The sequence below is a fragment of the Malania oleifera genome, chromosome 3 (genome assembly GCF_029873635.1).
Source record: "Malania oleifera isolate guangnan ecotype guangnan chromosome 3, ASM2987363v1, whole genome shotgun sequence".
Classification (NCBI taxonomy): domain Eukaryota; kingdom Viridiplantae; phylum Streptophyta; class Magnoliopsida; order Santalales; family Ximeniaceae; genus Malania; species Malania oleifera.
Genome location: NC_080419.1, coordinates 83,895,874 through 83,967,962, shown reverse-complemented (window position 1 = coordinate 83,967,962; position 72,089 = coordinate 83,895,874). Strand labels below are relative to the sequence as shown.

Here is a 72,089-nt window from a genome sequence, read left to right as displayed (position 1 = left end):
TCATTGCTATAATAATAAGACAAAATCTCATCTGTTTTTGCATTGTGATTTTGCTTGGAGGGTATGGAACAAGTTATTTGATGTTTTAGAAGAAAATTGGGTTTGCCTAAAATTAATGGAGGAACTTTTGGCTATCTTATTTTTATGTGTTTGGGAATAAGGAAGGATAAGGTTGTTGTGGAAATGTGGTTTCTTGGCAGTGTGATGGGAGTTGTGATTGGAGCATAATGCATGGATCTTCTCGGGGAAGAACATGACTTGGTTGTTGCTTAGAGAAAAGATTCACTATATGGCATCATTGTGGTGTGTTAGGTTTGGGTATTTCAAGGGAGAACTCTCTAGAATTTAGTGAGATTGGAGTAATTTGATGGTTTCACTTTTTTTCTTTTCTTTCTTTTGTTGTTTTTAGATTTTCCTTCTAGTTTAGTCTAGATTTTATTGGGAGATACCTTATTCTCCTTTATGTAAATTCTCAATCTATTAATGAAATCTCTTCTTTTTCTATAAAAGAAAAAAAAAATTGGCTTGCTCCCCCTTGGTGCATTTAATGGATATTTTCTTTTCTTATGAATAATAATACCATTATAAATAAATAATATTAAATTATGTTGTTGTTGTTGTCGGCGTCATCATGATCATAATGATGATATGATCATAATGATGATGATCATATCATCATAATATTAATTTTTTTTTTGTTGTTATTATATTTATTATTGTTAATTTATGTTTGTTATGTTCACAAACAAAACTTATATTTATCATATCTTCTACTTTATTTCATTTCCAACTCCATAATGCAACCAAGTGCAACTGTATTGTTATGAGAAATGTAGCACTCAAGGACAAAACTTACTGGATTTGTTTTCTTTGAAGTTGTTATTTTCATTATTCTTTGTTTCTCCTAATTTATATTCATTGTTTGCATGTATTTTTTTATTTTTTGTTCAAAATGCTTTTAGGAAGGTGAGCTAAAGAGGGCAGAAAGAACAAAAACATTGTGAATTAGAAATTATCAGCATGGAAAAGGGTAAACATGGTGCTTAATTATGAGTTTTTGAGTTGAAAACAAGAGTAGATGCATTAGTGAAGGTCACGAAGGATCTTGTCATGGAATTAATAAGTGTCCCCTGTTACCAAAGCCATCGATGTGGAAAATAATGCAAACTCATCCTACAATTTTACCCTTTTGTATAAGGTTTAATGGATGGTTTCTTTGTAATTGTTGTCTAGGGCTATATCCTAACATATGTTCATCAGAGCTAGCATTCTTTTATGTCGCGACATCCCGGGAGTCAGGTGTCCCAGGAGGCGAGAGGATAAAATAGTATGTGATTTTTTTGAAAAATTGGAACTTGGAGTTACCACTAACATATTTTTCTTGGTACAGTTAGAACACCTGATTACTAATCAATTAATAATAATATCGGTTTGCGTATATTAGGATTGGATCGGAAGTTCAGTTATGTTAGGGGAAGGTATATGCACCCCCTACGCACCCGTTCTACAAACGGTACTTTATTAGTTAAGAATTATCTCTAAATTGAGTTTTAATAGCCTTTTAATGTACTCCTTTTTAAAATAAATAAATAAATTAACAAATATACACAATTATTAGAATACAATCAAAACAGAGTTTGATTTAAAAATGTCTAATAAGACCCCCAAAAGAGGGGATCTCGTTAGAAAAATCCCCCTCTTAGCTAATATAGGTGAGGCTTGAAATGTCTATTGCCATTTTTATAATCATAGAGACACCCCCACCCAAAAATACAATATAATATAAAAATACTAAAAATACCGCAATAATCTAAACTAAAATACTAAAAATACGTAGCAATAATAATAATAATAATAAATTTATACCATAATAAGCTATACCATATATATATAATCAAAACTCTAAAAAATAATATCACATAGCTACAATAAAAATAACATGCAAATAATCAAAACCCTATCATAATATCACATATGATAATAATCACAACCATAAAAATATCACATAAATACAATAAAAATAACATGCAAATAATCAAGAGCCTAACATAATATCACATATGACAATGATCACAACCCTAAAAATATTACATAACTATAATAAAAATGACATGCAAATAATCAAAACCCTAAACATAATATCACTTATGACAATAATCACAACCCTAAGAATATTACGTAACTACAATAAAAATAACATGCACATAATCAAAACCTGAACATAATATCACATAAATAATATAATAATAACAATATAAAATAATAAACACTAATATCACCTAAATATAAACATGATAAAAATAACAATATAAAATAATAAACAATAATATCACATAAATATATACATGATAATAATAATAATAATAATAATAATAATAATAAACAATATCATATACATATAAACATAAACAATAATTTCACATAAATTATATATACATGATAATAATAACAATAAAAAATGATAAACAATAATATCACACAAATATAAACATGATAACATAACAAAATCAAATATAACAATAATAATCACATGAAAAAAACACAATACCATAAAACAAGATCCCACCTTTGGAGAAGGAGAAGAAGATGAGGCTGTGTGTTGTGTGTGTGTGTGAAGGAGAGTGAAGGGCTGCGGCTGTGTGCTGTGTGTGCGTGAGGGAGAGTGAAGGGCTGCGGCTGGAAGTGTGCGGTGATCCCTCCTTTATTTTTTTTTATATTCTTCTTCTCCCCTCCTCTCCTTCCTGTGGCTGTGCTCGCTCGCCCCTCTTTCTTGGTTATGCGTAGAGCAGCTTTATGGGCTGCTTGCTGTCCTATTTTGTTGCCCTAACCTAATTCCTTCACAAGGCTGCCGCATGTTCCAATTTGGCCCACGTGCTGCGCACGGCCCACCTGTTTTGCTACCTTATGCTTACTTTATCCTCCAAAATCCAGCCCTCACTTTTGCATGGCCCATGCAATTGCTTTTTTATATTTTGTTTGGGCCATGCAATTTCCTATTATTGGCCTAAAAGAGCCCCGGTTAAAAACAAAAAAGGTGAACTTAATTCCCATAACCAAACAGACTCAATTTTAAAATAATCGAGACTCAATTTAAAATATTAAGGGCTTAATTTTAAAATAATTGGGACTTAATTTTAAAAATAAAGACTTAAGAAAAAGGATTCAATTGACACGGATTTCAACAAGATAAAAGAGACTTGATTTTAAATACAAACTTAATTTCAAAATAAAAAGGGCTCAATTTAAAATCACAATGACTTAACAAAACAAGTTTAATAATAAAACTCAATAAAAAAGGACTCAATTGAATTTTTCAAAAAAGATTCTCAAATTTTCGGAATACTAAGTCGACCCCTTCTTACGTAAATTAACATGTTATTACTAAGGATCCTCTCATTGAAAAAGAGAGAGGCCTGGTTAAAATCTTCTTCTTCTTCTTCTTCTTCTTCTTCTTCCTCCTCCTCCTCCTCTTCTTTAGGGCCAGCAGAAAGCATGCAGTATTAAAGCTTATGAATTCAGAGTTTGGAGTGCCCCAATGGAAAATCACTTTGTTTGGCTCCTTCCAAATGACTCAAAAGGGCAATAAGAACTGCTTAGAAGACCCAACTCTTTTCACCCAACCAACAAATGATAGTGGCTCCTAAGAAGCATTTTTAGGCAAACGACTTGGTTCTAGGATTGGATCACTTGCACATGCACCTTCCATAGACATGTTAATTGTCATGGCAATCGAGCTTGCAGTTAATTTATGTTTTTTAGTGGATAATGTATCTGTTGGAGCATGAGGTTTAAATATTTAAGATTTTAGGTTTAGATTTTATGTTTGAGAGTATGGATTTTGAGTTTTAAATTTAGATTTGTTTGGATTTTGACAGAATGTGGCATAAAATTATAGTGAAACTTCAAATTTGCACAAATTTAAATTTAACATGCAAATTTCATACTCTGAATTTTTTTGGATTATAAATTGATTGTGTCATCCTTGTGCAGCTCTTCAGAATGTGATGGTGATTGTTTAGGTAAGGTAGACCATAACAAAGAGTTCGCCTAGTAAGATGAATCATGTGTCATCTACTTAAGAAAGTGACTAAGTGAAGAATCGCTTAGAGAAGGCGTAAGTCAAACACCACAAAAGAGGCACAAACTACCTGTGAGATGGAATCATTTATCACTTAGGCGACACAGAATACGAAGTCAATAGGCGACAATTGTCGCCTAACTTGATAAGCAATGATGGTTGCCTAACTCATTGAACAAAGATCATCCATCATTAAGTGACAAGGTGGATAACAATAGGCAAGCAAGTCATTTATAATAATTTGGACCATTAATGTTATAAAATGATTTATGATTGGGTTTCAAATGTTTGTAATAAACTTCATTTGTTATTAAGATTTATTATTTTGAATTTATGCTTGTAATCATAGAACTAATGTAGGTTTGACCCCAAAATACTAAATTGGTCCCAATGCCTTTTATCTTTTTTATCTTTTTATTTCTTTCTTTACACTATCTTCTCCCCTTAGTATCTTCCCTCTATATGTCTTCTTGTCTCTTCTAATTTAAGTCTTTTCACATCTCTCCTTTTAACCTTTTACGATTTCTATAATTCTTTTGCTAATCCTTGCACTTTTAATGATAGTTGATATAATAAACCCATTCATAACTAATTCAATATTTACTCATTTGAATCCACATCATTCCTTTAAAATGCTTAATTTTTTTATCAAATATAAATATTAAAATATTTTTAAAAATGTCACTAATACAATTTAATATATTTTTTATCTTTATTTTAAATAAAACGTAAGATGTGAGTATACAGCAAAGTGAAGGGTATTAGCAGCTCATCACAGCTCGCTCGACACTCTCAACGCACATGATACAATCAACGAAGCCACCAATCTAGCCCAAATTAGTGGAGAGATGTTGAGGGATACTGGAGCTCTCATGTCAATAAATTCAAACCACAATGATGATTCAACAACTCCTACAAATCGAGATAATTATTATCAATAAGGCAATAAGTTTAAACTCTCACCAAAGAAGGAAGATTCAAATTAGTATAAAGATCAATCCAACGACAATAAAATCAAACTAAAGAAGGAAGATTCCAATCAGCATACAGATTTGTCAGTCCTGATACCTGACGGAAGCCATTGAAAGTTTGATGAAACCGTTGATGATTTAGACTCGGCAAAAAATCATTCCGTCGACGGTTACATTGATAGTTTCTGATAGAATGTAATTCAATAGCAAATTGTTGACCTTATAGGTCACACCTGGTTTTGATTATGACAAATACTCATTGTATCTAATGGGTGTTTGAAGTTATGTGCAGGAATTTAAATTGGAAAATCATAATGCACAAAGAAAAAGTGAAGTTGAAGACCTAATTTCTATTTGTATTGTATTTCATATTTATTCAAAGGTCTGTAATAGTAATTAGGGTCTTTGGCTTGTAATAATCACACACCCCACATGCATGTTTTAATACGTAAGCTCACAATTAATGCTCAAAATGAAAATGACCTTAGAATGACCTTATGGCTTCAATCGACCGACACCGGACTTTTTCGGTGTCTTTAATTGAACAAAAATGACACTAAGACACACACCATTACACCTATGAATGTTAGGCACTTGAATAGGGTTTGTGTGATTCAAAATAAGACCAAAATGCACACATTGTGCACTTTCGGTTGACCGGCCAAGGCAGTTCATTCTGCCCCGGTCGACCGAAACTGGTCTGGGTCAATAGTTGACCAAGGTCCTGGTCGACCAAACCAGTGTAGTTCAAATCGTTTGGTCAACCGAAACCCCCTGGGGTCAACAAATTGACCATCTGGTGGACCGAACCAAAATTGAATACCAACTATCTGGTTGACCGAGGGTCCTCAGGAGAAATCCCAACTATCTGGTTGACCGAACCATTCAGTTCAAAATGACCTGGTCGACTGAACCTCGGAGTAATGGAAAATTGCCCTTTGGATAGGCACTTTTGGTCGACCGAGTCTCCAGTTCAAAAGTGTCCTAGTCGACCGAACCATATGAACTCTAGTCTACCGAAATGGTTTTAGTCGATCGGACCTCTCAGGTTGCCTTGATTTTTACCGCCGTTAAACATTTTTAAATAGGGTTAATTAAGATTAAAATGATATTAAATAATATTAATAATACCCTACATGTCCTAACAACTATAATTCTTCCAATGTCTATATATAGCCCATCATTTGCTAAGATTAGCAAGAGATTAGCATATTTGATTAAGGAGAATTCTTTGAAAATCCAAAAACCTATAATACTCATTTTTTAGCCTCCTACACTCATACTCACCTTCTTATACTGATTAAACCCTCTGTAAGTTGATTGAGTGTTAGTCTAAATAAGTTTGCTCTCCCACTCTTGATTAATTGATTTGATTTTTTACGAGAGCTAAAATTAAGTGTTCTTAGGGGGCTTTTGCTAATAAGCCTATCTTAAGAAGACTTGTATTAAACTTCTGAGTATTGTATATCCATTGCAATATCTTGTGAAGTTTTTATTTGTTTGTGGATTGCAAAATCTCTTCAAAACATTTCCAAATATCTTGTGGGATTTATTTTGATATAACTTTGAAAAGATATTTGTTTATTTGATAGTGATCTTTGTTACAATATTCATTCACTCATATACTATTTGTTGAATACAAAGATTACACATCTTTCACAAACCAAGCATATACATTATTTAATATTTACATGCCTGAGACATCCTGCTGATTGAAATATTTAAGACTTGATATCTTTGTGTGAAGTTATTGATTGAATATCTTGAGATACAAAGATTGCCCGTTGATACTCTCACACACTCATCACACTGATAGAAAATATATTTGAGAGCTGAAACTCTAGACCACACTGAGCTTACATATTAAATCATATTGTGGTGTATGTAATTACGTGTAACTGGGTATACATCTGCTTTACATGAAAGTATAATCACTGTACCATTTGATTATAATGCACATCTGTTGTATTTTCAGGCATGGGCCTGAAGAGGGAAACTAGTGCTGCAATAGTCCCGAATTGGCTTAGACCCGGTTAGGAAAGTTAGGTGCGCCATCCTGTTAAGGCGTGTTGGTTGAGGTCAGCCCCACTAATTGACCTGGTTAAGGTTGAGGTCAGCCCTGTGGTAATTGACCTGGTTGTAATCAGTGTCGCTCCACCCTTAAGTGAGCTATTAGTGGAATCATCGGGCTTGCGAGTTAGAGGCAGGGACGTAGGCACAATTGGCCGAACCCCGATAACATATCATGTGTTTGTTCATATTTCCGCACTTTATATTTACAGCACGTGTATGTTATTATGGGAATGATGCGCTTGATTTAAATTTCTGTATATTATAATTATTGGCGTATTTGGAACTGCATAAAAAGACCCTAGGTTGTAATATTCAGCTAACATCTAGTTTAACCTAGGAGAAAAGTTTAAAATTTCAATTCACTCCTCCTCTTGGGAATACACCAATTCTAACACAAATCTTATATGGTTTTGACCGTTACTGAACATTTATTGAAGATCTGATATCAATCACAAAAAATTCAACTTTATGAGATTCATAATTTACAACTGTATTATGTATCTATATTTAAATACTACTCTATATACAGCCTAAATGTTCACATTGCCATTCATTGAAATATAAAAAATTATTTCTTTCAAATCCTCTGTTTCATTTTTACTTTATGGAATTAGAGTCATTATGAACACTAGGCAAAAACATCACAGTTCCTGCATTATTGTTTAACTTCCTTGCTTACCTTCAGCTCCTTTTTTCTTGATTTTACCATGGCTACACTATCCCTTAGTGTTGGCAACTTCATCACCCTTAAACTCACCCCAAACAACTACCCTTGTGGAGTGAGCAAGCATTGGCTCTTGCTAAGAGCCAAGAATTAGTGTGGAAGGCTCTTAAGAATGCATATGCCCAAGATTCACAAAAATGTGAATTTACTTTACGTCAATAGGTTACCTATCTTTGAAAAGAAGATCACACAACAATAACAGACCATATTTGCACCTTCAAAGGTCTCTGTGACAATTTAGCATAAATTGGGAAGCCCGTTCCAGACCAAGAAAAGGTATTTTGTCTCATTACCAGTCTTGGTCCACAATATAAAGTCTTTACAACAACTATGTTGAAGCCCTTGAGACCATCCTATTCTGAGTTGGTCTCTTAACTCTAAAACTTTGATCAAAGACGCAACTGATTCTCCAGCCACACCAATGTTCAAACTTCACCCCTCACTCATCAAGTGGCATTTTATGGACAAAAACAGTGACGTCCCCAATCAAACTCTTTGGGCTATTGTGGACCAACACAAAAATTCACGTCAACTGGACGTGGATTCCAGGAACAACAAAACAGGGACTGAAGACAAGCCTACACAAATAATACCTCTCCTGCAAATACACAACACTGTCTCCACCACCAGGTGAATGCTGCATGACACCTTTCAATAGGGACAAGTATCATGACCAACAATGTCAACATTGTGGCATCATGAGCCACATTGCTAAGATATGCTGATGGGTACCAAAGAAATCAGTTCCTCAAGATGAAATTCCACAAGCACTTGTAGCATTAACGCTGGACAACACCATTGCAGACACAGAATGGACTACAAACACTAGAGCTTCCAATCACATGACTGGGAAGCCAGGTATGTTAACTAACCTTCTTAAATATTCTGGTTCCGACTCAATGCTAATTGGAGATGGATCTTCCATGCAAAATCTTGAAATTGGAGACTCTTATTTAAAACAAAAAATAAAAATAAAAATATGCTTTACCTCTAAATGATGTGTTGTTAACCTAACAAAGAACTTACTCTCTGTAAGTTAATTAACTACTCAATTTCCTATTAATTGTGAATTTCATAATATTGATTTTTGTGTTAAAGAAAGGGAAACAAGACAAGCAATGATGACAAGGAAACACAAGGGTGATCTTTATGTCCTACCCACTTCATTAGAACTATATTTTCTCTCATCGGTTCAAATCTGGCACTACAGAAGTTTGGCATCAACACCTTGGCCACCCCCAGTATTTAGCTTTGCAATTGCTAAAAAAAAAAGGGATTAATTGATGTTGCAAGGATAACAAAATCTCAACATCTTTGTGATAGTTATCAACTAGGAAAACTTAGTCAGTTTGCCTTTCTCTTGTTCAGAATACTCAAGTACTAGAATCTTTTTAGTCAGTTTGCCTTTCTCTTGTTCAGAATACTCAAGTACTAGAATCTTTGAAAAAATTCATTGTGTTTTGTGAGTACCCGCTCTTGTTCTTTCTATTGCAAAATTTAGATATTATGCTTGTTTGGTTGATGATTTCTCTAAGTATACATGGATTATTCATTTATGTCAAAAATATGATTTTTCGATGCATATCTAGCCTTTGAAAAATATGTTGTTAAACAATTCAACAAGCAAATAAAAATATTTCATTCAGATGGAGGTGGTGAGTTCATCAATTCCAAATTGTCAATTCATTTTCTTTCTGCATGCATTGTTCGTCAAGTATCAGGACCGTATACTCCCGAGCAAACTGGTAAAATTGACAAGGCACCATAGGACTATAGAGAACTAGGTATGACAATGTTATTTCAATGTAGTGCTCTTATTTTTATGGGTAGAAACCTTCACTACAATTGTTTATCCCATGAATTGACTGCCCTCATCAGCTCTTAATTTTGAAACCCCATATTTTGCATTACATGAAACCCATCCAGTTTACTCCTCACTTTGAGCCTTTGGGTTTAAGTGTTTTCCCTACACTTGGGACATGTGACACCACAAGTTCGATCCAAAAACACTCCTTTGCATTTTTGTTGGTTACAGTGACAAACACAAGGCTTGTAAATGTTTTCATCCATCAAGCAAAAATAATTTTATCTCTCGGCATGTTGTCTTTGTTGAGTTCATTTTTCCTTGTACCTCTACAAACAGCCCCTACATGACAACAAAAAAAACCACGAGTAATTAGTATTTTTGAAACCTGGTTACCGCATACTAACACTCACTCTTCTATAGGAACATCCTCAAATTCTTCCACACCTCCATGGTTAAGTCCTTTACTGCCACCCCAAGATAAAACATCATCCTCACAAAATTTTGTGTAGCTCGACCCTTCACCTTTGCTTCCCCTTAACCTAGTGTCTCATACCACCGTTGATAATACAACAAATGACTCTCACGAATTACCTCACAGCACAATTTCACTAGACACATCACCACCACACGAAGCATACACATCTAAAAATTTGGAAATCTACCAAATCATAGTCCCACAGCCTGGGATTGCACCACTAGAATCATCATACCAACACCCTGCATCTTCAGCACAAACACATTCTATGGTCATTCAATCTAAATTAGGTGTGGTCAAACCCAATCCAAAGTATGCCTTGACCACAATTGCCTCGGACACCATACCCCGTGAGCCTCACAACATAAAAACTGCTTTCGCACACCCTAGTTAAAAAGCATCCATGAATAAATAACTCGTTGCCCTACATCAAAACGAGACTTGGAAACTTGTTCCTCACACATCTAACATGCATTTCATTGGTTCCAATGGGCATTTAAATCAAAATTCAAAGCTGATGTCACTTTAGATCAACTCAAAGCACATTTGCTTGCCAAGGGGTATCATTAAATTGATGGAGTAGACTACACTAAAACCTTTTCCCATGTTATCAAACCTGGAACAATTCGCATGATTATAATTATAACACTTATTTAATAGTGGTCTATTCGTCAACTATATGTAAAAAAAAAAAAAAAAAGCCTATTTGCATGGTTTCATTTCTAAAGACCTATAGATGCAACAAACATAAGGAATGTCATATCCGCGACATCCAACATACGTTTGTAAACTACAAAGAGCACTTTATGACTTAAAAAAAGAACCTCGTGTTTGGTTTGATCGATTTAGTGCATTTCTTCTTAAATATGGTTTTTTTTTTTTTTTTTTGTAGTCTAGCCGACCCTTCATTATTTATTTTTCACTCAGATTTTGGCTCATTAATTTTACTTTTTATGCGATGATATATTCCTCACAAGCTCTACTACAACAATTGTTGCAAATTTCATTAAACTTCTAAGTAGTGAGTTTGCGATGAAAGAATTGGGGCCAATTCATCACTTCCTTGGAATAGAAATCATGCCAACAACCAATGAACTTCATTCGTCTCAATCACACTACGCCCTTACCATCCTTGAACATTCCAATATGGTTGATTGTAAACCCATGAGTACACCGCTTTAGGCTAAAACAAAAATTATCTTCTAATGAAACTCTCATGGAAGACCCTAGTTACTATCGAGGACTTGGTGGCGCTTTACAATATCTCACACTCACTTGTCCTGATATTTCATTTAGTGTTAATTATGTCTCACAATTCATGAATGCTCCTATGATGACACATTTAAAAATGGTTTGGCCTATCCTATGATACGTCAAAGGTTAATTGAAATGGGATTACATTTTTCTTCACACACTCCACTTGATCTAGTTGCTTTTTCAGATGTAGATTGGGCAGGGTGTTATATAATGAGACGCTCAACCATAGGCTACTGTACATTCCTTGGAGGGAATCTCATCTCGTGGTGTGCCAAAAAACAACATACTATTTCACGATCAAGCACGAAGGCCGAGTATCATGTCATGGCTAACATAGCGGCTAAAACTCACTTGGATCACCTTTATCCTCTAGGACCTTCGAATTACAATTACATTTCCCCCCACACTCTACGGTGACAACCTTAGTGCTCTTTATATGACCATTAATCCTGTGTTCTATGCTCACAACAAACATATTGAGTTGGATTATCATTTTTTATGCGAACGAATTGCACGTGGACCGTTCATTACTCAACATATCTCCACTAATAAACAGGTCACCGATCTTTTTACAAAGCCAATGTCTAAGTCAGCACTTCATTTTTTTCGCAACAAACTTTGCCTCCAACCCCCGCAAGGTTTGCGGGAGGGTATTAGAAACTCATCACAGCTCGCCACTCTCAACGCATGTGAGACAATCAATGAAGCCACCAATCTAACCTAATGTAGACACCCCATTTTTACCCAGACCCAATATTACTATTATTATCATTATTATTTTTTTAATATTATTATTATTTTGCTATTATTATTATTTTTTTTATTACTATTATTATTATTATTATTAGTATTTTTATTATCTTTATTTTATTGATTACTATTATTATTTATTTTTGTTATTATTATTATTATTTTGTTATCATCATTATTTTTAGTATTTTTATTATTATTATTATTATTATTAGTATTTTTATTTTCTTTATTGTTATTATTATTATTATTATTATTATTATTATTATTATTAATTTTCATTATTATTGATTACAATTATTATTATTATTATTATTATTATTTGGTTTAGGGTTTTGGGGTGGGAGAGCCTATTTATAGGCTTGCTCTCACGCATAGAAAGGTGGAGGAGAGAAAAAGCGAAGAAAAATAAAAAAAAGGGGGGAGCTTCTTCTTCTTCTTCACGCCGCCGACACCCAGCAACAACAGCAACTCTGGCGACCCAACTCCGGCCTCCATACTTGTTCCAGCTAAACACTCCTCCGGCTACCCCTATTTCTCCCTCACACCAGCACGGGCAGAGCCCTCTCCACACAGCCGAGGCCACCCTCATCCAAGCCATCTTCACGGCCAGCATACTCAGAGCGTTCCTGTGATCCTCCTTCACCAGCGCCGAGCGTCACAGCCCGATGTTGTCACGTTGCTCATCTCTGCCGCTGCAAGCACTCGAGAGCTACACAGCAACCACCTTGCGGCAAGCCTTCTCCCAGCCTCCCTCCGGCCACGCACAGTAACTCTGCAACTACGGCCAACGATCAGAGCTCCTCCTTTCCGGCGACCACAACTCCCTCCTTGGCCTGCACCAGGACCTCCAATCACCACAGCAGCACTACACCTGCATCACCACAGTAGCCCAGCACTCTGGTGACATCCTCTTCCAGCTCCGGCGATCCACCTCCGGCGTAAACTCCTTTCATGCAAGCCACACACACGCGCACATATATATGTAAAGTTTAATTTCTTTTTTTTTATCATACATTTAATTGATGTTATATATAGATATACTAACTTTAATTTATTTTTCGCAGGATTTTTTTTGTTTTTCATCTTGTCTAATAATATTCATTCAGGTTATATATATATATATTTGATGTTCATTTGTTTATTTATTAATTAAAGAGTTTATTTATTTATTTTTCTGTTTCTTTTCTTATTTTGACTTGTTTTAATATTTAAAGCTTAGGACTTCATTGTATAGGTGTTTATATTAATATGTTATTTATTGTAGTATGTAGTTAATATTCGCATTTAGGCTTTTTATTATATATATGTTAAATTTTTAAATATTATGTTCACGATCTCATTTAATCGTGGTGATGTTTGTTTAAATTTTTTGTAATAATTACTGTAAATTCTAATTGGTTTTCTCTCATTTTTGTAGGTTTCCTTTTTATTTGTGGGGGCTGGTTTCAATTTTTAAATTTTGAATTGTACATATGTTAAATAGGTAACATTATGGTTGATTGAATATTGTTGTTAAAGTTTTAATTTTCTTTTTGTCATATATTTATTTAATATATAATATATTACTATTTAGGGTTGTAATTATGTTTTATTATTATTTAAGCATGTTTAGAGTTTCGATTGGTTTCTGCATCTAAGATTTAATTTATTTCTATATGGCTTGTATACTAACTTTAGAGATTACATGTATATTGATCTTAAGTGTTTCCATAATTTCATTATCTTGGTGTCATCTTCATAATCGTGTAAGTACCTACTAATTTTAGAATTGATTTGTCTTCATATTGTATAGCTTGCACATTAATTGTAGGATTGGATTGTTTCCCAATTTCATTAGTGGTTTTGCATATTGGTTTTAGGGTTGATTTGTTTCCTTAATTGCATTAGTTGCTCCCATACTTATTATTGTATTTGGTATATTAATTTTAGGATTGATTTGTTTCCATATGTAGTATTGTATATTTACATATTAATTTTAGGGCTTTACGTGTTTCCATGTATATATATTTTAGGGTTTTGATCAGTTTACATTGTTTTAGGTATTTTTAGGATTTCCTTTATTACATGTAGTTATTATGGTATTATAGTTATGTATTGTGATATTTTTTGTTTTATCTTAAAATATTTAGTGTTAATTATTTTTGGTATCTTAATATATTTAGTATTAATTACTTTTAATATCTCGATATATTTAGTATTAATTTTTTTTATTTTTTATTTTTATAGTATCTTTAGTGTCTTAATATATATAGTATCATGGTATTTCATTACTTACTTTGATATTTGTAATTTTTTTAGCATATATGTATCCCTATTATTATTACATGTATTATGGTAATTTAATTTCTTAGTTTATTATCTTATTAATATATATTAAAACCTCCCATACTAGTATTTTCCTATAAAAATTTTATATACAATTTCAAAATTTGGGAGTGTATTTTCTTAATTATTATCCCTATGATTTTAATGTTGGGGTATGAGCCTTCGGGCTTCACGTACCTTTAGTTATGAGGGAATATGTAAATATTTAGATTTTACATATATTTTTGTATTATTTATTTACTTATTTATTTATTTATTTATTCACTTTACATGTGTATTAATAAATTTACTAGAGGAGTAATTTTAAAAACTTTTTAGAATAACTTAGGGATAGTTGTAAATTAATTAGGTACTGTTCGTAAGAACGGGCGCGTAGGGGGTGCTCGTACCTTCCCCTCGCGTAACCAAACTCCCGACCCCAGCTCTGATAACGTAGACCTATTCAACCCCTAACGGGGTAGTAATCATGTGTTCTAACTATACTAAAAGGTTAGTGGTAACTCCGATATTCTTATTTTTAATTAAAAATTAAAATACATTTTAATTTCGCCACCCGGGGCACGGGCGCTCCGGGACGTTGCGACGCCCTAATCAGTGAAGAGACGTTGAGGGATACTGGAGCTCTCACCTCAATAAATTCAAACCACAATAATGATCCAACAACTCCGACAAATCTGGATAATTCACATCAACAAGGTAATAAGTTTAAACTCTCACCATACGAAAGACGGAAGATTCAAATCAGTATGAAGATCGCTCCAATGACAATAAAATCAAACTAAAGAAGGAAGATTCTAATCAGCACGCAGATCCGTTAGTCCTGATACTCGACGAAAATCGTCAACGATTTTGACTTAGCTGAGGATCATTTCATCGACGATTTCAGACAGAATGTAATTCCAAAGCAAACCGTCGATAGTTTTTTCGATGCTTACATTGATGATTTCAAACAGAATGTAATTTAGTAGCAAATCGTCGACAGTTTGATGAAATCGTTGACGGTTTTGATTGAATCTGAACATTTATTGAAGATCAGATGTCAATAGTAAACATATCCGACTTTATGAGATTCGTAATTTACAACTATATTATTTATCTCCATTTAAATATACTCTTTAAATAGCCTAACTATTCTTGCCATTCATTGAAATAAAAATATTATTTCTTTCAAATCCTCTATTTTATTTTTATTTTAAAGACAATTTTCGGGACATAATTTAATTCCAAACTCAACGTGCCATATTGGTTTTTTTTTTTTTAATAAAATTTATTCCTCGAGTGAATTACGATATTGGTACATGCCTATTTGGTACTGGAAAACAAAGTGGGGAAGAACTTCGAGCACATGCCCTGCAACAGCCAATTCATTCGGAGTGCACTCTCATGGCTCGCTTAATCCGAGCCTTTCAGAGACCTTATTCCCTTTCTTCTTCTTCTTCTTCTGCCAAAGCCCTATTTAATGCTCTGCAACAACGACAGCCGCAGCCGCAGCAGCAGCAGAGGCCATTCCTCCGATCACAGGGAACCAATTCCCCATTCCTCCTCCTGACAAGGACAACCCACACTTCTGAAATCCCCAAATCGCCCTTTGAGTCGAACATCCTCCGTATCCTTCGCACCGAGATCCGGTACCAGTCTGAATACGCCCCTCCAAGTCAGGTGCTCCCTTTTTTCTACTCTCCGCCCCCATAATTTTTTTTTTTTTTCAGATAATTTTTCCCGAGAAAATGTCGGAAGAGAAAAGGAAAAAGAGAATAGTTAACTAGACCCAGATTGTTTGTATGTGTGTATGTTGTGTTGGCTAAGTGTGCCTGTGTGGGAAAGTCTTAAATCTCTTTTGTTATTTCTCTTATTTGTTTTAGCTCTGGTTGCTTGGTTGTGTTGCTGCATTCTGTTGCTCTACCTTTTTGTTTCTTTGTAGCCGGATTTCCTGCTTGCTTTCGTTAAATGAAAATCTCTTTTATAAAAAAAAATGTGTTTCATGTTGGGACTGGCAAATAAATCAAAAAATAGAACACACGCACACACACACACACACTCGAACCTCTCTCTCACTCACTCACGCACATTTTCAATACGATGCATGAAACCATTGGGCAAATAGATTTCCAACTTCTAACTCTTAACTCTGGAACTAGCCCAGTTGTATTAAGAAAGTATTTGCGGCAAACAATGCCGTAGGAGTCTGTTTGGTTGGAGAGAAGTTGAAAACAGAACTGAGTTTCTCTTCACTTCTCTTGTTTGGTTTTATATAAGGTGGAAGGAAGAGAAAAGAAGTGAAGTGGAGAGAGAAAAATGTGAAAGAGGAGCACCTTGTTACTCCTCCAAATAAGAGAGAAATAGAGAGAAACTATGAAAAAAAGACCAGAACACACTTTGACAACTTAAAAAGTGGCTTGCAGGGCACATACTTTTAATGACAATTGACTTCTGTCATTTTTTCCTTTTGTTCTCTCTATTCTCTCTTATTAAATCAAACAAAGTGGAGAGAAACTAGTTTCTTTTCTCCTCTCCTCTTCTTTTTCTCTTCTCTCCTATAGAAGTTACTTTTCTCTTCTCTCTACTTCTCTCCATCCAAATGGACTCGGAAGTTGAAAAGTTGTAACTCTGTCTGTATTTATCCCACAGCAACAAACTTTTAGGCCTTATAGAAGTATTTTAAGTTTCATAATGATGTGAGTGAGGTTCTACATTGATAGGAGCAAGATTTTATTTATGATTAGGGTTCGCCCCTTCCCCAGACCCCGCCTACGCATGAGCTTTCTGTACTGGGCTGCCCTTTTTATTTTATTTTATTAGGTTGAGGTTTTGTAGGGTTTTGTGTTGAAAGTGCTGAATCAAGGTTCCTTAGTGGAAGCTATCTAGCATAATATAGGACGTTCCTGCAAATGAATGCTGGAGATTATTGAGAGATCTAGTGGTGAGAAATTGTTTGAAAGGTGTGTACTGATGTTTTGGCTTATTTATTGTGTTGTTGTAGTTTGGATAAACTGTTGTATTAGGTTAGTTCAGCTGAAGTTCTTATTTTGTTGAAGCTTGAATATTGAAAAACTTAAGAATCATTATTTTATTGTCTTTTGCTTGTCCTAAAACTTCCTGCCTACCAAAGAGCTAAACAATTTATGATTCTGATCCCTTTTCCCTTTTCCTATGCTTCTTAGCAATACAATGGGTCGTTGATCAATTATGCTGACACACTATTGAATTTCTCTCTAAAAAATTTTCTATTTTCAATTCTCTTGGTGACTTTTTTTTTTCCTCTTTTTTAACAATTCTTGTAGCCTGTGACAAAATTCAATTCTTTTACTGTACAAGACTGGCCAGGGGAACGGTGGATTAGGTTGACACGCAAGTTTGGGGAGAATGAGGATGTTAAAATTGAGGTTACAATGTTTGATGGGTGTGTTTTGGTTCCAAAATCTGGAGAAGATAGTGATGGGGATGACATGCATCTTCACTTAAGCTTGCTTGTTGATATTTGCAAGAGTGATGATTCTGATGTATTAGAGTTCGTGTGTTCGGCATGGCCAGATTTTTTGGAGATTCAGAAAGTTTATGTGCTTGGGCGAGATCGATTGCTACCTGCCCCTTACTTGGGACGTGATTTTAAGTATGCATTTCTTTCTTCCTCTAATGGACTGTTGATATTTTGATTTCCAACAAAATATGGGGTTAGAAATACAAACTTTGACCTTACAACAAATCATTATCAAGGTAGCAGTCATAGCTGCTAAAATCGTGATCTGGGTTGCACAATCCTATGATCCTTCTTTACCAAAATTATCATGATTCTATATAGAATCATAAATTGGTAGGATCAAAGTAATATCTCATGGTAGGATCATAAGACTGTACAATACATTCTAATAATTATTTTTTGAAAGTTTTTAGTGGGTTACTTGTACTATGTGCTTGGTGTTTGTCGTGTACAAAGAAAATTATGGTCTCAAAATATTTAGTTTTAGCTTGATGTTTATTAAGTAGTTCAAACTTCAAACATCAATACTAAGGTTTAGGATATAAGTAAAATATTTAATACCCTAATGTTAATGAGTGAGCTTGATTGGCTTTAATTATCTGCTTGTTTTGTACAAACTCACACATGTTCATGTTGTATAGTTGTTTGTTGATTAATTTGCATTAAGAGTTGAGATTTCTTTTCCTTGTAGGTGTTTATTCCTTTTCCATTATTAGCTAGTTTGATTGGGTTTGGAATGCAACGATTTGAAAACTTGATCTCTTTGTTACATAAGGGTTCTACCATATAAGGAACTTATTATTTTCCTAGTAAGCACTCACTAGACTGGTTCTAGGTTTATAACATTTAAATATGCTAAAAATATCATCTAATTGGTTTTTTTGGGGTCTATTTTATATTGTTCGTAGAATTTTATGATCCTCAATCTGATCCTACTAAACTTGCCAGCAATTTCATGTGGGGTCCCAATTTTAACAACCCTAGATAGCACTTATGACTTTCTTTTTCACTTGAGTTATTGACATTGTTTTCAGTTTGTGAATTTGTCTTTTTTAATTGAGTTATTAGTGTTTGTTTTAATTTGCAAGTTGTTCAAGTTTGTTATTTGGCCAAAGTATGTACTGATCACTTGATCCCACAAGCAAAGTTTTGTTTCTTTTTTACATAGAAAAGGTAATATTTTTAGAAAGGAAAGATGAAGTACAATCAAGGTGAGGACAAGAAGTCCTATAGAAGGAATTTTAGTACAATTGAGGTGAGGACGAGAAGTCCTAAACTTGTAGGTATCCTTGGCTGTAAACTCGATGCCTTTCGTATCACCTATCTCAGTGTCCCTTTGGGAGCAAAGTTTAAAGACAAGGGTATTTGGGATCCCATTGTTGACAGATTCAAAAAGAAACTCGCTGGTTGGAAAAGGAACTTTTTGTCAAAAGGTGGCAGACTCACTCTCATTAAAAGTACTCTGTCCAATCTGCCTGTTTACTTCACGTCTCTTTTCTCTATCCCTAGTGTAGGGGCCGAGAGATTAGAGGGTATCTAAAGAAGATACCTTTGGGGGAACATTGGTGAGGTTTTCAGATATCATCTTGTTAAATGGGGAGTGGTTAAACAACCTTTGCAAAAGGGTTGCCTTGGCCTTAAATCCCTTTCTTTCTTTAATAAGGTCCTTATGGGGAAATGGCTTTAGAGATTCATGACTGAGAAAAATCATCTCTGGAGGGATGTCATTGCTGTCAAGCTTGGTCTCTATCATAATGATTGGACCTCAAAAGTTTCAAAGGAAGTTCATGGTATAGGTGTTTGGAGATATATCAAAAGGAGATGGGAGAATCTCTTCCCTCATCTATTTCCATGTGGGGAATGGAGCTGATGTTTTATGGGAGAATCTCTTCCCTCATCTATTTCCATGTGGGGAATGGAGTTGATGTTTTCTTTTGGGATGATATTTGGTGAGGTAATTCACAATTCTGCTCCTGTTTCCTTTCAATCTTCAAAAATTTGCAAGCCATAGATGCTCTCATTAGCCAACACTTTGAGTTCACTAATCAAGGGATTGTTTGGGATATTCCTTTGAATAGAAATGCCTTTGATTGGGAACTTGATTTTCTTGTAGATTTTTTTAGCAGTCTCTATAACTCTCATTGTTGATGAGCCGAAATGGGTTTTAAGGATAGATGGGAACTTCACTGCAAGCTCTTTCTATAAACATCATAGTTCCTTGGCTAGAGCAGCACAAACTTCCCTTGGAAGTTGGTTTGGAAAACGGCAGCCCCTTCAAAAGTTACCTTTTTCACATGGGAAGCTACTCTTGGAAATTCCTTACTATAGACAGTCTTTAGAAAAGAGGTCTCCCTTTTGTTAATACATACTTTTTATGTTGGGAGTTGGAGGAATTGGTTAATCACGCCCCCTTACATTGTTTATGGACCAAGAAATTGTGGAACTTAGCCATCTCCATTGTAAATCAGAAATGGGCCACTGCAGCTATAGTGGGAGGTCAATTGTGGGCTTAAAAAGGGATTAGATCTAATAAGGGAGAAGATCTGTCTCCCTCATTCCCCTTGCTATTTTTTGGGTCGTGTGGAGAGGAAGGAATAGAAGAGCCTTTCAAGGAATTATCTCTCCTATTTAGGCGGTCCTGGAACTCCGCCTGTGATGCACTTAAATGTCCTAATTTTTTCACACACAGCCAGTCCCAAGCCCGGGTTAAGGAGGAGGGTTGCGTTGGGTAGCTGACAGCCAGCGTAAAATTTGTCAGATCACTATGATATGAATCCTTACCGAATATTTGCTGGGGCGTCCCCTACGAGCGACGCGTTGCACTTGAACCACTTGGGTGTAGTGAAAAGTGGGCGAGGGTTGGCTAGGTCGTCGCTCCAAAGCGACGCGCCGTGTCGGTGCCCGGGTACGGTGTCAAATATGCGAGGGTTCCTGCATCATTCTGGACGTGGGCAGGTAAAGACGTTAGTTCAGGAAACTAGGATTAGATTAGCAACTTGGAATATAGGGACACTTACGGGTAAAAGCATGGAAATTGTGGATACAATGATTAGAAGAAGAATTAATATAATTTGCCTTCAAGAAACTAAGTGGGTGGGGGAGAAAGTTAGAGAAATCGATAAATCAGGTTTTAAACTTTGGTACACTGGAAAAGAAAAACATAAGAATGGAGTAGGCATTATTATAGACAAAAACTTAAAAGATAGCGTTGTGGATGTAATTAGAGTAAGGGATAGAATTATAAAAATCAAAATGGTATTAGGACAAAAGATAATAAATATCATTAGTGCTTATGCTCCTCAAGTTGGCTTAGCAGAAAATCTTAAGAGACAATTTTGGGAAGATATGGATAGTATTATACAAGGCATACCAGGGACTGAGAAAATATTTATAGGAGGAGATCTGAATGGACATGTTGGAAGAGATAATAAAAATTATGAAAGGATACATAGAGGATATGGATATGGAGACAAAAATGAGTATGGGGAGATGATCTTAGACTTTGCCATGTCATATGATTTTAGTATAATGAATACTTGCTTTAAGAAGAGAGAAGAACACTTAATAACCTTTAAAAGTGGACAAAATAGAAGTCAAATAGATTTTTTTTTAACTAGGAGGGTAGATCGTGTATCATGCAAGGATTGTAAAGTTATTCCAGGTGAAAGTCTAACCACACAATATAGAGTCTTAGTGTTAGATATATGCGTTAAAAAATGGAAGAAAAAGGATAAAATAAACCAATGTAGGAGAACTAGATGGTGGAACCTAAAAGGAGAAAATATAATAAAATTTAAAGATAAAATGATCAAAGATGGGGATTGGACCTTAGAGGATGGGATAGATTCATATACTCTTTGGAATAGATTAGCTAGCTCTATTAAAAAGATAGCAAAAGAGATTTTAGGCTAATCAAGGGGAAGATTCTCAAATAGCAAAGAAAGTTGGTGGTGGGATAAAGATGTACAAAAAATCATAAAGACAAAAAGAATTTGGTATAAAACGTGGCAAAAATGTAGAAACAGCGATAACTTTGAAAAATATAAGGAGGCAAGAAAAGATGCAAAAAGGGCCGTTAGTGAAGCTAAATATAGATCATTTAATAGTTTGTATGATAGATTAGGTACAAAAGAAGGGGAAAGTGATATATTTAAATTTGCTAAAGTTAGAGAAAGGAAGAACAAGGACTTAGGAAATGTAAAATGTATAAAAAGTGAGGATGATATTGTCTTGGTTAAGGACGAAGATATTAAAGAAAGATGGCGAAGTTACTTTAGTAAGTTGTTTAACGAAAACCAAATAGAAGGCTTAAATTTAGAATTGTCAAATGAGGAAAAGATTAAAAATATAAGATTTATTAGAAAAATTAGAGTTAACGAAGTTAAGTTTGCACTAAAAAAGATGAAAAATGGGAAAGCTATGGGACCGGATAACATCCCAATTGAAGTTTGGAAATGCTTGGGTGATAACGGAATTATATGGTTAACTAATTTATTTAATACAATTGTAAAAACTAAGAAAATGCCAGCTGAATGGAGGAAAAGTACTTTAATACCTATATACAAAAATAAAGGAGATATTCAAAATTGTAATAACTATCGTGGAATTAAACTTATGAGTCATACGATGAAACTATGAGAAAGAGTAGTTGAACAAAGATTAAGGTTAGAAACGAAGATCTCAGAAAATCAATTTGGTTTTATGCCTGGGAGATCTACCACAGAAGCTATTTATCTTTTAAGAAGATTAATGGAAAAGTTTAGGGAAAAGAAGAGGGACTTGCATATGATATTTATTGACCTTGAGAAAGCATATGATAGGATACCTAGGGAAGTTCTATGGTGGGTTTTAGAAAAAAAGGGTGTATGTTGTAGGTATACCGATGTCATTAAGGATATGTATGATGGAGTAATGACTAGTGTAAAGACTATAGATGGAGAAACTAGAGAATTTCCAATTACCATAGGTGTACATCAAGGATCTGCTTTGAGTCCTTATCTTTTTGCATTAGTGATGGACCAATTGACTAAGAGTATTCAAAAGGAGGTTCCATGGTGTATGTTGTTTGCAGATGATATTGTTTTAATTGACGAAACTAGGGATGGAGTAGAGGCTGAGTTAGAATTATGGAGAGAAGCTTTGGAATCTAGAGGCTTTAAGATAAGTAGAAATAAAACAGAATATATGAAATGTAATTTTAGTAATGATAGTGGAATATTGGAGACAAAGTTAAACTTGATGATGAAGAAATAAATAGCACTTGTAGATTTCGATACCTTGGACTTATTATGCAAGCTGAAGGAGAAATTGAAGATGATGTAATGCATAGAGTTAAAGTAGGTTGGGTAAAATGGAGAAGTTCTTCAAGTGTTCTATGTGATCGTAGAATACCCTTAAAATTGAAAGGGAAGTTTTATAGGACAGTTATAAGACCAGCTATGCTATATGGATTAGAATGTTGGGCGACGAAAAAACATAATATCCAAAAAGTAAAAGTTGCCGAGATGAGGATGCTTAGATGGATGAGTGGTATAACATTGAAAGATAAATTAAGGAATGAACATATTCATGGTAAGTTAGGTGTAGCTCCTACAGAAGATAAGATAAGGGAAGGACGACTCAGATGGTATGGACACTTGCAACGTAGGCCTTACAGTGCACCTGTGAGGAAGAGTGACTTAGTTACTGTGGGGGGCAGTAGAAGGGGTAGGGGTAGACCTAAAATAACTTCGGAAGAGATAGTGAGTAAGGATTTAATATCTTTGAATCTATCAAAAGAAATGGTCCATGATCGCATAAATTGGTGGAAAAGGATTCATATAGCCGACCCCACTTAGTGGGACTAAGGCTTGGTTTTGTTGTTGTATTTAGGCGGTCTTGGACCATTGGATTGCTATGATCTCTAGCTAGCATTCTAGGCTAGTTGAAAGGGAGCCCTTTGTAATCCTTTATTTTCTTGATACTTATCAGTAAGGGTGTTTCTTTCTCATTATTTCTTTGTGCTTGGGTGGCATCCCCTTGATGCATCGTTTTATAAAACTTCTCTTTGCTAATACAAAAAAAAAGTTCTATAAAAAATAAAAAAAATTAGAAATCGTATTAATAAATCTATTCAAATCTTGTCCTTTATAATTCATTGAATTCTTTAAATTATTTAATTCCCTTTTCCACGGGCCAATTCTTGTTCCAAGCATAATTCTTCACCCCACTCCAAATCTAACTTTCTGCCAATTGGGGGCAACCTATTTCAACCCCATCTTGCCAATAGACCGCGCTTGTTCATCAACATTCAGTTTCCCCAAGGACACCTCATCTAAAGGCATAAAGAGTTCTGCTCACCCTTATCTCCCCTAGTATCATTGGTAGTAGTAGTGACTAGAGTGAATGCCTTTTTACCTTTTTTTCTTTTTTCCTTTTCCTAAGATTCACCTCAATTCCCTCCATCCTAGAAATTTTACCCATTCTATATTAACTGTAGGAGTCTCAGAAATGTGAGAGGCACACAAAACTCTTGCAGTTCCCAATATTTTTTTCAACTAAACATTTCCTGTGGCAACTTTACCCATTGCTTGAGAGTGAGCACCACTAGAGTATAACTTTCATTATGCTAAGTAGCGTCAACCTTTAGTTGTCTATAGTAACTAAATTACAGGGCAGCTGGACTTGTGGTTTATTTTTGTTATCCTGAGAACAATCAATTGGGTTTCTAAGGTTCTGTTGCTTTGGCAATTCTCTTGTTATGAGAAGACTTACCCTTAAGAAGTGTTTGGTTTGTGGTATCTATGATGTTGTTAGAGTTTAAATTTTTGGAATCAAATTCCCATGAATGTGAGATTCTTTTGTATGTTTTCTTACTAGTTTTTGAATCAAGTTTTATGAAAGTAACATTGCTATGTTTGTTTTTTGTACTTCTTGTTTTTTCTGTTTTGTTTAGTAGGATGTCTTCTTCGCCTTTTCTGTACTTTCGTCTTTCTTTAACGAAATCATATTGTTTTGTTATTAGAAAAAAAATGCTGTGTTAGTCTTGGAGTTTTGCGGCCTTGACACATGGTTTTGGTGTATGATACTAAATTAGATGGAAGGTCGATTAACTTGGATTCGACTATGCGGATGTTATGAGGATGGTTTTGGTATGTCACTGTGAAATTGTGGTTGGTTTGGATGGTTCTAATGGTGGTATTCTCGAACTTAAGACATAATCATTAGATCCTTGGTGGTTACTCGTATGTGAACAAGAATACTTTAGAGACCTGAATTTTGGGGGAACATCTGGTGAACGACCTACCTTCCTTGGTATCCTATTGGGTAGTAAGTGAGCATCTTGAGGAGCACTTAGGGGCAGACTCTTGACATCCTCGATGGGTGTCTTGGGCTTCTGTGTGGGGTTGAAGCCTGTTGTAATATGTGACTCATATGTTGAGTGGAAGACATGCACAAAGAGAAAACATGGAAGAAAACAGGATTGCTGACTTGCAGGAGGAAACCGTCGACGGTTTGGTCCAGTTGCAGAGAAACAGTCGACTGTTTTGTCCTGTTACATCGACTGTTTGCTCTCGGTATTAAACCGTCGACGGTATGTCTGCAAACCGTTGATGGTTTGGCTCGGTTACTTAGCGTTCTTTTTCAAATTTTTAATTAGGACATTGGATAGATTGAGTTTTGGGGGGAAAGCTTCTAGGAAAGTTATATATACATGTTGTATGATGTAACTCAATGTCTTTGGACATAAGATAGTAAAAATTCATTGTCAATTGCTCTCGTGGATGTAGGCATTGCCAAACCACGTAATTTTTCGTGTCATTGTTTTATTACTTTCATTATACTCTGTGTGATTGTGGTATTGTATATTTCATTATTGATTGTTGCGTTGTAAGATCATTTGATTATGTTGTGCATTCAATTTTCACAACAAATTGGTATTAGAACATTGTTGTAATGACTTATGAAACTTCTTCTACAAAGTTCGATGTTGTTAAGTTCTATGGAACGAGAAACTTTGGATTATGGCAAAGAAGGGTTAAAGATTTGTTAGTGTAGCAAGGTATGGTGAAGACTTTATACGGAGTTCAATTGGAAAGCATGGATGAAACAAGTTGGAATGAATTGGAAGTGAAGGCTGTGGCGACTATCAGACTTAGTTTGGCCGATGACGTGCTGTATCACGTCATGGATGAGGAATCTCCTGTGTAGGGGTGAGCAAACGGTCGGTTTGGCCAAATTCGAGCAATTAACTGAATTAACCGAAAATTTCGGTTAATAAATGTTGTTAACCGAACCGATTGAATTGTCGAACCTCATCGAACCAAACCCGACCGAATTACCTTTTCGGGTAATTTGGTTAACCGAATTTAACCGAAATTATTTATTATTAATTGCTAAAAATAGTATGTAATTATAATTAATTGCGGAAAAAAAGAGGGTGAACATGTTGGGGAACAGGAATTGATTTCCTTATAGGCTTTTTGCTCCAAAATCCAGTAACTCTACGAGACTACGACCATCAGAAATCTTTCTTCCAACTCACCTTATTGCTGCTGCCTGCTGAACTAAATCCCATCCTTCGTCACAGCGTCACCAGCCAAAAGCATTTCTTGAGATCGAAACACCGGTGGCCGTCCCAGTGATTCAATGAACCCGAAATGCCTCGAACATCTTCCTCCGGCGATCCCATTTGATGGTGCATGAGAATTGGACGGTTCCCCAGAAGTCGATCCGAAGTCCCTAATTGAACTCTTCCCCCTCTTGCAGTGCTCCCCCCCAAGATCATCCTCCTCCGACGAACACCATAGTACCATACTACCATATCACCATACACCAGCGGAGTTGAAAAGTTGGTCCTGGACCCGTTCGTCTTGTGCATCTCGTACTCCATGCCTTGGGATACTCCGGACCTCCGGTCTTCGGCTGCCTCAGCGCCATGAAAATGATGCACAGCGCCAGGCAAAGACCCTAGCCCTCCACTCTGCCTTTTTTCCCCCCAAGCCGAGCCCCATCCCTTAAAGGCTTTAACATATAATAATTTATTTTTAAAATTAGTTAATTAATAATTCGGTTAATCGGTTAACCGAATTAATATGTTTTGTTAACCGAACTAAAACCCGATTCACCGAATTTTGGTGAAGCCCAACCGAACTGGTTTTTTTACCCGAACCGAACCGACCAATTTTGGTCGGTTAAATCGGTTAATTCGGTTTTCCCCGAATTATGCTTACCCCTACTCCTGTGGTTGTTTGGAAAAAACTTGAAAGCCGATATATGTCTAAGTCTTTGATAAACAAATTGTATCTTAAGCAGAAGTTGTATTGGCTTAAGATGTCGGAGGGTTCGGATTTGAACCAACATATTAATGCATTCAATCAGATTGTAAGTGATTTGATGCGGGTTGATATGAAGTTCGAGAAGGAATACAAGGCTTTGATACTATCGAATCCCTACCAGCGTCTCACACGTATGAAAATTTGGTTAATACTCTAACATGGGGTAAAAAAACCCTGAATTTGGAAGAGGTAACAAGTACATTGCTGGGTTTTCATCAAAGAAAGAAGGTTAGCGATGAAATTTCACGTGGTGAAGGGCTTGTGGTAAAGGGTAACCGGGAATGTGGAAGAATCAAATTTTGGAATAGATTGAGTGGTAATAAGTCTCGGTCGCAGTCCAAGAAGAAGAAGGATATTTGGTGTTTTAAGTGCGGGAAAAAGGGGCATATAAAATCGGAGTGCCCGGAAAGAAGGAAAGGGAATGTTGAAAATCAAGAGGTTTCTTCAAAATCAGTGAATGTAGTAGAAAAAGGAAACTTAGGAAGCAATGATGGTGATATGCTTTTTGTTTTATCGGGGTCAGGTCGCCTCACAAATTCTTGGATCCTGGATTCAGCGTGTTCTTATCATATGACACCAAATAAAGAATGGTTCAGCACCTACATGTCAGTTAATTTTGGTTCTATTCTAATGGGATAAGATGCTTCATGCAAAATAATTGGAATAAGAAACGTCAAAATTAAAATGTATGATGGTGTTGTAAGAACATTATGTGATGTAAGGCACATACCGGATCTATGGAAGAATTTAATTTCATTGAGCACTTTGGATTGTAACGGATTTAGTTAAGAGTCTGAAGGTGGGGTTAGGAAGGTGTGTAAAGGCATTCTAACGGTGATGAAAGGGCAGAAGTTAGTGGGAAATATCTATGCACTAGTGGGCACTACAGTTGTAGGTGGAGTTGTAGTTGTAGATTCTGAGTTAGATGATACTGTTTTGTAGCATAAGCGGTTAGGGCATATGGATGAATGTGGGATGAAGGAACTTCTTATGAGGAATCTTTTGAAGGGTATCAAAACATGCAGGCTGAATTTCTGCAAGTATTGTGTTCTTTTAAAACAAAACAGGGTGCAGTTCAAAACAACCACTCACAAGATGGAAGATATTCTTGACTACATTCATTCGGGTATTGGGGGCCGGTGAGAGTAGCATCATGGGGTAGACATATGTACTTTGGGAGTTTCATTGATGATTACTCACGAAAGGTCTGGGTGTACTTCATGCGACGCAAGTCAAAGACTTTTGCCAAGTTTAACTTTTGGAAAGTTGAGGTGGAAAACTAGATCGGGAGGAGAATTAAATGCCTCAGGTTAGATAATGGAACCGAGTACGCTGATTTGAGGTTTATGGAGTTCTGTAAGCAACATGGCATGAGGAGACATTTGACAGTTTGCCGGACACCACAATAGAATGGTGTGGCAGAAAGGATGAATCGAACTCTAGCTGAAAAAGCTTGGTGTCTCAGATTAAATGCAGTGCTTGCTAAGAATTTCTGGGCCGAGACAGTGAGTATGACGTGTTTCTTGGTTAACTGATCACCAAGGGCATCACTAGAGGGGAAAGTTGCAGATGAGGTATGGATAGGTAATGCGGTAGACTACTCCGGTTTGATAGTATTCGGTTGTCCAACATATGTGCACATTTCTAGTGAGGAGAGATAAAAGCTTGATGCAAAGTCTAGACGTTGCATTTTTTTGGGGTATCAGAAAGGTGTGAAAGTGTTCAAGCTGTGGGATCTAGTGGCAAACAAGGTGGTGATCAATAGAGATGTGGTTTTCGATGAGAAAGCCATGGTGAAGTGTACTCAGGAAGAAGATGAAGATAAACAGAAGCTAGAAAACTGGAGCAGAGATGAGCATGTTGTGCAGGTGGAGTTAGAGACTCAGGGTAGTGATGACGGTATTCAGAATGCAGGGAGCTATAACTCGGGAAATTAGCAAGATGACAGTATCGCTATACACAGACCCAGACGCACTATTAGGCCACCGCCTAGGTATGAATTAGATGATCTGGTGTCTTAAGCTCTCATTACCAGTTACAAGAATCCTACTACTTTTCAAGAGGCAGTACACAACCAGGAGAAAAGTAGATGGATGGGTGCTATGGTAGAGGAAATGAAGTCATTGCATAAGAACCAGACGTGGGATTTGGTGGGGCTTCCAGAAGGGAAGAGGGCGATAGGTTGCAAGTGGGTGTATAGGAAGAAGGAAGCGGTATCAGAAAAGGAAGGAGAGAAACTCAAAGCATGGTTAGTAGCAAAGGGATACTCACAAAAGAAAGGGGATGATTATGATTTCTTCTCCCCTGTCGTCAGACACACCTCCATCACGGTAGTGTTGGGATTGGTGGCGCATTATGATATGCAATTGAAGCAAATGGATGTAAAAACAATGTTTCTCCATGGTGATTTGGAAGAGCAGATTTATATGGTACGGCCAGAAAGGTTCAGTCAACTCGGACAGGAGCATTTGGTTTGTAAGTTAAAGAAGTCACTTTACAGGTTGAAACAGTCTCCGAGGTAATGTTACAAATGTTTTGACTCCTATATGATCCGGATAGGCTACAGGAGGTGTGAGTATGATTGTTGCATATATGTAAATAAACTTGATGATGGTTCTCTTATTTTTCTATTTCTTTATGTTGTTGACATGCTAATTGTTGCGAAAGATATGATTGAGGTAAATCAGTTGAAGACTCTGTTGAATAAAGAGTTTGACATGAAAGATTTGGGCGCAGCCAAGAAAATTCTTGGGATGGAGATTCACAGGGACAAAATTGTAGGGAGGAGATTGTGGTTATATCAGAGCAGTTATGTGGAGAAGGTGTTGGAGAGGTTTAGCATGGTTGATGCAAAATCGGTAAGTACATTGTTAGCGAAACACTTTGAATTATCTATCGCTCAATGCCCAAAGACGGATGATGATATACGTGACATGTCAAAGGTTTTCTATGCTAGTGCAATGGGGTGTTTAATGTATGCTACGGTATGTATAAGGTCGGACCTGGCACAAGCTATCAGCGTGATAAGTAAGTTTCTTTCAATTCTGGGTAGACAACATTGAGATGTCGTTAAATGGATTTTCAGATACTTGCGGTGATGGGGATCGACATGCGTTGCCCATGTCTTTTGCAAATGTTATGACACGTGGACGGCCTCCAGATGTCCACATTTCTTTTGTAGATGTTACGACACGTGGACGTCCTACGGAAGTTCACGTTTCCTTCACCGACATGTTAACACATGGAAGACCTTTGGATGCCCTTTTGTTCGTTGCTACGCATGAATTCATGGAGTATCTAGAAGATGTTTTCAGTGTGAGAAAGTCCTGAATTGAGATGCCGAAGTAAGTCTGAGATCAAGACCCCTTGTGGGCCCCGCACGGTCTTGTGAGCCCCACATGGTTCCATGTTGGGCCCCATATGGCGGGCCTTCCCTTTGACTTACTATGTATTATTGCAAGATAACTTAGCTTGCAAGAGTCTTTAAATGTGTCTTGTAAGTTGTGTGCTTATTATTGTGTCTAGAAAATAGAAGTCTTTATTGCGTTTGAAAATTGTGAGTGTGTTGAGAGTTGTGTGTCTCCCATGCTTACATGGGAATTAATTGTGTGCATTTATTTTTTCCCCCCATGCTAGCTTAGTTATGTTTATGTCTTCCCCTTCCCTATATGAAGTCTCTATATATTTTCATTGTAATTGTTGTAACAGCGGTAAGCTAGAGAATATATTGTCATTTAGTTAAAGACTTTGTCTTTCTAAGCTTGTTAAGCTTGTTCCGATCCTTGTGATTGAGTGGCGAGAGACTACGTTCGTTCTCCCCGGAGATTAGGTGGTGAGAGACCACTAACTATCCAACAATTCCATTCATTTCCCTCTTTCATGTCCTCCATCCATCATCCACACGGCCACCACCAAGTTATTCCCACACGGCCAACAGTACATCATTTCATTTGTTGCATATTCATCCATATATCAAAGTGTGGCCAAAGGATTTCAGCGCTAGTCTAACTTGTGAAGAATAACATCAAGATATCCTTCATAGTTATTGGTAATTTCAGTAATCACTTGGACCATTACAAGTATATAGCAGTTCCATTGCAACTTAAAGTTTGATTAAGAAATTCCAAGGTGTGTTCTGATTTGTGGTGAATCAAACTGAGGTATCCAACGATTTATCTTGCTAAGATTGTTCTTTATTTAACCCTTGAATTGCTTGAGAACCCTTGCTCGAAGCCCTATAAGCTTTGGGTGAGAAATTGCCTTGATTCCTTGCATTTTTATTCAAACCCATAGGAGGTCAGGCGACTACCTTGATGGTCAGTCGACTAACCTGCTACTAACTCTCAGTATTTTGTCTAAAATCTCAGACAATCGACTGAGACCCTTACATCATTCGACTGACCCAACACTGCCACTCCAGAAATCTGTTCTTAAATTCTTCAGGCGACTGACCCTTAAGTCTAGTCGACTGTAGTCACCTAGAATCTGAAGTTTCAATATTATTTCACATTGTTTGAGTCTTTGCTTAACCTTGTGTAAACCTATGCTTGAAATTCTGAACTTCCATGTTTGAATAAGCACATTTGTGCCATAAGATTACAATATTGGAATTTGCTAGCTTTAAATCAATTTTGGGAATATTTTTGTGCTAATCATAGGACTTTTATTCTTGAAATATTGAAGTAGCATCTTTCCGCATTTTTAACTTAATACCTTTGTGAAAGAACTCTTGGGACTCATCTCTGAATAACATCATACACCTTTTCAAAATTTCATAACATGTGAAATGTCCTCTGATTTATTGTGTTTATGTTCGGATAATTAAATTCTTAATTTAAAGTGTTTTGAGTGTGTATGCTTGCTTGTGAGGGTTGAAAACCAATAGGACTAGGTCACCCTACCCCATCCTACATCATCTTGGTATCAGAGCATAAAACAACTAGGGTGTTACCATCTTGTCCTACATCATACGGGGTACCTCTCATTATGGCATCATGTTCGGCAAGAAATAGAGTGATCCGTCAGTTGTAGGATATGTTTATGCTGATTATGCAAGGGATCTGGATGACAGGAGGTCTACAACAGGGTATGTGTTCACCCTTGTGGGAGAACCTATTTTTTGGAGGTCTATGGTACAATCTTTGGTTGCATTATCAACAATTGAGCTAGAGTATATGGCAGTTGCCGAAGCTGCCAAAGAAGCATTGTGACTTATTGGTTAGTCAAGGAGCTGGGCATACAACAAGGTGGAGTTCAGTTGCATTGTCACAGTCAAAGTGTCATCTATTTGGCGAAGAATCAAGTGTATGATGCAAGAACCAAACATATAGATGTGAGGTTCCACAGGATCCGGGAGTTGGTTTCTTCAGGTGAGCTTGTGTTTGAGAAAGTTCACAATTCTGAGAAAGCAACGGATTTCTTGACAAAGCTAGTTACCATGGATAAGTTCAAGCATTGCTTGGACTTACTGAATGTCTCCAGTTGCTAGACGGGAGACGGTCCCAACCTGTTGTCCTAAGGTGGAGCATCGGGTTATGTTTTCAGTTTTCTCTTAAGGGTCGTATATTCGCCAAGGTGGAGATTGTTGTAATACGTGGCTCATATGTTGAGTGGAAGACATGTATAAAGAGAAAACATGAAAGAAAATAGGATTGCTGACTCGGAGGGAGAAACTGTCAACGGTTACCCTGAAACTATCGACGGTTTGGTCCAGTTGTAGAGAAACAATCGACTGTTTTGTCCTGTTACATCAACTGTTTGCTCTCGGTATTAAACCGTCGACGGTATGTCTACAAACTGTCGACGGTTTGACTCGGTTACTCAGCGTTGGCTTTAAAATTTTGAATTGGGATGTTGGATAGGTTGGGTTTTGGGGGGAAAGCCTCCGGAAAAGTTATATATACATGTGTCATGTAATTTAGTGTCTTTGGACACAAGATAATAAAAATTCATTGCCAATTGCTCCCGTGGATGTAAGCATTGCCGAACCACATAATTCTTCGTGTCGTCGTTTTATTGCTTTCATTATACTCTGTGTGATGGTGGTTTTGTATATTTCATTGTTGATTGCTGCGTTGTAAGATCATTTGTTTCCGCTGTGCATTCAATTTTCACAACAAAGCCCCATGGACGATCCATTTGAGAATGTGATAGCACGGTACTCTTAGCCTGAAGGTTTGGGTGTTTTTCCTTTTTGGTCATCGGCTATACAGTTGAGGGGTGTCATCCTAGACCTCGGTTGTGTTGTAGGGATGAGAGCTACTCTCAATACTGGTGGAATGTGAGTTAATCTCTCTTATGGTTTGAGTTTAGGATCCTTAGTGATGACCTTAGTTGGATCAAGGGCCTTTGAGTCGTGAGACTTAACCACGGGGTTAGACCTTTGAGTGTTTCCTTGGATAAGGATGAGTATGCTTGGATTGGACTTGGTGTAATCTTGCTGCTGCATGGGCGTGACTCGTGGACACTTGGCTGATCTTGGCAAGGGAGATTCCTTTTGGCCATTGAGATCTCCACGTCTGTGACACTGACATTTCTGGAATAATACTTATTTTTCTGCCAATTTCCAATATGGCAGCAATGCACTATGTAACATACAAAGCCAGAAATTCCATCTAAAATGCCGAAGCAACTAAGCAGAATGCATTCCCTAATCAATTTCAATTACAGGAAAAGAGAGATGTTACCAAAAAAAGAATTAGAGAGGGAAAAAAGGGACTTGAAGTTAGAATAACAGAATTCAATATCATTAGAAATCACTCGCATGAATCTGAAAATACACAGATCTTTCCATGAACGGCTAATCAAGGAAGAAGATAAAGATGGAAAAGCCTGCTTTCAGAGGTCTAACAAAATCAAGTAATTAATCATTCCAGATTTACAACACATCTTTAGATCCATCACAACATCATTGTGTCATGTCGCAATTGGCACTGCTGAAATCTTCCAGCAGTCTGCAATCAACCACTCATTGTCTAGACTTCACTACAGCACAGCAAGCTTTGAATCTGCTCATGAATATAAAAAAAAATTTAACAGAACCGCTGGAGTCCACCGGCCCAGAAATCAAGATAAAGAAAGAATGGGAGCTGAAAAGGCAGATCAGCTGCTTTCATTACTATGATTTGATTTTGAAGTTTGAAGGATATATACTGGGTGTTTCTTTTCTTTTCTTATATATATATATATATATATATGTATGTATGTATGTATATACATATATATAACAGTGAAGAGAGACTTCATAAAAATTAAAAAGGCCCCAAGGGACTGCCACCCATGTTCAAACAAAGAAAAGAGAGAACAAAAAGGCTGGATCAACAATGTGACGGTGTATCCAAGAGATCAAAAATTATATGTGTGTCCAGCATGCACTGCCCTCTAAACCAGCTTGAAACGAGTAGTAAGCCACCTATCCTTGAGGATTGTGGGAGAAGTCATTTTTACTTCAAAAGCTCTAGAATTTCTCTTGCTCCACACAATCTAGAAGATAATGAGCAAGATCAAGGACGGGGTTATTTTCCTATCTCTATTTGGAGTAATGCTCCAACCCCCATATTTCCTTTTTCACTGCTTCAGCAGTGACCCAGGGCTGTCCCATATCGGCAGTGTACATATTCCAAAAAATTCTGGTCTAGGGACAATGGAGCAGTAATTGATGTACAGTTTCAGCATCTTCTTTGTGTAGAAAGCATCGATTGAACAAGTTGAAACCTTTTCTTCGAGGATTTTTAAGAGCAAGGATCTTCCCAAAGCAACTTTGTTTGGTGAGAGTTTTCCAGGGAAATTAAGTTTGGCTTTGGAGGGGCTGCCAAGCTGCTCATTGAAGGAGCTGGCCATGAAGTAGCCTTTTGGTTGAGCTTCCGACATTTATATAAAGATGACTCTAGAAATTAGTGAAGAATTCAAGGTCCCAATCATGGGCATTCCTAACAAAAAGGATGTTCCTAGATGTCCCATTGATGGAGTGGTACATACCAAAGCATCTTTGTTGCAAGCAAGATTGAAAATTGGAGGAAACTGAAAACTCAAGCGGAGATGTGCCACACCAGCTGTCATGTTAAAATAATGTTCTCTTTTTCAACAAGGAAGTGGATGAGTGCAAAGAAATCCTCCCGCCCTATCCTGACTGACTTCTAAGCACTTACCCATAGGGCTGCCTGGGCTCTTTGGATTTCCACCCATTGTGATTGAGGCCGTACTTTAAGGCAACAGTCTTTCTCCAAAGTAACTTCTCCTTTTTCATGAATCTCCACATCCATTTACCAAGTAGGGCCTTGTTGAAAAGCATGAGGGATTTGAGAACCAGTCCACCTCTTGTGGATTTGTTGCTGAGCAACATCCCATTTAACTAAATGGAACTTAATAACCTTTCCCGTATTTTTGTGAAGAAATCTTTTTTTTTGTATGCCTTCCAATCTTTTGGCCATAGAGCATGGATATGGAAGACGAGCATGAAGTAAACTGGGAGATTAGAGGGGGTTCTTTTGATGAGAGTTAGTCTACCACCTTTAGAGAAGTAGTTATGCTTACAAACAGCCAAATTTCTTTTCCAATCTTTCAAGAAGATGTTCCCAGATCCTTTTTCCCTTGAACTTTGCACCAAGACGGAGACCAAGGTAGTTCAAACGAAAAGTGATTTCAGACAAGATATTGCCATCTTTCACATTTCCGATGGGGATAAGCTCTCTTTTTCCTAAATTGACTTTCAAAAGCAAAGAAGTGGGCATTTAAGACTGAGAAATTGATGAGCTTCTGCTTCACAGAAGATCATTGTATCATCTGTGACGAGGAGGTAAGAATATTTCAGCTCCCTGCAATTTTCTCTTGGGGCCAGCCCTTTAAAGAGTAATATTTTTGTGTCATTTTGCAACAAGAGGCAAAGAACCTCCACAGCAAAGGAGAAAGGGGATCTCCTTGTAATCCCCTCAAAGAGTGGAAGAAACCTGAAGGACAGCCATTAACAACAATAAAGGACTTAGGATGGTATGGTGATGCACTGCTCAATTCACTTGCATTATAAGCTTCCTAAAACCCTTTTTTTTTTTGAGATTGTACAGAAGGAATTCCAACATAGGCAATGGGGTAACTTAATCTTTTTATTTGCATGGATGCATTACCCTATCTCTAGGATGCTATAATACCACCTATTTTAATTTTATGGTAATCATATTCTCAAAAAATATGGGTAAGCGATGTTGGTTGTAATTTGAAATGCCTGGAATCTTAATTTTTAATTATGAACCAAACAAACAATATTTTTACATTCCTAGTGTTGCAGTAATGTTGCAAATATTCTATGAACTGAATGCCCCCTTAGAGCTTACAAACTTTAGAATGAATGTTGATTATTGCTATTTAGAGAAAGACTGGATGTAACTCTCTTGAAGGTGCTATGCTTTGCTTTTGATTCACTGCTTGCAGAGATTTGCCCCATTGAATCAAATTACCTTCTTTCTAAAAAACCCTTAAAGTAGAAGACTGGTAAAGCTCAAAGCATTGATCCATTTCTAAACTACTTCTCTTCTCCTGCTAATTAAAACTACCATCATTTCATGAGCCTTGATGGCCTTTCAAAGGGGCTACTTGACTGCCTGATTGCTATGGCCTGCAACAGAATGAGGCATAACCTTTGAAAACTCTTTGCTGGGCCGCACGCAGCTTTGTGCTCTTACCTTCACATGGGTCATAAAAGGAGTCGTAGGAAGAAACGTGTCGCAAATATAAAATTATATTTGAATTGTGCCCACCTTGGATGAGAATGGCCCACAAGCAAGTAGCCCAACAAGCCTTCCCCCTTGTTGTGAAAACTCGCAAGTGCATGAAATCGTAACAAGTAATATAGTGATAAAGAAGGATGTTGAACCCACGAGGACTATTTACCTATTAACTATTGAAATTGTTTTAATTCTAAATTATTTGAAAATCAAGAAAAGTTGTTGATTTTGAATCTGGAAAAAAATAAAAATAAAAATAAATTAAATCAACAATTAAAGAATTGACCAAATTCTTAAAAAAAAGAAGATTTCACCTAAGAAGAAAACACTAAGGCATTCGTCTCACCTAACCAATCCAATCCCAAATCCTAATCATGCAATCAATCAATTATCATCCTATTTGACGGCAAATATTCTAACTTATCTAAGATCCTCTCTCGAGTAGAATTAGAATTACCCAACATGCGATAACCCGTGTTATGTCTATGCGAATTTAAAAGTAATTGAGTTCATTAAGATTAATAATATTTCACATAAAAGTCGCACATATCACGTTGGCACATTCCTGTCTTTCATTCAATTCATGACATACATCATAAGAAGTTAAACTACATGCATCATCTCTCGAATTAACAAGCACAACAAATCACTCAACTATTGGTAAGAAAATTGAAAGCATTAAATTTATTGATGTATACTCAAAAGGAATGATAAAATTATGATCACATAGAAATAAGATTCAGAATTGTCATGGAGAGGCTACATCGTAGCCTTAGCAATAGAACTAGCTCATAATAGAATCAAAACAAACCATAATAATTCTAGAATTCATAATGAAAATTGTACAAAGAGAAGATGAAAGAGATAAGAAGGAAATTGTATGTAGATCGAGAATCTCAATCGTCAACAACTTCAATTCGGCCTCTGTCTTCTTCATTTTCCAAGCTTCGAATTCCTCTTTAATGGTGAAGAAAATCCTCTTATTCAAGGCTTTGTTCGTCCTCCCTCTTATCTCCCCCAAACAAGATTCTCCAAAATCGGCTCCTTTTTTGCCTCCGTCTTGATGTGCTATTTTCTTTGTCGAGATCTTCCTATCTTGGAAAATCTTCCACACAAAAGTTGTAGGTTTTTTCCTTATCTTTCCGTAGATACCCAGATCACCCTTTTTGGAGTTCTCTAGCAAAAGTTATGCTCCAAATAGTGAAGGGTGTTTCAGGAAATTCGAGAAAAGAATTTGAATTTGAAAAGGAAAATTTCCTCCTTAATTCCCATGACTCCTTTAATTTATTTATTCCTAAACAAAAAATAAACAAAATAAGTTAAAACTCTAATAAATAAGAAAATTAAATACAAACTAGCATAAAAATAAGAGTAAAAGTATGACAAAACTTGTATAGAAATTAAACACATCACCCCTCATGCGAAGAGACCTCTGTGAACCCTAGCCACTAGTTTGCTGCCTCACCCTTCAAATGGATTCACTCCCTAAGGGCTTTAGTGTAAATTCAGCAAGTTGGAGTTCGGACTTCGCACACATGAGTGGTTGTAATGAGCTTTTGGACCTGTTCCTCTTGAACAAAAGTCACTTCATTGTGTTTTTTTTGCTCATGAAAAACTAGGTTGGAGGAAATATGAATAGCTCTTGAACTCCGTGGCCGAGAATGTGGAAAATTAAGTTCTTCCAACATGTTCTTTAGCCAAACTAGTTGACACATAGTGAAGGGCATGGCTCAATACTCTAGTTCAGCATCAATCGAGCCACCTCAGATTGTCTCTTACTCTTTCGAGATACCAAATTACCACCAACAAAAACACAATACCTAGTTATGGATCTTGTATCAAAAGGTGATCCAACCCAATCTACTTTTCTATGCTCCCTAAATATAAGTGCTACCCCAATATTCATATAAGAGACCTCTCCTAGGTGCACCTTCGACAAATCTCAAGACATGAATGCTGGAGGATCAAGGAATTGGCTCAAAACACATGTTGTGAAAGATATATCTGGTCAAATGACTATGAGATAGTTTAGCTTTCCAACAAGTCTTTAGTATCATCTAGGGTTAGCCAACAAATCGCTGTTAGGATCCATGGGTGTATTGACACATTTGCATCCCACTTCACTTTGACAAAAATAGTCCCCAAACTAGATCTAGATACCTATATACCCAAGAAGTATTTCAATGATCCTAAATCTTGTGTTTGTAATTTAGTATGTAGAAAATGCTTTAGGTTCTAGATGCCTTGATCATTGTCTCTAGTAATCATAATATCATCTGCATACACGACAAGAAAAATCCTACCAAAAGCGACATGATGATAAAATGCAAAGTGATCCATCACACACTAGAAGCAATATGATAAAATATAGTGATCCATCACACACCACTAAAGACCAAACTCAAGTACTATGACACTAAAATTGACCAAACCATGCTTTGGGAGACTGCATTAGACTAGATTGTACGAGTATTTGTTGAGCCGACACACTAATCTTGACTCCCTTGAGCAACAAACCCAGATAGTTACTTCATATAGACCTCCTCCAAAGATCATCATGTAAGAAGACATTCTTCACTTTTGACTAATGCAAAATCTCATGAAAGGTGGTGGCTAAGGAGATGACTTGAGTACTATGACAATGAATCGACCAAACCATGTTATCCTCTTAAGAGATTTATTTAGACTAGACGAAGGTTTTCTTGAGCCAACACACTAATCATGACTCCACCTAAGTAGCAAACTCAGGTGGTTGCTCTATATAGACCTCCTCCTAAAGATCACCATATAGATCTTGACATCCAACCAATGCAAAGGTCAATGAGACGTGGTGGTCAAGGAGATGAACAAAGAAAGTGTGGCAAGTTTGGTGATTGGCAAGAATGTGTCAGAATAATGTAAACCATACAGCAACTAGGAGTTCCTTTAAACAAGCTACTAAACAATCAGCATTGACTATCATTGGTTACACCTAGCAGCAACCAACCACAAACTTGTTAGGAGGAAGAGGTACCACTTCCCAGGTGTCATTATCTCGCAATGCATGCTTCTCTTCAACCATTATAGTCCTCCACCTATAATGCGTGCATCTCTTCAACCATTATAATCCTTCACCTAAAATGAGATTAGTCTTCAGAAACAGTGTTAGGAAGGGCAACGAAAGACAAAATACTATTAATTTAATTGTTAATGAAATATAATTCAGTTCTGGAATGAAGAACAATTTATTAATTTAAATTAACATTACATAAATTAAAATTTAATTAATAATATTATTTTGTATCATAAATTAATATGATAGTCATATGTTATAAATATACATCGATAACAAGATTATTTTTAATTAAAAATAATAATATTATATCATTTTATTTAATATAAAATGTTTAAATGTTGATAAAAAATAATTAAAATAATTAATCATGAAACTATTAAATAAAAAATTTTATTATTTTTAATTTGAAATTTATTTAAAATAATAATATAGCACCCCCTATAATAAAAGTAAGTAACCAAATATAATATATTTTAAACACAAGGAAACACGACTTATAACTTTAAATACTTTTCCAGCCCATCAGTTATTAAATTTAGCACTTTATTTTGGAAAGTACTTCTGCATAAGTGGTTCTAAATGATTTAATTCTATTTTTCCTCTCCGCAACTCCATTTTGTTTTGGGGTGTGGCCATAAAATAATTGATGAATGATACTAAACTTATTTGTATAAGCAGTAAATTGGGTACTAAAGTACTCTTTAGCATTATCACTATAAGTACCCGAAGAGGCAAATCAAATTGAGCCGTTTTTCAGAATAAATATATAAAAGACATGAAATAATTCGGAGAGATCACTTATTAAATAAAGCCAAGCTATCCTTGAATAGGCATCTTCAAAAGTTACAAAATGTTGGAAACTCAAATTTGACACAACTCGACTAGGACCCCAAACATTTGAATGGACCATATGAAAGGACTTATTGCCTGTTTATTGACTTGGGAAGCAAATGGAATATGATGTTCCAAAATCCCAACTAACAAAACTCACACTCAAGACTAGATACAAAACTCAAAGTAGGAACTTGTTGTATTAATTATCTGAGGAAGGATGATCAAAGTGACAATGGAATTGGAGTGGTGCAGCAACAGTAGAGTTGGTAGAAGGAGATAGTAACTCAAAGCAGTAAAATCCACCAACCTTATGCCCTCCATCAATCGTATCCCTCATCTTAAAATCTTGAATGGCAGTAGGATGAGAAAAGAATGTTACTGAACAATTCATGGATTTTGTAATCTTGTTAATTGACACAAGATTGAAGGGAAACTTAAACAATAGAAAGAGAGATTGAAGAAGTGGGATTTACTTTCCCTATTCCACTAACGGTAGTAGTGGCCTCAATAGCAATGGTAACACAAGATAGGATTTTTAGAGTATTGAATGTGGAACAACAAGCTATAGGATTACTTGGCAAAAGCTGAAGAGAATCTTTTTGGGATGCTTGATATAGTGTGTTGCTTCCCATGTGTTGAACCAGAGTGGAATCCATGGTGGTTATATTGATGATTTGTGGTAGATTACTGCAAAAATACCAACGCTTAATCACATGATCTTGTCTGCAGTTAGTGCATTCGTAAGGGGTCCTTAAACCATGTTTGTACCTTCCTTCCACCACAACCACTCAAACCACCTATGGAACTCGATGACTATTTGGTGGAAAACCATATTCACTTTGTCCAACAAAAGCAGTCTTTTTGGAACTAGAGGCTAAAACACAAGAACTAGGGGCTAAAGAATGTGTTCTGGAGGAAGAAACTTTGCACTACCAAGGATATTGGGTGGAACTACCTCGAACTTGAGTTGAAAACCCACTAGGAATTGAGGGATTGTCATTTGCTCCCTCTGCTTTTGCATCTCAGAGACATTGACTGTTTGCATGATGTTAAGCCCCTTGTGGATGCTCTTCATCTCTAAAAGTACTCTATGACACTCTTGTCTTCCTATTGTAATGGAAAGTACTCCAAGGATTGACACTTGTGGGTAGTTACTAGAATATAAGAGCTTGACATAATCTGAAATCTCCTAGCATGCGTTCAGATGAATGCACATCCGTGCAATCTGGGGTTCCATCAAGTTCCCTAATGGGGAGACAATCAACACACCTTCACAAATTCATACTTTGTCCCTATTGTCATCAATGGGCCCAGATTGAAACAAATGTTCAGATTTACCTAAGCCTGTCAAATAGATCTTGACAACGTTAGACCACTGGAAGTATTTCTTTCCATCCAATTTCTCAATTGTGCAGCAGTGATGAACAGAACATACTTCTGAGATTCATGGAGTCCATCCTACCATTCACAAACAAGACCATCAAGGAACACAGTTAATGGAACAATCATGAACAAAGTGAACAAGGGGAGGCTAATACTGCCACAGCCCTGAGAACTCAGTTACCATTCGCATGCAATTCTAACATACCAAACAATCATTTACCAAGTGCCACGAGTGAACAAACAAGAAAAGGTTGGATCTTTGAACAAAATACATGGCCCGCAACTTGATATTGTGGAGTGTAGAAGGATTTAAAGCATGTTGGAAGAAATTGGAGAAAAAACAATGTTCAACAAAGCTTCACATGCCACATGTGGCATTGGAGCAGTTGGCCTTTGACCAGTGCATGTGAGCATGTGGCTAGTCCTCTGGAGATGAAATTTGAAGGGGGTTACAGATTACAAGTGCGTCTGACTATCCATGGGGTTGGTTGTGCAAAATCTAAAGGGATCCTTGCTGTTCTGAACTGGCAGTGATGTCCAGGAGTTTTTCCAGCAGCGTTGTGTTTTCTAGAGACTCTTGGAGTTGTTTCTGGTCTTTGGTGGTGTGGACGACCCTTCTACAGTGGTAAACTTGCATAGAATTATGAGGTTTGGGTTTGGTTTGGTGGTGGCTACGGCTAGGGGTGTATTCGGTTCAGTTCGGTTCGGTTCAGACCACGACCAAAAACCAAACTGCAAGATTTGGTTTTTTAATTTAATGAACTGAAACTGACGGTTTTATTACTGAAACAAATAACAGTTTTCCTGTTTGGTTTGGTGATTGGTGCAAAAATTTAGAATTTGCTAAATTTTAATTAAGAAGCCTTCATTCAGATGGCCTTATTATGTGGGCTGGGTACACATACCAGTGGAGTCCCAGCAAGGATGATTACTGAACAAGTCCGGGGCAGGCATATTTATAAGGAGAAGAGAGCCTTAACATTCTAAACATTTCCGATGTGGGACTAAAATGGGATGGGGAGCAATGGCGGCCTGCAGGGAAGCCTTTGAGTGATGATACTCCTTGGTAACTTCCCTTGTTCCACACCGTAAATTCACGAGGGGAGCATCCCCATCTCTATAAAACTTCATCATTTCCATCAGATTTTTTGTTTTTTTTTTCTTGGATTAAAATGCCAAGGAAAGCTGAAAAATATATATATCTGTAGTAATTCAGTATAATATTACAATTTTAGGTAAAAAAAATTGCTGAAAGATATATTAATATAAATTTACAATTGCTGACATCTATATTTCATATTAGAACCCATAAATATTAATTTGATATAATATATTTTGGTATTTTGGTTTTTCGGTTTGGTTTTGGGTTGGAAATTGAAGCTGAAAATGAACACCGAAATTTTTTTATTTTTAAGAACTGAAACCGGAAGTGAAAACCGAAAAACTGAACCAAAACTCATTTCGGGTTTTGGGTCTGTTTTCAATAAATTTTGTAGACCCCTAGCTACGGCACTTGGGGTTGAGGTTGGATCATGCTGTAATACCATGTTGAATTATCATATAAAATTGGAAGACCTAATCATGATGATAGGTCACTCCCTCTATTTATAATGTATGCCAAGTACATGAAAATGACCATAATATCCTTACTAAGTCATACTGACACACGAATAATCTAAACAAATAAAGTAACGAGTAAGAGGGAAATATCCCAAATGATTTGCTCTTATTAGAATGTTCCAAACTTAAATACACAGAGGGTTGTACTTTGGATGCCAATATTTGAATCTAATGATTCCAAACCTTTCTTTCTCCTCAATATGTGCAAGTGCTGCTTCATTAACTCTCACCCTTCAGATCAAAGGATTTCCTTTCAATCTGGACTTTCTTGGTGGTACAGATTCCCTCTCATCTCTGCCACCTACAAGGCTACCAGGGTAGCCATTGATGAAGATTGGGAGAGCATGAGCAACCATTTCAAATCATAGAATTAGTTCTTTTCGGCCTTCAAAATGTCAAGTTCATGGCTCACCTTGGGACTGTTGTCTCGTGGGACTTTAATTCTCATTTTAAAATTATTTTGAATAAATTTTATTCAATTTCATTATATTCATGGAATTATGCATTTAATTTTTAAATAAAATTATTAGTAATTTTAATTTGGTAACATTTTCCTGAAGTTTGTTACTTAAATTATATGAACTTCTGAATTAGTTACCAACTTTTTTCCACCTATAACATTCCGGTAGCAATGTTCTTCCATCCTTTATGTGTGTATTGCAATTAGTGGAGCAGAAGCATTTCATTTGTTTTGTTTGCATGGTTTTTGAGCATTTGGGTCCTGTGGTGACCTTGTTGGTGCCTTTACTGTCTCTTTTCAGGAATTTGGATGAGAAACTTCGAAGCAGACTTCACGAATTCTTGCAGGAAAGGGGGGTAAATGATGAGCTTTCCGTGTTCTTGCATGATTATATGATGAACAAAGATAGAATCGAGCTTATACACTGGTTGGGAAGTGTCAAGTCTTTTGTGGAGAAATAGTGCATTGGGTTTTCCATTGGCTGCTATGAGATCGTTTTTACATTTAATTTTGGCAAAGATTATAAAGAATTTCTGCATTGAATTCTCATATTATGCTCTCCTTTTGTGTAAATATCATGTACTTGTCAGCTGTAACAGACAGTTATGTGGTAACAAATGTGGAATCAAAATTAACCGCAACAATTATAGGGTTTCTGCTTATTTTTGCATGAGGTGACTTTATTGCAGTGTTCATACTTCATAATTGGTTGAACTGAATTGAATTGTAAAATGATCATATACTCGAATATTATTATTTAAATGGCCAGTTGCTGTAGTTGATTTAGATTTTTATAAAATTGTTTTGTCACAGTGAAGTTGCAACTATTTTGGAGGGGCTTTGGGATAAGCTTTTTAATATTTTTGGGGGAAATGTGGTGTGCCCTTTTGACGTTTATAAATTTATGTGGATGATGTTTTGGGGGCTTTGGTGAAGAGAGATAGTATTTTGACTGTCGGCATGGTTTTGCTATTATTTGGGTTTAATGAAAGAGAGGAATAGTAGGAATTTTAAAAACCAGATTATGACTTCTTTCTGTGGGATAGGCTGGTTTTTCTTGCTTCTCTGTGGGCTTTAGCTGTGTTTTTGGGAGTGTTTCTTTGACTGGTATGCTGATGGAGTGGAGAGGCAATTTTATTGTGCATTTTTCTTTGTTATATAGGAGGACATCTTATTCACCTAATCGAGCTTCACCTTCTTTCTCAATGATTTTTTTTTTCTGCATTAAAATAAAATCTTGATAAAATAGTATAGCATTAAGGTAATGGGAATTGAAAGTGTGGTATGTATCATGTGTATCTTATTTAATCAGTTGGATTCGAAAGTACAAACTACAAAGGGATGTGTTTACTTAGAATGTGAATTTCCTCCTATAATTTGGATTGTATTGAATACATGACATTGCTGATTGAACTCATTGAGTTTTTCAGCTGGCTTAAATTGAGGAACAGACGCGGACAAAATAAATGGATTAAAGGATTATGAATTAAGGGGCTTGTCCTCTGAGAAAGTCTCAAGTATTCAATGTGCTAATGACTTGGTAAAATAAAATGACATGGACAAAATAAATGGATTAAAGGATTATGACTTAAAGGGCGTGTCCTCTCGTGTATACGATGTCCTAATAACTTGGTAAAATAAAAGGAATAAATGTAGTCATATGCAGAGAGGGAGATGGTTTAATTAAAGACTCGTGGCATATAGTTAAGCAAGTAGGAGTCAAAAGAGAAGCAGAGTTGGTTTCTCTGGCAAGACTTCCTATTTGTATCAGAATTCGCTTTTCTTTGTATCAGTCTTCTTCCATTGATGGAAATTTCATGTAATTCCCCCCAAAACTGCTTGTAGTGTTTCTTTTAACATGCTTGTAAAAGTTTACTATGCACCGCCTCATGAGAAATATTTTCTCCACATAATGCACAAACTTGGTTTCAGATTGTGCTGGTTGGATTGGCAAGGCCCTGTTTTCTTTCTTAGGTTATGGCTTTGTGAGGTGGAAAAACAGAACTCTACTTTTGGTTATGGCTGCATTGCTTTCAATTCTGTGTAGAAATATATAGCCTTCTTTGCATATTTCCAGGACCCAGGTTGTGCAATTATAATACCCTACTACATATTTGGGATCAATGGAATTTGGCCTCTAGCTTTCATTCATAGGACTTGGGCTGTCAAGCGCTGTTTGTCAAAGAGAGGCTGGACTGTTTTCTTGAAATGGAGATTAGGAATCGATGCGAAGATCCTAATGAGTACATGGGCTACGGCGTGAAACCTTGACATTTGCTGATTAATGCTGCACAGCTTTTTAAAATTGGAATTTATGTGGTGCGCCATGACCAGGTGCTGAGTTATATATATTGCTATAATGCAATCATGTGCACAAATCTGCTCATGTAAGAAACAATATAGTATGTCAGACTTGCAGCAGCTCAATGTCAACATGTCTAATGTGGGTCATGATATAATGATATTGATACAAAGAGTAAACCCTTTTCTCACTGTTTCTGTTGGAGGGGGGAGGGGACTCCACAAGGGGGACAGTGATCTAGAGATAGATTGCAATTCGTACAAATATGCATTATGTGTAGCAACATGTGGATATGTTTTAGCTTATTTAGATTTGTGCGGAAGTAATGTACTTGAGACTTTCAGATATTTATGGGATCTGTCAGATGTGCAACATAAAATATGCATAAAAGCTGGAATATTAGGACCTTGCAATCTGATTTGGATGTCCTTGTGTATATGCTAGTAGGTATATGGATTCATGGATCTGTAGATGTTTCTGTCTCTGCGTGGCGCGTCTCTAAGAGAATAGGATGAGATTAGATTAGGGTACCAGTTCTTAATTTGATAATTGTTAGTCATTAGATTTGGACAATAAATGATGTATTTTCTGTTTGTCACTTAAATTTTTTACCAATTTTTTTGAATCCATTTATAGTCAGGTGACCATGAATAATCATCTGCGAGCATATCAATCTTTTACATTTTCTTTTTCTGAGTTGTGATTTAGGAGGTAATAATAACCAAGAATGGCTGCTCCATCAAGGGAATAGGGAGTATTGGACTTTGCCTTTCCCATCATTTGTGTTGCTGTAATGTAGCTTTGAGTTGGACTGGTTGGCAACAGAGAATCAGCTAGAAAATGATAGAAAATTGAGAGAACCAAAGAAAAAAAGCAAGACTCAATTTAGGGATTAAATATTGACATATGCCTCTCTGCCAAGCCTTTATATATGCTTTTTCCTATAACAAATTAGGAAACAATCTTTAGTAATAATATCAAATCCCATACCAAGACAATGTCAAGTCCCTAAAAACTAAGTGGCATAATTGTCTAACATTTAATTTATAATGACTCTAAACAATCTACTAGATTATTATCTTACAAAATCATATTATAAGAATGCTACGTGAATAAGAAATCCTGAAAAATAATAGACTACATGATTGCTCAAAGATCTTGTACATGAGTGAGCGCTAATATTATCCAAAAAATTAGACCATTTGGTATTGGGCCTAACTATGTCTATGAATACCAATGCTCCTTGTCCAATGAAATCATTTAAATTAGAGTCTATTGGTGATCCCACCGGTATGTATGTAAGCCTTGCAAGGGGAGATCCATATGAGACTTACTATTTTGAGTGATTTCATTGAATATGAAACTTAGTTAGAGGACCAGCATGATCCGCTGGGAGGACCTAATTTTTTCTCATTAAGGGAGGGGCATGCTATCCATCCACATTTACAGTAGTTAAATTAGGCCATGCCTATGGCATCTCATCATTGCTTCTTCACATTTGTTATGCTGATTCAACACACTGCTTCCCCTGGTTTACTTTCATATTTGTATGGTCTAGAATTGTGTTGTTGGTCAGCACCCCACCCCCCCCCAGCTTAACCTGTTCCAGAACTGCACTTGTCGTCATATTCACTGGTTCTGTATTACATCATTTCCTTTGTCTGTTTTCTTTTAAAAATTTTTTATGTTAAATTACTGAGCCTCTCAAATATGAACTTGAATTGTTGCATCATGTGTAGCCCTGTGGAACCAAACTGGGTGTTGCCTTTGGTTGAGATAACATTGCCTTCAGTGGTGGTGGTGGGTATATTTTTCTGTCTTTTTCCCCCACAATGTGGGTACAAATAAGAACTTTCCTGTCAAGACTTAGCCCACTCTCATATATCACTCGAATTTACAGCTTAGTGGGGTATACTTTGTCTTCAACAAGTTTTGTCAAGGTTCTAATTTTCTGCAGTTTCCTAAGAAAGTTGTTTCTTGAGAAAAAGTGATAAGAGGATCTTATGTTACTTTGAGTTTGCCGAATAAATTAGAGTGAGAATGATGCAATATGAATACAATGATACCAGAATTCTTGTAGTATATATATGACAATCATATTTTCAGAAATAGATTTTTTTTGTTTTACAAATTCTAATATTTTACTGAAGCACTATTCTTAGTTTAAAACTCACAAAATGCTAAATTTTTTTTAATGAATATTCTTTCCAATAATGCTAAAGTAGTGACATAGTAGCTTTCAATCCATGCTTTGTTTAAATAATTCTTAATCTATGCTTATAATAAGTTTACTTGAATACATGTTTTTTATATGCATGTTATGTTATGTTTAGTTTGTGCAATGGAATGAAAAGTTGAATAGAGCATGATTTAATCAAGTGATAAATTCGATTCCAATATCCCTCCAATTCTATTCCATTCCTATGTACCAAGCATAGATTTAGAAGCATCTAAGAAAAGAAGTACCAGATATGCATGAGCCTCAAAATTTTTAAAATTTAGTTTTAAATTAAATAAAGATAAACATCTTATCCCGTATTCATGGGATATGGCTACCGTCAATATAACTATTATGTGTGTATGCGCACACGAAAAGAAGCTTTTGGAATTTGGTACCTTTGCCTGTTTGCACAGTTAAAGGATGCCAAACCAAACCAGTTGACATAACTAGCATCTTTTATGCGTTAGGTGGAAGACTAACCAAAAAAAAAGCTACACTGTTGATTTGGCACTGTGATTATCTTTTGTGGGAGCAAGCTACTGATTGGGAGTGAAACCCTTTGGGACATGTTTGAATGGTTGATGATCTGCATCATCAAGAGCCTTTATTTTCAGAGAGGAAAAAGAAAAAAACTCAGTTAACAATTTTTCAGTCTCCTGTCACACCCAAAGTTGGGGAAAGGATTTACTAGAAAAAAAAAAATTATAAGCCATTTATTTTGGACAATGTCTGCACAAGTGCCTTAAGAGGGGCATGTAGTTTACCTAATCGCCCCAAAAATATCTTGATCCCATTTCCCAATCGCAAGGACTCGAACCTTTTCACATTTGACTCGGTTCTATAATCATTTATTTTTAGATGGAGGAATGTAAATGAAAATCAAATTGAATGGGGCAATTGATTATATTGGAATTTAGTTGGTCTAAACGCAAAATAGTCTTTTCTGGGGGCCAGATGGGCAAGTGATCCAACCCTTAAAAACAATTTAATAAGAAACAATATATTAAGCTGACTATTGATCACATTAGATTTAACCTAAACAAGATCTTCCTAGATTTAGTGACCATATAATTAAAGTGACATCCTGCACTCTCCATGAACGACAACAAGTAGTGTATTGTCCACAATTAAATTTTAAAAATGCTGATGGGTCTCCATTTAATTAAAAATGTTAATGAGAACCAACTAATAAAATTGCCTTCGTCAAAAGACGTTTAAAATAAGTACCCTGCTCATTATTTTTCTTAAAAAATTGCCACTTTGTATAATTTGCTTATAATATTAAGTTTTAGGTAGGTTTTACTGTTTTAAGTAAAGTTGACACATTCACATTTTCCATGTAATCTCATTGCTATTGGTTCTTTTTTGTTTTGTTTTTTTTTTTTTTTGGATGTTTACTTGAATGAATATGGATCATAGGTACACCGACAACTTCCCATGATTGAGATATGACACTGTTTTAGCATCTTTCATTGCTTGGAAGAGTTTCTGGTACTTCTCTTAAAATGGGAAGAATCCAAGGCCTGTTAGTCATACTGATAATGATACAATTTTATTCTACGCAATCCCACCACAAACTATGCCCAAATAGATTTCCTTGGTTTATTTAATTTGATCTGTGAAACAGCATCTAAATACTCTGTATCTCAGGCCAATGGTCTCTCTCTCTCTCTCTCTCTCTCCGGCTATTGCCCAGCCGAAGGGGTTTTTACATCAACAACTGTTAGGCCTAGAAAACTTGAATGAAAAATATTGTCTTCAATTTGGGGGAAAGCCTGCATTAAAATGTACTTGTAATGTAATGCAGAAGCCTCGCTACAATGTTCATCTCTTCCTCTAAATATAGAAAAGAGAAATAAACCTATACATTCTAAATAGACAAGATGTCACTCAAACACCATCACGAATTGAACTTCCATAATTCAACAAAAAAAGGGAAAAAAATAGAACTTCTCTATAGTCAAATTTATACAATATTCTTCTGAAAACATACTTAACAAAATATGAGCAAGAGAGAAATCCAATGGTTTCTCCAAGGGGTAAGCTTAGAGTTTGAGGGACAAGTCAAGCTTCTGCAGGTCCTCCTGGTTACTCTTCAAACGACCAGCACCTGAACAACAGTATTCAGTACTAAGTCCTCTGTCAGTCATAGGAGCTACCGCCGTTGTCCTCGCTGTGTCAAATTTCCCAATGCTGCTTTGTGATAATTGTCCTGCAGGCGCTGCTGCAACATAATGATACTCGTCGAGTGCAAGCTTTCCAATTGCTGGCTGGCGTTTGATGGTGCGTCTCGGGCAGTCTCGATATTGTTCATAAATGTTTGCATACCCAGAAAAGGAAATGGATGGTGCATGGGAAGGCTTATGGATAACTGAGTGCACCTGGATTCCAAGAGATCTATTATGAAATGCACCATGTAGAGGTAGAGAGGCCAAGCTAGAGTAATGGTGGTTTTGGGGGTGCAAGTACGGGTACTGGTGCACACCAAAGACAGCAGATGGAGATGTGGCTACCATCTGTGCTGCCCCTTGTCTCTGTCCTCTTTTGAACAGTGTCCTCTCCCTCTTGTGAGCATTCTGGTGTCCTCCCAGTGCTTGTGAACTGTAAAACTTTCTCTGGCAATAGTTGCATGAGAAAACTCGTGGTTCGGCGTCGGTCACTTGGGCCATCTCCGATGAAGTTTGAGATGAAACCATGTTCAAGCAATCTATAAGGTTGAGTTCTGGATAGTCCTTGCTCGGGAACAATTGATCAAAGTGATCAAGCTTTGTCCTCCCTTTTTCTCTATCTTCTTTGTTTTCATCTTGTGGATTCTGCGGACAGGTACCTGAACATGGAGCGGCCTCTGGTTCTGAGACACCACTTGAGGTCTCAGAGGGACACTCTTCTGTCTTTGTTGGTTCCATTGGAGGATTTTTGGACCCTCACAATGTAATTGCTAGACTTGTGGAGGGATCTGTTGATAGCAAGGAAAGAAAAACAAAAAGGATAAATCTATGTTGATGGGACGAAATATATAGATATGGTTTTTCCTATGTATGGAAGAGCAAGCTGTTTCACAAAAGCAATCTTAAAATTAATGGAACTGACGGAGAGGAGAGGGAGGAGGTTTGAGTTATTTATTGATAGACACTACCTTGCTTATCCATTCAAGAAATGAAGCATAAAAATTCTCATTTTATTAATGCAAAACTTTGTATTATATTGTTTTCTTTGAATGCAGATATGCTGTCTCCATCACTGAAACAGTTGTAATTAGCATCACATCTAAAACTAATAGAGTTAGGCAAAGGTCATGTAGGATGTTCTTCCCTCCCCTCCCCTCCTCTCGCCTCCCCTCTTTATTTTTTTTAAATAATATTAAAACCCGAGACACAAAATTTGTGATGTACCAAAAAATCATCAGTAAGTCTCCACCATGGGCAAAACTTGAATTGCCTAGTGATGGTATTATAAGGGAGGCAAAGTATCTTTCATGTAGACCACACAGCCCATTTTTCTGTACTTGAAGCCCCATCAGTCTGGGGTACCCCGTCCCTGCTAAGGCTACCTTGGGTATGTTCCTCCCCACGTTTTGTGGGGCATTGTTGCTTCTGTTGGGCGTGTGCGTGTGAATGTGCGTGTGCATGTGCTGTTTCTTCTGTCGCAAATTATAGAATGATCACTTCATCTTCATATCTTTGATCATTAACGAGCTTTGACGTTTTCAACCCCAGCTGGATAATTCAGTTCAACCCGCTTTTCTATTGTTAGCGATATCACGCAACGACAAATTAACCTTGGGACATAAAACACAAGTAATTATTAGATATAATTTTGTTTGACTTTTTGATATGCTTTTTTCATTGCTTTTATAAAAGCAAGAAAACAGTACATAAATAAAGGATACGTTTTGTTTTTCGTAGTACTTATATTTTGCTTTTCACAATTAAAGTAGTACTTCAAAGAAGATTAGATCAGATGGTACTTTCGCAATGTCACCGGGAAGGTTCGAAATGATGAGAAATAATAATATTAGAAATTGAATGGGTCGCCACTAATATATTATTTTACCTAGGTGTGGTTAAAACACCTAATTAGTACTCATTGATTAGTTTATAGGTCAAGGAACTAGTAGTGTTAGTCTGCTTTCACTAGAAATTGAGACCGAGACTTCAGTAATGCGAGAGGAAGATACTAATACCCCCTTCACACCTGTTCTACGAACGGTACCTAATTAATAATGAATTATCCTCCCTGAAAAATATGGTAAGCCCATACCTGCTGTTGCATACATTGATACGGGATCCCATAAGACCATGGTTAATCCAAAAGTTCTACCATCAGATTGTTGGTCTTCCCATACTCAACTCTTTAGAGTTGCAAATGATCAAATTTTTACTACCACTTTGATTTCTAAAAGGAAAATTGGAATTAAACTCCTTTTTAATTGCATCATTTGAACTCATGTCATTGGCAGTCCACTTCCTCAAAAGGATGTTTTATTAAGATGGGATGTTTATTGTTTTTCAAAGTCCTTGAGGATTCTTCCCACTGGATCTAAGTATAAAAGAGAATTCAAGCCTTTTACCCAAACAAATAAAATCTATTCTCTTTCCTATTCTCCTTCAGATTTCCAACCAATTCAAATAAACTCCTCAAGCTGTGTGTAGAAAGTCATGACTAGTTCATCCATGATCATCCACTATGGAAAAACCCAGACTTTTTCATTCATATTCCTTTCAAACTCAATGAAGATGTTAGCCCAACCAAAGCCTCCCATCCGGGAATGTCTCCATCAGACCTTAAACTTACCAGAGAAGAATGTTATTCCTTATTAAAGCAAGGTCAGTACACAGTATCTTCATTTTGCACATATCGTATTTCAATAATCCAAACAGGAACCTTTTATGGTCACAGAATCAAGTCTACGAATGGGATTCACTGTACAACTTCCCCAATGCATGGCCAAGCTACAAGCCTTCCTTATTGAAGCACTTCTGTGAAATGAACGATCTCCAATTCTGTTCTGAACTCATCCAAGCTGTTCCAGATGAAATTCCAGCTCCTAAGCCACTTGAAAAGGACCACCCTAATAAGGATCCTATGGATACTGATGAAGATTCTCCCTGATTCACAGATTCTCAGACTGAAAGATTGGTTTTCCATATATGACTTCTCTGTGAAGCATATAAAAGGCGACCACAATGTTCTTGTCGACATGTTATCTCGCCCTCGAAAAACTTCCTTCCTTATCTCCAAACACTGAGCCATTCCTCTAATCCTCATGGCCTCATCCTCCTCTTCACTTCCAAATATCCTCTACCTTGGTGCCTCTACCCAGATTCAGTTCCCTCTAAAATTACCTCTAGAGATCACTAATGTCTCCAAGATCAAAACCTATGCAAAGACCTTCCATGGCTACTATGCTAGCCTGATCGACCATCACCAAACCTTCCCATCATACCCTTTCCTCAATCCTTACATCATCAAGACATCATCCTTTAATACTCATGTATTATGGTATATATGGTATATCTCTGTTTTGCAGGTACATGCTGTATTCCTCCCACTCCAGGAGACGTATGCTCATCTTGATGATCCAGCCAATCAGAAATCCCTGTTTTGGGCTTTCCTCTAGTTGTTTGATCCTCTCTTCACATGGAGAAAGAAATTGACTACCCTCATGGGTAATCATAACCTTTGGAAGATGGACACAGTAGAAGTAGCTTTAGTACACAGTATCTTCATTCTGCAGGATGTTCAAAAAACAAAATAATTAAATAAATAAATTAACAAGTAAACAAATAAAATAAATAAATAAATAAATACAAATATGAAAAGAAAATGAAAATCAAAGTGCGAATAGAAATGTCTAATAAGACCTCTCAATGAGAGGATCTTGGGGAAATTATATAGGGGATCTCCCCCTCCACGTGTCTGTGTGCTTGTTTCCTTAATTATACACTTGTTAAAATGAGTCCCTCTTTGATTTTAATGAATATAGGACCAATTTACCACATGTCTAACATTAAGAAAACAAGCACATGAACATGTGGAGGGGGAGGCTCCCTGTATAATTTCACGGGAATCTTGTTAGATAAACACCTCCTCAGAGCATAATACAGATGAGGTATGAAATACCTCTTTATCCTTTTTAAACTCACTGAGACACTCTCATGCAAAAAATTAAGTAAAATCATAAAATTTTGAGAAAAAAATGTCTTTAAACATCCCCAGATTTTGTAGAATTTTTCTGAAAATTTTCAACATTTTTCTAAAATTTTCTTGGGGTTTTAAAAGATTTCTCCTCATTTTTTGGTATTTTATTTTCCATTATTAAAAATTCCAAGTCAAAAGAACTCAAAATATTTTTTCTAACTTCAAAAATATTTTTTTTCAAAATTTTCCCCATTTTTCTTAGTTTTTACGATTTTTCTGCTATTTTCCTCTAAATTTTAAAATTAAAAGCTAATTAAAATTTTAAATAAAATAATAAATAAAATAAATAAAAATAATTGTAAAAAAACGATTTTGGTTTGAACCGAGTCAACCGACTTAATCAGTTTGAACCAAGTCAATCGATTTGACCTAGTAGGTGTCACGCGTCCACCCATAGTGGTGACATGTGACATTTTTATTTATTTATTTATTTATTTTCAAATTACTGCAGTAAGGTGACATTACCCCTTGACACGTGTCATTGCTCAGTTGCTTCCTTTATTTTTATTTTTATTTTTTATTTTTTGGATTTTTGAAGTAGGGAGTGACGTTAGCATGACGTCACCCTAACACGTGTCAGTCACCATCCGGTTGATTAAAACCTTAAAACATGGATTCCTGACGTGGTGAAAATTTAACTATCCAGAGAAAACATAGATCAAACAATTAAGATAGGGCCACGTCGCCCGTTCAACACTTGGCCTATAATGTGCCACGTGTCACCATGCGGTGGTGACACGTGACCCAGACCTACTACCCATAATATAAAAACCCAATTTTTTTCTCTCTCCCATTTTTCACTTTTCCCCTCTCTCTCTCTCTCTCTCTCTCTCTCTCTCTCTCTCTCTCTCTCTCTCTCTCTCTCTCTCTTTCTCTCTCTCTCTCTCTCTCTTCTGGTTCATCTTCTTCTTCTCATTTCTTTTATTCTCTGATCTTCTTCTTCTGGTTTATCTTCTTCTTCTCTCGGCTTCCCTTCTCTAATTTTTTTTTTTATTTTCTGATTTCTCCTTTGCTTCTTCTCTTGGTCACTAAGCTTTCTAATTTTCTCTTCATCTCTCTGTTTTTCTAAGCCTTTTGATTTTTTTTTTTTATTCTTGTAGATTCAAAACAAGATGGATCTCGAGGAAGAAAACAAGAAGACTCCAAAAGATAAGTTCATTTTCCCCCTTTTGTTTGTTTGTTTATTTTTTCAGTTTTCAGTTGTTGATCTGTGTTTAGGTTGGAAAAATTAGTGCTTGGTTGTTTTGATTGAAAATCAACCCAAAGGATTTGGGATTGGCTTGGTTATTTGGTTGACTCAGTGAGTCAACCCACCGAGTCTCGATTGATAGAGTGGGTTTTGGGTTTGGCTAGGTTAGTTGGGTGACTCAGTGAACCAACCCATCGAGTCTTGATGGGCTGAGTTTGTGTGGGCTTGGGGTTTGGACATGTGGGCATTATTTGTGAGTCTTTAAACGAGTTGGGTCAATAGACCTGGGTTGACTGGTCAGTTCCACTAATCAGATCCGATTTTTCGGGTTAACCCTTTTTCAGCACATTTCCATATCAAATTGAATATAGAAAATAAAATTAAAATCGACGCATAACTCTAGTCTTCAATTCCTCCCTTTAAGTCATTTTTTCTGCAAATTTTGAATCCCAAATTTTGATTTTTGAAAACTATGAATTTTACAATTTCCCCCAATAGTTCCTTTGAGTTCTCAAACAGAATTTTGCTCCGATTGAAAATTGCTTGAATGACTTTCTTGTTCTGTGTGGACTCTCTTTATATAACTCTTTTGAATGCCTTCCTTTGCCTTACTCTCTAAATATTTCTGTGTAACTCGCAGTATACAAATTTCCATGTGTCTTTTTCTTCTCTGTAATGCTCTCATTGTATGTATGTGAATTTCTGTGTCTAACTCACACTGTATCTGTGTCTCTCACTTGTGAATGTTGTGTGTCCATTTCTCTCTCTGAAAGCTTCTCTATTTATAGGTCTTTGAGGAATATTTGAACTAAATTGTGATTGACTTGATTAGTTCCGATTTACTCAATTAGCTTTCAATTTCATCAATCAGCAATTCAATTTAGATTATCCCTTTTAATTCTAAATTTCAGCACACGTTTAACATTTTTCTTCTTCTTTTCTCGCAAGTTACAATTTGCCGTTTGAAGACTGATGGCCCACCTTCATTTCATTTACTTTTTTCCTATTTTTTCCTATGTAAAAATATTTTTTTCCTTTTCTGTATCTCTGCTTTTTGTATTTTTTTTTGTATTATTTTGTATAAAATATATTTTTAAAAATTTTTTGTTTTTGTTGGACAATTTGGGGTGTCTACAGTTGCCCTTCTTTATAGGTTTCCTATTGAAGATGACAAAAGACATCTCTTGTCATGTTTTAGTAACAAATCTATAAAGACAAAAGGCACAAGTTTTGGACTGTGTTTTATATAACAAAAACCCTTACAAAATAAAATATATGGACAAAGATGTATGGAATCTCCGGCCAACTCACAGACTTACAGAGTAAGATGTAAAATGTCCTAATTTATGGAAAATATTACTACCACAAGTTTGAAAACAACCCTGTGAATAGCTCTCAATTGAAAACGACTGCTCAGATTCAGGGAGCTAATGTTACATGCCTATGAAGCAATCAAAACAACTTGGATGAGAACTCTCAGATTCAGGAACTATAAACGCCAAAACCCTCTAAGATGGTCAGAGTAACTTGGAGTGTTAGTAGTTAGCACAACTTGACTATGATTATTTGCATTTGAGAACTTTGATCACCGTAAACCTCTGAGATAGTTTGAGCAAGTTGGAGGGGACCATTCAGAATTTAGGAACTGTAATCGCTGCAAATATCTGAAATGATTAACTTGAATGAGACCATTTCTGAAATAGTAAACTTGAATGAGACCATTCTGAAAATGGTCAACTTGGATGGGATCATTTCAAAAATGGTCAACTTGGATGGGACCATTCCGAAAAGGTCAACTTGGATTGGACCATTCCAAAAATGGTCAACTTGAATCGGACCATTCCAAAAATGGTTAACTTAAATGAGAACATCTTGAAAATGGTCAACATGGATGGGACCATTCCAAAAATAGTTAACTTGAATGAGATCATTTAGACCTTGGGAACTGTAATCGTCACAAATATATGAGATGATCAAATTGAATGAGACTACTCGAATTAACAAGATAACCAAGGAAAATTGAAAATAATTACCTAGATTTGGAAACTAATGCCCCAAATATCTAACATGGACAAAATAGCTTGGAAGTAACTACCTGGATTTGGGATGCCCTTTGCCCTAGGTAGAACGCAAATTGTTCTGATCCACGAAAGACAAATTAATTGGATGGGTGAGAATCAGAATGAACAAAATTTACACATGAAAATTTGTATGATATGGACATGATGATGCATGATATGAGGACCTTTCCTAACTCTAGTCTCACCATGATTTTTACAAAATGTAGGTGAATGACTTCTTATCATAGTTGATGCAATGCATGAAATGTATAAAGATGCATGAACTTTCTTCCTTCAGTATGTTTGTGATTATTTAATTAACAAACTAAGATCTGCAATCAGTTGTTTGCCAAATTTTCAAATTCCAATATGATGTGAGTACCCCTGTATTTTGTTTTCCTGAAACTCGGCATGACATCTGCCCTAGGTTACTTGTGACTGGTCCTATTCATCTTGATATTATCGAATTATTTTACTGAATTTTATTAGCAAGGACTTTCTTGAGATTGTACTCTTAATGTTTTAAAATCAATTTGAAATTTAAATGAATAAATATGCAATCATTTAACACAATCTCATTAAGGATGTGAATGGAATACTCAAACTTGTCTACTTTTTACTTGATTTCTATGCTTGTTTAACAGGAAATAACTTTACCACTACTTCGACACTGGTGTAACTTTGTTGCTAACTTTAGAGAATCACATCAATGGGCAAACACCTTTGATTTTTCCCTCTAACTATCCTCCTATGGTAACAAACTCTCCTCTATTGCATCGAACCTCCAGTGGTACTTTCTTGATTTGTATTCCATGACTTATTTCAAACTTTCTATCTTGAATTATACTTAGATATTTTGATCAATATTCTAGTTTCAGGGTGGATTTTAAGACACAAGATGAAACGTAGGCTAAGGATTTAAGTTTCAACAAGAACAATGAAACTAGGGCTTAAAAACCCTTTCCCAACAATGACATTTATGCCCTAAGTGGTGACAAAGGTTGACCAAACTTGTACTTTGAACAAGCTACCTACGTACCTTATTAGGATTAGGTCATAACGTAGTTCAAACTCTTGATGAGCTTGACAATTCATTTGAAATATTGGCATGTACCAATTAAGTCAAGACTTTAATTTTGGACTCTAATGTATGTTAAGGATATGGGCTAAAGAAGGAAAGGATTTAATAAAGCTCAAAATTATCAATTTTATCCAAGGTAACATTGGTCAAAGATCACCTATAAAGTATGCCCCTTATTTTTCCCTTCATTTTTCCTCTTTTACCACATCTTTACTTTTTCCTTTTGTAAAGGGATTTTTGTTTCCCATTTTTATTTGGGATTCATTTGGGATTAATCTTTTTGAAATAGCTCAGTGTGGGGCGCGATCCTTTGTCGGGTTATTTAAAGAAATATATAACTTAAAAGGGCTAGCAAGGGATTTCTTTTTTAATTTTCCTTTAGGTAGCAGAAAGATGGTATGCCATCCTTTTGGTAATAACTATCGCCTCAAATGAATTGCCAAACACGGTTTTCTGAGAGCCAGACAAAATCGTCGACAATTTTGGCTAGCAGTGTTGAACAATATAAAGAACTGAGAGCTCATTTGTTAAATTTAAATTAAATTCTCTCTCTCTCTCTCTCCCCCTAAAAAACCCTACGTACCTCCACTCATCTACCTTCGATTCCGGCTCTGTTCAAGGCCGAATTGACGGTCAGGAATCAGAGCGAGGTTCTTGGGAAGATTCTCGACAACCTTAGCAGAGCAGAATTTCAGTTTGGGGTTCTAGAGTACCATTCCAAAACTGATGTAAGGGTATTAAATATTAGTTTTATAGTTTATTTGGAGTATTTAGAGCCTAGGAAATACTAAATGATAAATATTCTGGTGATTGAGTTGATTAATTTGGAAAAAATATAATTTCGAGGATTTGAGTTTCGAACGCCGCAGGGGTGTAGATTTAGCGCTTTAGCAGGCTTCTCAGGAAACAGGTAAGAGAATAGATTAAGTTAGATTTTTCAAAAAATTTAACGTTTATTATATAGTATATGTTTCAGAAATTATTTGTATGATATAATTAGTTTTGGGAAATAATGATGTTGAACTGAGTAAATCATGATTTTATATTTACTAATATTCTATCAGAAAATTATGTTTTCCAGGCCCAATAATATTATATACAATTACTCACTCGTGTGGCATGAGTATAAATTGAATGTATTAACAGTATCTCAGAATATGGTTTTATTTCATGGAATAAGCATGTAATTACAGAGATTTTAGAAAGATGTTAATTAGTACAGAAATTAAAGATACTTCCAATGTATTATATGTTAGCCGGCATAGATGCCAAGATATGATAGCTGGCACAGATGCCAAGATATGATAGCCGGCACAGATGCCGAGATATGATAGCCAGGGCAGATGTCGTGATCAGTATTATTATGATGTTATGATTCAGAAATTATAAAATAACAGTTTTATTCAAAAATATGTAAAATTCAAATTCTATTTCAAGAATATGAAAATGTTATTTATGAACATAAGTATATATTATGTGAACTGTATTATATAGTATTAGAACCCGGATGGTTACTTACGTTAAGAGCACGATACTGTAGCTAGCTAATCAGATCGATGTAGTCGGTATACCCACTAAGGGCCGACCCCAGTGGTTTTGACGATGAGTAGGTTGGGCGGACTAGATTGGGTATAGCCGACAGTGCAACCACACTATTTAGGAAGTGTGGGTCGATGGCCGATTAGCTCACAAGTGTAGGCGGTGTAGTATGCTACCCACTGTGTTACTGACCCATTAGAAGTGTGACTGTGTAGTAGGATGGGCAGTCTAGGTTGGGTGGGCAATCGTGCATAGTTATATTATGTTTGACTTAACCTGGTAGGCCAGCCAGCGTTAGGTCCAGCCTTCAGGCCGCACAACCCGGATCATGAGGGGTGGAGTCATGATACACAGATATCCAGGGTATAATTTCAGTATTATATAGATTTAGTAGATGATTTAAATGTTATAAATTCATTATGATTATGTTTATAAGTATATATTTCCATGTATTAACAACTATAGTTTAAGTTATACTACAATTAAATTATTTGTAGTATATGTTTATATTATGACAAACTCATGTTGCCACACACTGATATTAATTTATTTCTTTTACTGAGAGGTGTCTCACCCTAGCATTACAAATATTTCAGGAAATCCCGACAGACGAGTGGAGCGAGCTCCGTGACAGAGGAGTTTGTAGGTACTACCCAGTTGCAGGGTAAGTAGTTGGGTCAGACTCATGATGGTTTTTGGGATATATATATACGTGTGTGTATATGTAGAAATAGTGAAACTCTGGTATCGTATATATGATAAGTGTATTTTGGTTCTGCTGCTTAGGTAATATATTTTTGTAAACTGGTAAATCCCCGGTGCCTATGGGTTCGGGTTGACTTTTACTGAGTATGATGGTATTAAAGTATTATTAGGGTAATAACGTAGTATGTAAAAAAAGGTTTTAAAGTCAGGGCGTTACATTTTGGTATCAGAGCCTAGGTTGCTAGGTTATGTAGATTTTAGTATGCACTAGAAACAATACGAGAGTTTAGGAATAGATCAGGAATTCAATAAGTCAATGCTGAGGAAATTAATATGAGTATTTAGGATTTTGTTTTGTGATCGGGAAGTAGGATTTCCATAGTGATTTTTCTGTTTTTCTTGGGGTGACGATTTTAGAAAGTTATAGTAAACTATTATCGGGTTCTGTTCTCAATTGTTGGACTGAATCTTAAATTAAGAATAAGGATGATGGGATAATTAATGATATAAGATTTCAGTTAGATAAATATGTTAGTTACATTATGCAGATTGGGTCCTCAGACTATGTTTATCTTCTTTTTTCAGGGTGGACCCTGGGGGTAGCAGTGCCCACACCAGTGGTGATGATGGTGTAGGCCCCTTTAGCGTGGGTGGCACTAATTTAGACGTAGTTCCGCGTAGTGTGACTCATAAAGTTATGGCTTAGATTGCAAGGAGCTCTAGGGAGTATGGAGGACCAATAACAGATTAGGGTTGCACTATAGAGAAGTTCACTAAAATGAATCCTTCGGCGTTTTCAGGAGGAGCCAATCCTGTAGTGGCCGAAAATTGGATTCAGGAGATCGAAAAAATACTGACAGTCCTTCACTGCACTGATGAACAAAGGGTCCTATATGCTATGTATAAATTGACAGGTGCGGCTGAAAGATGGTGGATAGCCATGAGGCTACTTGAGGAACAGAGACCTATACTAGTGGTCATGTCACAGAACTGATTCAAGGAGATGTTCTTTGATCATTATTTTCCTCCCACTATTTGAGAAGCTAAAATAGCATAATTTTTGAATCTAAGGCAAAGGCAACTGATAGTGCAACAATATGCAGCAAAGTTTATCGAGTTGTTACACTTTGCTCCCTACATCATTCCAGATGAGGGGAAGAAAGTGAGAATGTTTGAGAGGGGTTTGAGACGTGACATCCATAGACAGGTGGGGGTCCTAAAGGTGCAGGATTTATTTTAGTTGGTGGACAAGGCCACAGTGGCAGAGGAGAGCAGCCAGAGGGATGTGGGGACGTCGGGTCAGAGGAAGAGGCCCACACCTCTAAGATTCCAAGCAAGGTCCAGCTGAGGCCCTTGAAGAGGATACAGATATGAAAGAGCTCAGAGGTAGGATACTGGGAGACAGGAGATCCAGGGCAAGTAGGCATAACCAATTTGTCTTACATGTGGAAAGAGACACCGGAGAGAATGCTGAGTAGGGAGGAATGTTTGCTACTGATGTGGTAGACTGAGTCATGTAGCATGAGACTGTCATATGTAGTATAGTACTACTCCTACTCCCAGACCATTTGGTGGGAATATCCAGGAACCCAGGGGTGGCGGCCAGTAGAGGAACACAACTTCGGCGAGGGTCTATGCGTTGATGCTGGGAGATGATGAGACTACGGATGACGTTGTGATAGGTATGGTTATTGCTTTATCATATAAAGCTGTTGTTTTATTTGAATCAAGTGCCACCCATTCATTTCTATCATTGGGGTATATCAAGTCGACTGGAGTTGAGACACATTTGCTAGATATTGATTTGTTAGTAGCCATGCCAACTGGATTAGTAGTAAGATGTTGCAGGATATTTAAAAACTATATGGTGGGCATTTAATAGAGAATATTACCTGCCAATCTTGTGGTATTAGACATGTAGGAATTTGATATGATATTGGGTATGGATTAGTTGGTAGCTAACTACGTCAGCATTGATTGCCATCAGAAAGAGGTGATCTTTAGACCCCCAGGTGAGCAAGAATTTAGGTTTGTGGGATTGTGTGTGCATGCACGCCTGGCCACAGTTTGTGTCAGCCATTCAGGCCATTCAGGCTACTCCATGATGGTTGCCTAAGGTATGTAGCTTATATAAAAGAGATACCCGAGGAAGAATTTAAACATGTTGATATTCTAGTAGACAGAGAATTTTCAGATGTTTTTCTAGAGGTATTACTTGGTTTACCACTAGATCGAGAGATTGAATTTGCTATGGATTTATTTCTAGGGACAACACCGATATCTAAGGCACCCTACAGGATGGACCCAGTCGAGTTAAAGGAGCTGAAAGACCAGTTACAATATCTGTTAGATAAAGGGTTTATCAGGTCTAGCTTGTCACCTTGGGGAGCACCAGTCCTGTTTGTAAAGAAGAAAGATGGGACTATGAGAATGTGTATTGATTATAGGGAAATAAACAAAGTGACAGTCAAGAATAAATATCCTCTTCCTAGAATTGATGATTTTATTTGACCAACTCTAGGGGACCCAGGTCTACTCCAAGATTGACCTTCGATTGGGATATCACTAGGTGAAAGTTAAAGCAGAGGACATTTCAAAAACAACTTTCCGAACCAGGTACGGGCACTACGAGTTCTTGGTAATGCCATTTATTTTGACTAATGCACTAGCAGTGTTTATGGACTTAATGAATTGAGTATTCCATCAGTACTTGGACCAGTTTGTTGTAGTATTTATTGATGATATACTGGTTTACTCGAAGAGCTTTGAAGAACATGAGGATCATCTATGGCTGGTATTGCAGGTATTGAGAGAAAAGAAGCTATATGCTAAACTCAAGAAATGTGAATTCTTCTTGAGGCAGGTCACTTTTCTTGGGCATGTGATCTCCGGGGATGACATATCAATAGATCCATGCAAAATAGAAGCAGTGGTGAATAGGGTGAGACTGGGACATGTTCAAGAGGTTAGGAGTTTTCTTGGTCTGGCAGGGTATTACCGGTGTTTTGTGGATAGTTTCTTTAGAATATCGGGTCCATTAACATGGCTCACCAGAAAAAAAATGTGAAGTTCAAATGGACCGACGAGTGTAAACAGAGTTTCCAAGAGTTGAAACAATAGTTTGTCAGTGTGCTAGTGTTATCTATTCCATCAGAAGAGGATGGATTTGTTATATACAGTGATGCATCACTGAAGGGACTTGGATGCATGTTGATGCAGCACAAGAGAGTTATTGCTTACGCTTCTCGGCAGCTTAAAGAGTATAAAAAGAACTATTTGGTACATGATTTAGAGTTAGCTACAGTAGTGTATGCTCTAAAAATTTGGAGACATTATGTAATGACCCGAAAAATTTAATTAATAAAAATAATAAAAGAAAAGAAAAGGGAAGAAAAAGAAATATTTTAAAGGGTGTCAGCAAGAACTCGTCGACGAACCAACTGGTCTCGTCGACGAGCATTCTACCTTGTCTCGTTGACAAGGGCACATGTCTCGTCGATGATGAGTTACCGAAAGGGGTTTTTGTATTACTGAAATTCATTGACGAGTTTTCGGTTTCATCCACGAAGGATGTTTTTGAACTCGTCAACGAGTCCACGTGTCTCGTTGACGAATCCTTACCTATAAATAGAGATTCCTTTCATTTTTAGCAAGAGAATTTTGCATGTAGCCTCTCTCTCTCTAGAAAAACAACTATCTCACCTTCTCTCTAGGTTTTTGGCCCCGTTTCTCCTTGGTTCGATGATCGGAAGCTACCAAGAGACTCCTGGGAAGATTCTCTACAACATAGGCGGAGCAGAATTTCGATTTGAGAAGTTTGGGAAACATCCCAAAACTAGGGTAAGTGAGATAATTTAAGGTTTTATTATTATTTTGAGATATATGGAACCTAGGAAGTATTAAATGAGCATTTTTTAAGATTTGAGAAAGTTGGGATTTTTGGAATACGGGGTCTCATGTTTGTGCGATTTTAGGCTGAATCTCGAGGAGCAGGTAAGGGGAAATACTTTATAACATATTTTTATTAATTTTAAACTGGTTAATTTTTGGGTATAAAATTCTTTATATTTAGGTATAATTTTATGAACAGTGCAGGAACTGAAAATACTGTTTTTGATTATATATTATACTGGGAAAAATCGTGTGGCTAGAAAACAACTTTGACAATGAAATGGTTGCGAATACTGAGAAATTATGTTTTATTGTGTGATTATGAATACTGTTTGGGAATTCTACTTGGTTGGGGATACTGGTTGGTTGTGGATACTATTTGATTGAGTATACTATGGTAGATGTGTGTATGTGTTTGAGTGGTTGGATTTGCTATTGATTTATGTTGTGATTCATGTAAATTGCGACATAACATTGGCAGTACTAGGAGGTCGTTATATTGTACTTGTTATAACCGTCATATAACATTGGCAGTGGTATGAGGAGGCCGTTATATGGGCATTTATATTGGGGGTAAAACATTGGCAGTGGTATGAGGAGTTTGTTTTACCTATTTACCATGAACATGGTGGTTTGTGTTGTAATATGTGTGATGATTAGTCCTGTGTGGACCGTGTAACCTCTGTGGTTGATAGTCCTCTATGGACCAGTCCTATGTGGAAATGTATCTTGTGTGTATGATAGTCCTGTGTGGACGTGTATGTGTATGTATGAGAGTCTTGTGTGGACGTTGCATTCTGTGTGGATATGGACGCTGTGTTGGTGAGAATGAAGATTGTGTATATGTGTGGAACTCTGTGAAATGATTGGCATTAGATATGTGTAACTTTAATTACTTAAGTATTTGTGGTAAAGTAGAATATTCCGTCTGAGAGCTTGTTGAGAAAGGTGAGTACTCTGGTAATTATCTGTGGGTACCAGAGTAGAGGGAAGCCACTTGTATGGGTGGGTGACCTTCCCTATTCTCAGAGACTTTACTTGGATACATAACCTGAGGGCTTAATGAGAAAGGTGAGTTCGCTAGTGTTAGCACTAGAGCAGAGGGAATCTACTTGTATGGGCGACTAGACTTCCCTATTCTCTGGAATTATCAGTAAAAAAAATTATATTTGTGTGTATGTGATTGAGAGACAGAGAGGTTGACAATGATGTGATTATGAATGCATTTCTTGGCTGCTATTGGTAGTGACATACAACTATATGTATATTTTGTAATTATATATTAAACACTTTAGCCACACACTGTTGTAACTTGTTTCTTCCTTACTGAGAGGTGTCTCTCCCCAGTGATTATTTAATCTTTTCAGGTGTTCCAGGTGATCGAGCTTAGAAAGCTCCAAGGCGGGGTAGTTTTGTGAGTAAATAAAAAAACGGATATGTATAGTTTTATGTTTAATTATTCTGGTCATGTAATATGGAGGATATGACTGTAATTTTTATGGATTGGCATATGTAATTATAGAACTATGGTATTTTTTTTGAGGTTATTTAATTAATTCCGATGCGTGAATAATATCAAAGATGCATGTTTGGTCTCATAACACTCTAGGCCCCATGTGGCGGGTCCGGAGCATTACACATTATCTTTATGGGGGAAGATGTGAGATCTTCACTGACCATAAAAGTTTGAAGAATTTCTTCACCCTGAAAGAATTGAATATGTTGCAGAGAAGATAGTTAGAGCTTATTAAAGATTATGATTGCATTATCAGCTACCATCCAGGGAAGGCAAACGTGGTGGCTGATGATCTGAGCCGGAAATCAGTGGGGGTAGCACCATCAGCGGTGGAAATTCAGCATCCGATTCAGATGGATCTGGAGCGGCTTAGTATAGAATTAGTAGAGGGTGAGCACTAGACATTTATTGCTAACATGGTATTATAGCCTACCCTTCAGGAGAGGATTATAGCTACTTAGAGGAATGATCCAAAATCAGAAGAAATGATGGATTAAGTGCAAGATGGCCAGGGGGAGGAGTTTAATATTTCAGATGATGGACCTCTGAGGTTCCGTACCAGATTATGCGTGCTTGCAGATGCTAAAATTAAGAGGACGATCTTAGAAGAGGTGCATAGATCTCTTTACATAGTGCATCTTGGAAGCACTAAAATGTATTAAGACCTTTGAAAATCATTCTGGTGGAGTGGCATGAAGAGAAAAATAGCCAAGTTTGTAGAGTAGTGTTTGACGTGTCAGCAGGTGAAAGCTGAGCACCAGAGATCGACATGACAGTTGCAGCTGCTTCACATTCCTGAGTGGAAGTGAGATTATATTTCCATGGATTTTATTATAGGGTTATTGTCGACGTTGCATGGGCAGAATGCCATTTGGGTGATTGTTGACCGGTTGATGAAGATCACTCATTTTCTCCCTATTAAAGTCAACTATTTATGAACAACCTAGCGGAATTATATATTTAGGAGATAGTTAGACCTCATGGTGTGCCGGTATCTATAGTTTCAGACCGAGACCCACATTTCACATCATGATTTTGGAGAAACTTATAGGAAACTTTGGGGTCTCAATTATCATTCAACACGACATTTCATCTTCAAATGGATGGGTAGACGGAAAGGATGATTCAAATATTAGAAGATATGCTTCGAGCATGCATGTTGGATTTTGGAGGTAGTTGGACCCAGTATGTGCCACTGGTTGAATTTGCCTATAATAATAGCTAAAAGCCAGCATTGGGATGATACCTTACGAGACATTATATGGTAGGAGGTGCCATTATCCACCATACTGGGATGAAATGGGTGAAAGGTGAGTTTTGGGACTAGAGTTAGTGCAGCAAGCGTACAATAAAGTCCGACTTATTAGAGATAGAATCAGAACATCATAAAGTCGGAAAAAAAGCTATGCAGATACTCGTCACCAAAAATTGGAGTTTGAAGAAGGAGACCATGTGTTCTTGAAATTCGCACCCATGAGAAGAGTTATGAGGTTTGGGAGAAATGGCAAGCTGAATCCTAGGTACATTAGCCCATTTGAAATACTCAAGAGAGTGGGTCCAGTTGCCTATAGAATAGCCTTACCATCGAAATTATCCAAGATTCATAACGTATTTCATGTTTCTATGCTGAGAAAATATGTCCTAGATCCCTCCCACATGATCAGCTATGAGGAAATAGAGCTTAGAGACACTTTAGCATATGAGGAAACACCAGTGCTGATTCTATAGAGAAAAGAACAAGAGTTGTGCACCAAGAAAATTCCATTAGTAAAAGTCCTGTGGAGGAATCATGCGGTAGAGGAAGCATCGTGGGAGCTAAAGGAGGAAATACAACAGAGATATCCACATCTGTTTGGTGGGGATCAGCGTTAGTCAGAGAAAGGTAAAGTAATAGCTCAAATAAGGTAAGTATTGTTTTGTTTTTGTTTTTACAGTGCAGGATAATGTATACATATAAATTATGTTTTGGTTTATAGGATATAATAATGGGTTTTGGGAGAATTTTGGTTGGTTATTGTAATCTCCTAGAATCGTATGAGTAACCACGGTATTCCTTCGCCATAAGTGAGACTAATTAATAAAATAAGTAGCGAATTTTTCTCAGATGATGGTGTTCATGTATAGTTAGCAATTTCGAGGACAAAATTTTTAAAAGGAGGGGAGAATGTAGAGGCCCGAAAAATATTATAATAAAAGAAATTGGAAAAATGAATTTTTGGCTAGAGAAGGAGAAATCCGGTGATGGTTTTCTGGAGAGGGAAGACAATCGGCGATGGTTTTGGACATTTACCGTGGGACAGTAATAGGTAAATGATAAAATTTAGACTGGTTAATAGAAAATCGATGACGGTTTTCTGAGAGCCAAACAAAATCGTCGACGATTTTGGGTGGCAGTGCTGAAGAATATAAAGAACCGAGAGCTCATCATTTAAATTCAAATTAAATATTCTCTTTCTCTCTCCCCCTCACAAACCCTATGGACCTCCACTCATCTACCTTCGATTCCGGCTCCGTTCAAACTTGGATTGACGATCAGGAACCACCATGAGGTTCCTGGGAAGATTCTCTACAACCTTGGCGGAGTAGAATTTTAGTTTGGGATTTTGGAGCACCATCCCAAAACTGAGGTAAGGGTGTTAAATATTAGTTTTACAGTTTATTTGGAGTATTTAGAGTCTAGGAAATACTGAATGATAAATATTCTAGTGATTGAGCTGATTAATTTGGGAAAAATATAATTTTAGGGATTTGAGTTTCGAACGCCGTAGGGGCGTAGATTTAGTGCTTTAGTAGGCTTCTCAGGAAACAAGTAAGGGAATGGATTAAGTCAGTTTTTTTTTTCGGAAAATGTAACGTTCATTATGTTGTATATGTTTTAGAAATTATTTGTATGATATAATTAGTTTTGGGAAATACTGATATTGAACTGAGTAAATCATGATTTTATATTTACTAATATTCTATTAGAAAATTATGTTTTCAAGGCCAGATAGTATTATATAGAATTACTCACTCGTGTGACATGAGTATAAATTGAATGTATTTATAGTATATCGGAATATGTTTTTATTTCATGGAATAAGCATGTAATTACAGAGATTTTAGAAAGATGTTGATTAGTATAGAAATTAAAGATACTTCCAATGTATTATGATATGTTAACCGATGCAGATGCCAAGATATGACTGCTGGCGCAGATGCCGAGATATAATAGCCGGCGTAGATGCCGTGATTAGTATTATTATGATGTTATGATTCAGAAATTATAAAATAATAGTTTTTATAAAAAATATGTAAAAGTTAGATTCTATTTCAGGAATATGAAAATGTTATTTATGAACAGAAGTATATATTATGTGAAATGTATTATATAGTATCAGAACCCGAATGGTTACTTATGTTAAGAGCACGGTACCATAGCTAGCTAATCAAATCGATGTAGTAGTATACCCATTGAGTGCCGACCCTAGTGGTTTTGAGGGTGTGTAGGTTAGGCGGACCAGATTGGGTATAGCCGACACTGCAACCACACTATTCAGGAAGCGTGGGTTGATGGCCAATTAGCTTGGAAGTGTAGGCGGTGTAGTAGGATACCCATTGTGTTACTGACCCATTAGAAGTGTAACGGTGTAGTAGGATGGGCAGGCTAGGTTGGGTGGGCAATCGTGCATAGTTATGTTATGTTTGACTTAACCTGGTAGGCCAGCAAGGGTTAGGTGCAGCCTTCGGGCCGCACAACCCAGATCATGAGAGGTGGAGTAATGATACAGAGACATCGAGGGTATAATTTCAATAATATACAGATTTAGAAAATGATTTAAATGTTCTATAAATTCATTATGATTATGTTTATAAGTACAAATTTCCATGTATTAACAACTACAATTTAAGTTATACTATAATTAAATTATTTGTAATTTATGTTAATAATATGACAAACTCATGTTGCCATACACTGATATTAGTCTATTTCCCTTACTAAGAGGTGTCTCACCCTTGCATTACAAATATTTCAGGAAATCTCGATAGACAAGTGGAGCGAGCTTCGTGATAGAGGAGTTCGTAGGTACTACCCGGTTGCAGGGTAAGTAGTCGGGTTAGACTCATGATGATTTTTGGGTTACATATATGTATATGTACAAACTGTGAAACTTTGGTATTGTATATATGATAAATGTATTCTCGTTTCGCTGCTTAGGTAATATGTTTGTATAAACAAGTAAATCCCCGGTGCTTATGGGTCCGGGTTGACTTTGACTGGGTATGATGGTATTAAAGTTTTATTGGGGCAATAACGTTGTATGTAAAAAAAATGATTTTAAAGTCAGGGCGTTACATCCCTACTAATGCACCAGTCTTGAGGTTTTTTAATTTTTTATTTTTTTTAATTTTTTTTTATCTCCTTTTATTTTTTTTTTCCTTTTTTCTTAAAGTTGTCATCTCCTCCTTGGCTTGTAGGCATTTATCTCTTTGATTAAGGTGTAATCCTGAGAGGGGGGGGGGGGGGTAGTGAATTGGGTATTTTAAAAATTTCTTTGAAACTTATTTACCAAGCAATCCCTCTTTCCATGTTTAACTAATTAATGGCTGGAATTTGATGTTGATTTGAGTTATTAGGTCAATGAATTCCATTTTACCCAATTAAATGCGTGTAAAGTTATTCAACATACACAAGCAAACAGGAAATTGAAATACGATGTGGAAAATAAAAAGGATAAGGGAAGAGAGAATGCAACCATGATTTTATGAGGTTTAGCCAACCCGGCCTACGTCCTCGCCTTGAGCAACCCACTCAAGGATTCCACTATAATCCCTACTCCTTAAATTGGGATGGAGCTTCCCTTACAATGCGCTGCTTACAAGAGGTACAACTCCCTCCTAATCCGCTCCTTACAAGAGTTACAACTCTCCCCTCAAACCCTGGTTCCCAAACCAAACCTTGAATACAATTTAATATGCAAAACACTCAATGTTGCTTCTAAAAAAGCTAGTGAGTACAATTCAAAGTCCTAGTACATAATCATATGATAAAACTTGAAGCTCAGTATGAATGAAACG

The 72,089-nt window shown here is 36.5% G+C and overlaps 2 protein-coding genes across 3 annotated transcripts; one reads left to right on the top strand and one right to left on the bottom strand.

Annotated features, from left to right (window-relative positions):
• The first annotated feature begins 15,728 nt into the window (after positions 1-15,728).
• Positions 15,729-44,996, top strand: LOC131152075 (uncharacterized protein At2g39795, mitochondrial-like). Its single transcript, XM_058103690.1, has 3 exons — positions 15,729-16,122; positions 17,745-18,073; positions 44,628-44,996. The coding sequence occupies exons 1-3, from the start codon at positions 15,847-15,849 to the stop codon at positions 44,785-44,787; spliced, it is 765 nt and encodes a 254-aa protein (XP_057959673.1). The 5' UTR covers positions 15,729-15,846; the 3' UTR covers positions 44,788-44,996.
• A 5,753-nt stretch (positions 44,997-50,749) lies between these two features.
• On the bottom strand, positions 50,750-52,349 carry LOC131152115 (zinc finger protein 1-like). Of its 2 annotated transcripts, none has more exons than XM_058103769.1 (2): positions 52,242-52,349; positions 50,750-51,805 (listed from the first exon to the last, which is right to left on the bottom strand). In XM_058103769.1, the coding sequence occupies exon 2, from the start codon at positions 51,753-51,755 to the stop codon at positions 50,895-50,897; it is 861 nt and encodes a 286-aa protein (XP_057959752.1). In that variant the 5' UTR covers positions 51,756-51,805; positions 52,242-52,349; the 3' UTR covers positions 50,750-50,894. The 2 variants fall into 2 exon arrangements, with proteins under 2 accessions (XP_057959752.1, XP_057959754.1); XM_058103771.1 differs by having other exon boundaries at positions 51,986-52,273.
• Positions 52,350-72,089: the final 19,740 nt, after the last annotated feature.

Bases quoted from the DNA above. Each gene is read 5' to 3' on its own strand.
- LOC131152075 (XM_058103690.1), top strand. From the start codon at position 15,847: ATGGCTCGCTTAATCCGAGCCTTTCAGAGACCTTATTCCCTTTCTTCT. The intron at 16,123-17,744 runs GTGCTCCCTTTT...CAATTCTTGTAG, and splicing joins AATACGCCCCTCCAAGTCAG to CCTGTGACAAAATTCAATTC. The intron at 18,074-44,627 runs GTATGCATTTCT...GTCTCTTTTCAG, and splicing joins TACTTGGGACGTGATTTTAA to GAATTTGGATGAGAAACTTC.
- LOC131152115 (XM_058103769.1), bottom strand. From the start codon at position 51,755: ATGGAACCAACAAAGACAGAAGAGTGTCCCTCTGAGACCTCAAGTGGT.